We start from the raw sequence: 72,089 nt of genomic DNA, 5'->3' as shown, positions 1-72,089 counted from the left end.
ATTCACATTTAAACCATTACAGTGAGAGACCGAAAAATTAAAAATTAGGTTTTTTTTTTTTTTGTTTTGTTTTGTTTTGTTTTTTGGTTATTGAATTAAAGTTTAAAGCACAAGCCTGAATAAAGTCCAGACAGGTGGAGACATGTCCAGCCACCTGCAGGCAGGAACCAGCCTTACTTCATTCTTTCCTGCCCACTAGAGACACAGTTGCTAGGAAACCAGCTGAGATAGCCCCAGTCCCCTGGGACAGCCAAACAAGGGAAGCCAGACTATTAATGGTTTTGGGGCCTTCCTATACATAGCCAAGCAATTCGAAATGAAACATCCCCTTTTGTGTTTCAACCAATGGATACTTTCCAGTCTGGAATTCCCCTGCTTTGGGCTCACTGGGAGGGACTGGAATTACTCTATTCTCAACTGCTGCTTCAGTGAGGGTATGGGCCCACGCTATAGCTTATAATAAAAAAGATCCTCATATGTTTTGCAATGGAGCCAACTCCTGGTTGGTCTTTTGGGATCTCGTGAATAGGGCACAATAACAGCGAACAATAGTTATACCTCGACCTCGTTGTCATGTAAAAATAGCTATGTGAGAGTTTTAAATTAAAAAAAAATACTACAAAGATGTGAAAATTCAAGGTGAAATTACTCAGCAAAGAGAAAAATTCTGAAATTTAAAAATAAGTAGCTTATTAAGCAATTAATCAAGTATTGTATGTCTCTGTGTGTGCATACATGAGTTTGTGGACTCTGAGGAAACTATTACAGAAGAGGACACAAAAGAGCAAGCTAAGTACTTTCAATAGATTACCTTACTATTTAGTCTGTTTGTTTAAAGTATAAAAGGGAATAGATCCATCTTACTATTTTTGTAAAAATAAGCTCAGTGGTAGCTCATGATGTGTTCTAGAAGAACGTCAAACTAGTATTAGTTAAAAAAAAATGGGCTAGGATAGAGCTTACTGTTAGGATGCCTGTTTGGCACATGAGAAGCTGTAGGTTTGATCAACAACATTACAAATTGGATAAAAGTGAATAAATATTATTCGAGTTCAAAGTACTCTAAAACGGTTTCTATGTAAGGTCTTGATTGAAATAATGGAATGAGCTAATGGCAAGAAGAAGTTATGGTATTTAAAAGCAGGTTTATTGGAAGCAGCTGTAGGCTACCATGCAGGGGAGGAGAAGGGAGGGAGGAAAGTGTGTGCAGGGGGGAGAGCGAGAGAGAAAGAGATAGAGAGAGAGATAGGGGCACAGAGGCGAGAGAGGGGGGAACGAAAATGTCTGAATTGTCTAGTGAAGGGGCTCTGGGGGAGGGGAAGCCCCGCCCCTGGGAGAGGGAATTCAGGGTAGAGGGCAGAATATGGCAGCCACGCCCTGCAGCAGGTAAGGACCTAGGGATGCCTGGAACCAAACAGGTCTAAGTTCTATTATGTGACATTCATAAGCTAAAAATTTATCCTGATTTTGTTGACAAATTTAGATCTTTAAATGAGCTATTTTTCTGTTGCTGTGAAAAAACAAAACAAAACAAAACAACAAAACTACCACCACCAAGGTAAATTATGGAAGAAAGAATTTATTTTGGGTTATAGTTCCAGAGGGTTCCATAATGACAGGGATGGCATGGCAACAGGTGGCATAAACGTTACACAGAGAGCTCATAACTTTAACCTAAAACATGAAGCCTAGAGAAGAAACCACAGCATGGGGAGGCTTAAACTCTCAAAGCCAGCCCCCAAGGACATACCTCTTCCACCTACATCTTCCCAAACAGCGCCACCTGCTGGGAACCAACTGTTCAAATACCTAAGACTTTGGGGTACATTTCTCATTCATTTTAGTATTGTTTTCACTAAAATGAACCAAAGAGGGAGGGGCATAATCACACTCACACACCCACACACATCCACACCCCACATGCACACACACATGTGGACACACACAAGCACATGAAAACGCACATGTACCCCCCCACAAGTATTTTTGCCGAGAAAATTAAGTGTATTTAAAAAAATTGCCCATTTAAAAATATGATTGTTCTGAAACTAGCAACTTCCGAATGCAAGCATAATAGCTTTATTATTGAGACTCACATATGTGAGATGTGGGTATGGTATTTATATAATTTTTTAGTATCAGAGAAGATAAGATTATGATATTTTTTATAAAATAGAGGTTACAATGATGCTCTCCTCAGGGATGACCATAATGACAACATAAATCCATGCATGGGAATGATGATGTGATGCTGGGAGAGAAACACTATGTCCTACAAGTATTTATAATGCATGATTTAGTGAATGGCTTGGAATCTCAGTGGGACTTCTCATTTTGTTCTCCATTGGATTACTCTGTGCTTTCTATCTTGCATAATTATGCTGTGATTTTACTTATAGGTAGAGAATTAATGTACCTGTTATTTATCAAGGTATTTAAATAGCAGTGATTTGGGAACTGGGAATATTTGTGAAGGAATTGATTATAGAAGTGCACTGTGAAATGATAGAAAGGGACTATAGAATTTTGTTGTCTGGGTGGTGGAAACTTGCGGTGATTTTATGTAGGTTGTTTAATCTCTCGAGATGGTGTTCCTTGGTCTATTTTCAGCATTTATCTTCTTCCTGGCAGGGATTTTAGATGATTGCCATTTACTCATCCAATTTTATAAATGAGAGATTAGCACTTTGTGTTCTAAAAATGCCTTTCAGAACAGGAATCTCTCTAGGTAGTGGAAATATTTAACCGTAAATAGAAGATGTATTCAGCCTGACCAAGGATGTGGGTTTGGACTAAATTCACAGGCACGTGTATGAAGAGTTTTATTATGGTGGATCCCTGGTATGTGATGTCTAACCTACCGCTTTATAAATATTTAGAGTAGAAACTTGACTCAATATCCATGAGGTAAATTTATACTACAAAACAGTTTTCTGTAGATAAACTTTAAAATTATATTTAACTAAAGTAAAGCAAAACCAGAAAATATGCGTGATGATTCCTTGTCTAGACATACAGATTGTTTTGGCCAGGGAGTATAGTTGGTTTTAGTGCCTTCTCAAGAAAACTTGAGTATACGAGCTTGAGTTCTTGCCAGCTAGCTTTTTAATATTCTGGATTTATGTGTTTCCAAGGCCTGTCACTGCTTTCACATAAAATATGAGACATATTATCAAGATCTTTTTTTTTTCTCAGAAAATTCAATATACCATATTGAAAAGAGGTCACAGATACCATCTTCATCTATTGTGGGTTACTTTTTTTAATATGTGAATGTTAACATTTCTAGCTAGAAGCTTTAATTGCCACTTGAAACATATTCAAGGCTCTCTAATATTTTGCAGTGTAGATTTAAGGTAAAATTTAAATAGATTTAAGGTAAAATGTGTAGAACATGATTGTTTTTATAACCAAAATTATTTTGTATTATTTCTTGAGGATGATGTTGTCTAAGTTATAGAATATTATGAAACTTAGAAATTGCATAAAATATATTAAGCGAAAAACTTCTATGCAAACAGAATTGTGATCCTGTTTAGGTAGAATTCTCTCAGTTCTCCTTTGAGCACAGTGGCGCAGTTGGCTGCTGTTGGGTCAAAGTGTTTACCCAGTGAATGACACATTCTCAAATTGATCGTTACTTTAAAAGTTTTATTTTTCTGTATTAAAAATAGCATTAAGGTTGGGCATGGTAGTTTATTTCTATAATCCCAGCACTCAGGAAGGTGAGACAGGAGGATGTCTATGAGTTTGATTGCAGCTTGGGCTGTGGAATGCGGTCCTGGCTAGATGTGGCTATGAAATAAGAGCTGTCTCAAAATCAAAACCCAACAAAGCAAAACAGAGCAAAAAACAACAAAGCAAAGCAGAATAAATAAAGCAAAACAAGTAGGCAAGCTGAAGCATATTTCCCTTCCCTTTCTTTTCTGCAAAGAGCTGAAAAAAAAAAAGTGGGAATTTTCATACCCTTGGTATGAGAGTGAGTGCCTCACCCAAACTTAGAATACCATATAAACAGAGGAAGAGGATGTGTCTCACTCACCATGTTAGGCATGCAGCTGACATTCTGCAAAGTTTATGTTAGAGCAGAATTCTGCCTCCCCCCGTCCCCCCAGTTAAAGCACAGCTTGGCTTTAGATAGGTCTGCATCTGAATCTGAATTCAAGTCCATGATTTCCCTATGTGTGACACCAGAACCTCACAGTTCCTGTAAGCCTCAGTTTCTCTAACTACAAAGGGAATATAAAAATGGCATGCAAAGTTCCATAAATATGACATAAAATATAGTATATTTAGCATAGTGAGTGGCAAATATTTATCAGTTGGTATGGCTATATGATAATGCAATGATTGATCTCATTTTTGAACATTCAGTACTCGAGAAACTAGATTTAAAAAACCAAGATCCTACTACCCATGAAACTTTCTTATGGTAGATTAGGAAGACATAAAAACAACAAAGTTACCATTAAAGCAAAAGACCTAAAAGAAGGCGGAGAAAAAAAAAATCTATACCAGAATGGCTGTTGTTTTAGCCAAATTAACTTGTGTCTTACCCGTTTCATTGTGAGAAGGGTATAGAAGTTTATACAGCTCCTCAGTTTTTACTTAAGATAATATTATGCATAATATTATTCTATCTACTTGTATAATGCAGTCACTTATGTTCTAATAACATTCACCTATCCACATGCATTTTATTCAACGTCTGATTATTCTTCCTTAAATTCTCAAAATCTTGATTATCTCGTTAAATGCTGGAATTATGGTCATACATAAATACTGAACTAGATTCTTTCACTGAAAGAGAAAATCAGTGATCTTGGAATATTGCAAAATCTTAGGCTTGAGGACACATATGCCTACATTAGGGTTTTGCATTTTCCTGGTAAGGTTAAATAGTATTTTTATTTTCTCTGAAATCATATTTTTTTCATCTAAATTAAATATAACATTGCCTTTTTGTGTAAGAAAAATTTAAAAATTTATCATAGGGTTTAGTAGGGAACACTAAACTCTTGCATGTGTTCAGGTAGAGTCTCCTAGCTTATATTCATTACACACACAGATGTTTCCACAGTGCTGTTAATCATTACCATGTTGTACCTATTATTATGTTTATTATACCTCACTGAGAACAGCCTCTGCCCATCTTACTTTATATTTTGCCAACATTTACTCTTATGATGTTCTTGATTATGATAGGATTTATTTTTAGATTCTAGAAGCAGAAAGAGACAATTTATGATCCTTGGCTCACCTTCTTTTTTCCTCTTTGTTCAGTGTGGGACCATGGTCCGTGGAATAGGGCCACCCACATTCGGGGTTTGGGAGGGGGGTGTTTCATTGCTGTTTAAACTTTTCTGGGAAGGCTTTTTTTAGCGAACACCTAAAGCTGTGTCTTTTCTTTAAAAAGTATTTAAAAAAAATTTGGGATTTTTATTTTTATATACATCATTCCCCTCTTCCCTTTCTTCCCTACAAACTCTCCCAAATACCCCTCCTTTCTCTCAATCTCATGGTTTCATTTTGCATTAATTGTTATTGCTACAATTTAACTTGCTCAGCCTATATAATGTTAGTTGTATGTTTTCAGGGCTGATCATTCGCTAGTGAATAACCAGTTCACGTGCTCCTCAGTGAGTGTGGTCTTCTCCTGCTCTTAGTTGCCTGTAGTCTCTTTGTGTAGGGTTGATGCTTCATGGGCTTTCATGCCCATCTGTTAACATGTTCGTCAGTGTCTTTCTTGTTCAGCTCATGTTTAGGCAGTCATGCTGGTGAGACCTTATGAGTGCAATTTCTGACTCTTCTATGAGGCACAATCTCACAGCAAAACCCTTGATCATCTGGTACATTTTTCTGCCGTTTCTTCTGCAGTGACCTTGGTGCCTAGGTATAGAAGCTGTATTGTAGGTGAATTCATTGGACCAGGCTTGACAACTGTGCATTTTGATTGCTTGTCATTTTCGGTATTGTCTTTGTTGAAAAATGACTTTTCTTAATGAGGTGCTGAGAACAACCCTTCTCTGTGTGTGTGAGGACAAATATTTAGAATGTAGTTAGGGGCTAAGCTGCACTAATAAAGTGGTGATTATAGGCTCTCCTTCAAGATTCATGACTTCATAAGCCCTAGGCTGGATTTACAGTAGTAGGCATGACTGAGGGGTCTTAAGTCCATTTAGGCAGCCGTTGGTTACTGCCAAGGTATGTATGCCACTACTGTACCCTTAGGTTGATCATACTGTGTTCCTTGTTGTTGTGGTCCATAAGTGTCACAGATGGTTAGGACTGTTGGTTGCTTCCCTTTTTGGAAGCCTGCATGGTACCTTCTGGTACCATGAAAGCTAGTTCTTAGTGAGGAGGTTTTTCAGGTCAAATCCAGCTTAGAGACCTCTGGGCCCTGTGTCTGACATACATGGTGTCTTCAGCAATAGAGACTTACCTTCTAACCTTGCAAACCAGGTTAATAACAATACCCTGTGATGCTCTGGAAGTCCCTTGGACAACTTTGAGTAATAATTCAAAAGAGGGACTCTCCTGCCTGATGTTGGGGTTTTTGCTAGCTGGTCTTTATCTCTTGGAGGGAGCACTGTCGTCCTAGATGGGAAATTTTTATTTAAATTATATGTACATCTTTATTCACAGATTTATGCATATTATGTTGTTTTTGGTAGATAGTTAATAGAATGATTCCTTATGTCTTTTGCCAGACATATTCAGTGTTATTTTATCCACCCCCTCCTTCAGTATTTACCTCCATTTACCCTCCACAATTAGAGCCCCACAATTTTCCCTGTTAGACAAAATGTGTCTTGCTAATTCCTTCTCTGTTGCTTCCCTACTTCTTCACCCAGCAATGATTCTTTTTTACTTTCCTGGATTCTGCAGTTACTCGAGGATATATCATCACATCAGAAGACTAGCTACAAAGTTAGTAGCCTCAAATGAGAGACAACATAAAGGTCACCCAGAGCCTGACCCAGAAAGTGTCTTCTAAGTGATTCCACATCCAGCAGTGTTGACAGTGAAGGTCAGCCATCACAGCTAACTGGTCAAGGTCATCTTCTCATTAGAGTAATCCAGTCCAAATTGCCAGTAGGGCTAAGGCTGAGACCTTCAGCCCTGTCTGGATAAATGTGTGCTGGAGGAACTGGAGATGATAAAGTTTTATGTTATATTGTACAGTTTGCCATTAAAACATTTGGGGATATTAGGTATCTGTTAGTTTTAATTTATATCCCAAAGTCAATTTAATCAAGACTTTGCGCTTCAGAACTTGTGCAGGAATGTTCCAGGCAGAAGAAGAGGCAGTCCCAGGAGTTTGGCATCTGTTGTTAATATAGATTGCTTTTGAATTAGTAAAGTGGGTGAGACTATTTTTTTTTCATCTGTGAAATGCATAGATATGTTCATGGAAGCTATTCAGTGTTCCTAACACACTCAATGCTTTAGAAAGACATTCTACATTCTAGGTTTAGGACACTAACAAGGTTGTCTGGTCTCCTGTTTAACCCCTCCCCCCCCCTTTTTAAGTAGGAAAAAAAAGCAACCACCAAGAGTTTACGTAACAGGCTTAGTCAGGGTCCAGCACATTCAGGCCAGTTAGCACAGGCATGCTTGGTGAGATTGGTGTGATGGCGACTTTTAGAATGAGCATGCCAGAAATGGTGCCGATTTTCATAGGTAAGGGAAGACAGAGAATGTAGACATGCCAGATCTGACGGTGCAGGGCATAGCTCTGGAGGATGTGTTAGCTTATGAACAGCTATGCGCAGTGTCTGTCAAAGCTGGGCCAGAAAAGACAGAGCCAAAGCCCTAATTCCATTAAATTAAACAGTATTTTCTTTGTTTTTCTTTTTTAAAGTAGACTTGTTTAACATTTAGTGCTTCAGAATATTAGAAAGCAGCTGTTGAGATTTTTTTTTTCTTTCTTTTTTTTTTCTGTACAAACTATGTAGCAGTCAGGTTCTTTAAAAGTTTACACCAATTATGTCATTTTAAGTAGGGTTTTAAAACATACACCTCTTATAATTGGATGTATTAAAATACGTTTGTGGAAACAAAGGCATGACTTTCAGATGACTGCAATTTCAGGAAATTTAGGTTATATGGAACTAGTGGTTTTCTAAGGCGTATGGACTGGACGCTTTTTATTCCCTGAATTCACATTTGTCACAACCTCAGACGATGACTCAGAGCCTTCCCGAGAACTTTGTGAAAGACTTCTGTGGCTCCTCAAGGGGCTTCAGAGTTTCTTAAGTTCAGGACATCAGTCCTTTCAGAGACGCCAAGGCAAATGAGTCAGAATGTCTGATACTGGCCTTTGTCCTAAGCCCCAAACACTGCACGACACTGGACAGACCCAAGCACCGGACTCCAGTGGACATGCTCACATTTATTCCTGTTGTGACCTAGAGACTCAGCTAGACACTTTACGGGATGGTGATTCCTTACATTCTTTTTTGACTTGCTTAATGTCATAATGACACTGCCGGTCATTTCTCTAGCACTTCTTCTACAGGTGTGGCCTGGGCTCCATCTTACTTTACATGGATCTTACTGTACACCGATTCTCCTGTTGGAGTGCAATTGTCTCCACAGCTGGGAGCCTCCTTTTGTCTTTAGTCAAAATTAAAGTCTGACATACTGCAGGAACTGTGGATTGAAACCAATTCCAGTGTCTTTGTTGAATGCTGCTAAGACCGAAACCAAGCATGATTTGGAAAAACAAATTGCCTGCCGATCAAGATGCACTGTAGACAGCTTACTCAATGGCTACTTCAGTACCTCATTTTATTGACCTCGTCACTCTTGTTGACTTTTAAGAACTGTCTTAAAAATCTTCTCAATCCTGCTTGATTTTTAAGAACTGTCTTAAAACTATCCAAAATGTTTTTTTTTTTTTAGCTCCGCAGTTCTTCCTCTCTGGAGAATCTAAACCTTTAGTATTCTTGCTTGCTGTAATGGCTTTATGGAACTCATCTTTCTTCATCAACAAGGTGTTTCTTGGTGAGGTCATGAGAGGTTTTAACTAAGGTAATACACATTAATTGAGCAATTATGTGCAAAATAAGTGTTGACATTTACTGTTTAATAGCTATATATACTAAATCTTACTCATAGCATGTATAAGGAAGTGTAATGAAGTACTAAAAGTAAGCACTTCAATGAAGTACATGAATTTGGGTCAAAAATTTCAGTCTTTTTGCAATGCACAAAGTACTTCTTTTTTTTAGGTCATGCCCAAACATGCATTTTTGGGTGGGAATGTGAAAAAAAAGGAGACAGAGCATTTGTGTGTCTTGTCTTTTGCTGGGGGTGGACCAGGAGCTGAGAAATACCTATTTCACCAGTTCGTACAGAGAGCACAAACTTACTCTATAAGTTTGTGAAATTGAATAAGAATATATTATTTAAACAATGGTGAAGAGAAAGTAGGATACAACTCTAGTCAATATGATCTCCAAATGAATGAATGCTTTTATCCCCAAAAGATAAAATTGATAGCTAAATGCATAGCGATAATATGTGTGATATTAAAATTTCATGGTATAAGGAAAACAAAGGAGATTTTGTTAAAAAGGCATTTTAAGGGAATATAGCATTAAAATGTTTAGGATATACTGTTATTGTGGTAATTTCTTCCAAAATGCTACTTATTTTAGATTCAATAATTTAAAAATTCTTACTTTGGATTCAATAATTTAAAACCTAATAGATCTGGTTTTTAGATCTAGTAAAAACCACTCATAGCCTCACACAAGTTGTTGGGTCACTTAGACATATAAGCGTATATTTAAAATCCAATCTTTTAAAATAATTTAAAAATTTTTAATGTATTTCTTCACTTATTTATTTACTGTGTATGTGTGGGGAGTGATAGCTAGAGGTGTATGCCTAGCATGGCCTGTGTAGGGTGGTTAGAAGACAATTTACGGGTGCTGGGTCTTCATTCTGCTGTTTGGGTCGCAGGGGTTGAACTCAGGTTGTCATCTTTGCATGCTTTTACCTATTGGACCATCTTGATAGCCATAAGATGTATTCTAGCATAGAAAGAAGGTAGTGTATACAGTAGGTGTGTGTGTGTGTGTGTGTGTGTGTGTGTGTGTGTGTGAATTGGCTTAGCTTTGCATGAAATTGAAGTGTGTGTGTTAGGGTTGTCAGGGAGTGTGGTAGGGTAAGTGTTTGAGAAACTCAGCCAATTCACTTGACTTGAGGATGCCATGGTTCCCTCTATGTGAAATTCACTTAGGAAAAAAAAGTGACTTGAATCAACCAGCACATTGGCAGATTATAGAGAAAGCCACAAATGAAGCATGTCATTCGTTAGTAAGCATGACTTCCTTGCCCAGGAAAAAATAACAGACCCTAATATTTATTGTACTCCACAACATTACAAGATGTACCAGTCAAAATTAATCAACCACGGACACAAGAGAGCAAATAATTAACATATCTCATCATCATTCATCCTGTTAGCTGGCCAGCAGATTTGATAATGTGTGCTATGTGAGATGACTGTTTGCATTTAATTTGAAGTGTAACCAGTCAATGCTCAAAGATTCTTAGAACATTAAATGGCAAAGACACTAGCCTGGGCTTATTGCCATAACAGCTGCTTATTTCTTTATAAATAATTTGGAAATATTAATTACTAAAGGATACACTGCTATATAAACATATTTACTGAAATGAAATTATCCTAAAAATTGGTCCCTTAAACACCCTGACATCCTGTAGGTGTCATGTGGGAGAGAGGAGTTGGGTCATATAGTAGTGAAAATACCAACCAGGCTGGCTTTTAATTCAGAGATCCGCCCGCGTCAGCCTCCTAAAAGCTAGGATTAAAGGAGTACACCAATACTCTCTTAAGCAACCAGCTCTTTAATGAGGTTATTTTGTTATTTTCTTACTTTATATTACTCTACAAGTATAGATGAACATCTGAAGCTATTATTTACAAAAATGCAGACCAATAGGATGACACAAGATAGACATATCCTAAGCCAAACTAAGTAAAAATCAGAGAGACACTATCCAAATCAACAAAATCAGAAATGAAAAGGGGGACATAACAACAGACACTGAGGAAATCCAAACAATCATTGGGTACTTCAAAAGCCTATATGCCACGGAATTTGAAAATCTGAGTGAAATGGTAAATAAGACTTTCAAACATTTTAAAGTTAAGTCATAACACATACACTTCATTATGGGAAATGACTTTCATTTAATAAGCAGTTCTTTAGATATCTTTTCTTCTTGTAGATATCTTTTCCATCTGTTGTGTCTTTCAATATTTTGAAATCTCTTATTTTTCAACCTATACAAAAATTGAGGTTCAAAGATATTAACTTCCTTAAAAATAATAAACTTAAAAGAAATAGTAGATCTACAAGTGATTATTAATGTTTTCCTTCTTGCATCTCACTTATTTTGCTTAATACATGTAGGACAGTAAACAAAAGTCCAACTATTCAGATCAAGAATGAAATATTAATCATTAGGCAGGACAATAATTACAGTTCAAATGATACAAAGTTCCAGATATGCAGAGTGAAAAAGGCCAGAGTCAACAAGAGTAAATAAAATTATATAAAATTAGAGGTTTTTGTGAAATAAATAGATTTTAACTGTTCTTGTCCTTGGATGAAATTTCAGACTCTTCCGTCTCTCCAAAATTGGATTGAATTTGTTAATTTGTTTCAGTTTTATCACTTATCTATATCTGCATTGTAAACTTCAGTTATAAAAAAAGGATAGAATAAAGGAAAAAGCCCAAGTCTTATGTTATTTTCATATAATATGAGATATTGGCAACAAAGATAATTTTCAAAATATGGATTTGATCATTTGAATAATTAATCAAGTACTTGCTGTTTGTAGGAGAGTGGGAATTGTCTATAATAGAGATTGGCAGAAATATGAAATATGTGACATAAGCATAAAATATATATAAAATATTACACAACAAGCATAAAATATGTGACAATTGTGAAGAAGAATAAAGTCAGAAACTGGAAAAAAGTGGGTGCATAATGTTAGCTTAAATGGAGTCATCAAGGAATGTCTGGGCATTTGAGCGGAGAACCAGCACAAGATGACAAGTGTGTGTATCTTAGGCCAGAAAGGAGGAGAACAAGCATAGATCAAGAGGTCCAAGTCTATAGGTGTGAGAGGGTGGTTATGTTAGTTATAGTGGCTTGAGGGTACTAGATTATAAGAGAACAAAAGATTAGGTTGTTGCTGGGGTACTGGAGCCCTTGCAGAACATGGAAGAATTGTGGATATTTTTCTGTATGTGAGATAGACAATACTTAAGGACTCTGAAAATTGTGACACATTTTTAAATGAACACCGGTGTGTGTGTGTGTGTGTGTGTGTGTGTGTGTGTGTGTGTGTGTGTGTCTGGACACAGAAATGAAGTGAGATTGGGGAGGTAGGAGATGGAAGGCCCCATTAAGAGTCTATTGTAATAATCCAGGCAAAATAACTAGGCAGTGGCTTGGTTGTAGGAAAAAGCTTTAAAGATGATATAAAAGAATGGGCATTTTCAGGTTATATTTCAAGGGGAGAGATGTCAAGACAGATTGATTGCCAGCATATGAGCTTTACTACCTGGAGTCATCATGTGTGAAAGTGTGACTTTAGATTTGCTGTATTTCACCCCTGAAAAATGGGAGTCAGGTTTCCAACCCCGCAGCGGTTCTGAGGGTGAGTGACAAGAACACACTTCAGGTTGTGCTTCTCAGGGAGAGAAGCTACTTATGGCCAAGGCAGTTTGCAAGAACTGTCTTGATTTCTGAATATCTTTGACTTTCATGGTTATTCAGGTCTATGTCAACTGTAGGATTTTCTTATCTTGGGGTGACAACATTAATCTTTTAAAAAAATATTTCTTAGAGATAGAACAAGATAGAAGGAGTGCAGAGGGAAATTAGGGTGGTGATCAGATGTGGGGAGGACAAGAGCAAGAGGACAGGGGATTTGCAGAGAGAACAGAAATCCTGGACAGGGGCATCTCTGAGACAAGCTGAAGACCTACAACAGGGTAGGCTTCTAGGAGGATATGGAATGACTCTAGATGAGACCTCTAGTAGCAGGGGTCAGAGAGACTGAAGAGGCCACCCTCTAACCAGACAGGACTCTACTGGAGAGAGGGGAACATCAACCCATCCACAAAAACTGCTACCTAAAATTTACCCTGACTACAAGATGTGCAGGGATAATGATGGATCAGAGATTGAGGGAATGCCCAACCAATCCCTGGCCCAGCTTGAGACCTACCCCATGGGAGAGAGCCAACCCCTCACACTATAAAAGACACTGTTGTGTTTGCAGATGGGAGCCTAGCATGACTGTCCTTTGAGAGGCTCCCCCCAGCAAGGGATGGAAAGAGATGCTGAGACTCACAGTTAAATACTGGGCTGAGTGCAGGGAGCCTTGTGGAAGAGAGAGGGGGGAAGGGTAGGAGGATCTGAGAGGACAGGAGCTCAAACAGGAGGATAAACAGAGCCAACTGGGCTCAGGGGGACTTGCAGAGACTGAAGTACCAACCAAAGACAATGGGTGGACTGGACCTAGGCCCCCCTACACATATGTACCTGATGGGCAGCTTCGTTTTCATGTGGGTTCCTTAGTAAGGGGAGAAAGGGCTATCTCTGATATAGATATTGTTGCATGCTTCTAGATCACTTCCCCGGGCAGGGCTTCCTTGCGGGGCCACCTTGAAATAGGAAGTGCTCAGTCCTGATGGGACTTGCTGTGTTGGTGTGGATTAGTGGAGGGGGCTTCCCTTTTCTGATGGGTAGGGATGGAGGATAGGGGAAAGAGGGGGAGAGGGGGCACACTACAATTGAGATGTAAAGTGAATCACTAAAATGAATTAATAAAAAACCACATAATTTCACTTAAAATATCTTAGATTTTTAATATTAGGCCTTTATGTTTTTTTCTTAGATGATACCTACTGACTTTTTTTTTCTAGTATGCACACAGAAAAAAGTAAAAAAAAAATTCTAGTATGTATATGTTTTTGATGATGCTCAAGCTATCACTGGAGCCCCAACAATAGCCATCTTAGGATTTATTTAAAAAAAAAATCCTTCATACTTGGGTGGTGCCAGCTCATTCTTAGGGGTTTTCTTCATGCTGTGACTCAGTGAAGGCTGTACTTTGGTCTTTACTGTGAAATCTTGCATTTAATTTATGCTAAAGCACAAATTGGGGGTTAGACAATCTGGTGACTTAGTCTTGGCTTTTTATTTTCTTGAATAAGTTTGGATAAATTTTAAATCTCTCTGTTTCCAGTGTTCTCAAGGGTTAAAGGTAGTTAATAATAACATTGTCATACGTTTATTACCAGTCAGGAGAGAGGAGGAGTGAATTGACCATCTGTATTGCCTGGCATCTAGTAGCGTCCAAGCTTTTCCTGGAAATGAGATTTCAGCATCTTATTTTTTTCTCATTCTTTTCTCAAAAATAAGCTCTCTTGACACGTTTTGCCAAAACTTTCAGCTAATAATAAAACCCATCGTGGCAAGTCTAGGTACACAACTGCCAAAATGAGGCATAAAAATTCCTCACACATACTCTCCAATTTTAGATTGAGTTGCTTGGGATGGGCCTTGCATATAAATCACTGACTCAGTGGGTACTGCCAGCTTAGGACAGACTATATTTACCTTAGTTGTCACTTACGCTTCTCACGTGGATAGTCTTGTGAGAAAGAGCTCGTTGACGAGAGCTGCCTGAGGAACATGTCTGAGTATGCAGCAAGTACGTAGAAACAGCAGCTCACGCTATAATCCCGTCCAGAAGTCAAGTTGTACGCCCCTTCTTTCTGCACACTGTTCATTTTAAAGGATGCGTTTCATGTTTGGTGCACATAGATCTGCCATACTTCTTCCTTGCCTTCAGCCTTCTTTTTCTCGCTGGGTCTAGACATTCTCTAATTACTTACTTGTTTGCCATTAGGTCGCTTTTGTATTCTGACTATTCATTTATCTTTCCTTCTTTCTTTTCTCATTTAAATATTTGTAACTAATTTCATTGGCTCTCTGCATACCAGCTCAGATAGCCAGAGAGTCAACATATATTAAATGTTCATGAAGTGCTAATGGATCACGTTGGTCCTGCGCATACTGTTTAATATCTGAAGATGCTGCTTCCCTCAACCTTTTACCTCCTCCCAGTTCTCTCTGCATACTTCATTGTTTTATTTTATCTTATAACAAATACTGTGATCCGTTGTGATTTTCATTAGCCACATCTCTCTAAATCCACATGCTCTCTTTTAATAACTGTCTTTTTGGGTCATGATTCTCTGTTACACACCTGGTACCTTACTCCTTGTATCTAGTACCTAGCTGTCTCTGTTCCTACTTCCTTTCCTTCTGTATTGCTTATGAGAATGGATAATGTTGTTTATTAGTGGTTAATATGATTGTACGTCAACTTGTCTGTTATGTACTGAATCTCCATCCTTCCTCTCACTTATTGACATAGCACCCTGCAGGACAGGTTTCACAATCAGAGTGACTGGCACCTCACCATTTAACCACCAGCACACGCAGTACCATGCTTTCTGCCTCTTGGGCTTCATCACTTTCCTCCTACATATGCCAGTGATAAATACGCATTTATAATGTATTCGGTTTTAGGCTTAAGTAAAATGGGACCACTAAAGGCATTCTGTCTATAAAATGTTGAGTGTATATTTATAGAATTACACATAAAAGGTCATTGTACGTTTCCTTTACAGTTTGTTTGTGGGAAGCAGGAAGTGGGAAGCTGCCCTTACAATGGATCAGGGGGTAAAAATAAACAAATGATCTTGAATCTAGTGAGGACACACTGAAGAAAAGTTATTTATCTAAGTCCTTAAACAATGTTAAAAATAGGTTATTAGGTTTGTTTCCCCCTTACTTGTAGCAGTCACATATTTGGAGACTAACTTCTTATCAGATGGTATGCAAACCCTTTCTCCCATTTCTTTTGGGTGACTTCCCCTATATTTTCCTGTTTGCTTTACAGAAGTTTCAGCTTTCATGTAGTCCCTTTGTCTTCTTTTGTTTTTGTTACTTATGTTTTGGGTGTGATATGAAGAAGGCCATTGTTAGAGCTGGTTTCATGAATCTTCTCTTGGATTTTTTTTTTTTTTTGAGGGAGAATGGATTCAATTTCACATCCTATATTTGAAATATTTTTATCCATTTAGAGTTGGCTTTTGTTTGTGATGTAAGATTAGGGTATGCTTCATTCTTCTGTAAGAATACATCAATTTGTCTACTATTATCTTTCCCCTTTTTTATTATTAACAAATATTAATTATATCAATTAATGCATTTTAGTGGTGACATTTCTGTACAAGAAGATATCTTATCTGCTCTCCCTTCTCCTTTTTACTGCCCTCTATGGTCATCTCTGGACTTCAATTTTATTTACTTTTTTTATAATAATTTTTTATTTATTACAATTTATTCACTTTGTATCCCAGCTGTAGCCCTCACCCTTACCCGCTCCCAATCCTGCCCTCCCTCATCTCCTCCCATGCCCCTTCCTCAGTTCACTGATAGTGGAGCTCAGGAGACAACTTCCTGAACAGAACACCAACAGCACAGGCTCTAAGTTCAATAATCAATAAATGGGACCTCATTAAACTGAAAAGTTTCTGTAAAGCAAAGGACACTGTCATCAGAATAAAACAACAGTGTACAGATTGGGAAAGGATCTTCACCAACCCTATATTTGACAGAGGGCTGATGTTCATAATATATAAAGAACTAAAGAAGTTAAACAGCAACAAATCAGGTAATCCAATTTAAAAATGGGGTACAGAGCTAAACAAAGAATTCTCAATAGAGGAATACCGAATGGCAGAGAAACATTTAAGGAAACACGTAACATCCTTAGTCATCAGGGAAATGTAAATAAAAAAGACCCTGAGATTTCACCTTATACCCATCAGAGTGGCTAAGATAAAAAACTCAAGTGACAACACATGCTAGAGAGGATGTGGAGAAAAGGGAACCCTCCTCCATTGCTGGTGGGAATGTAAACTTGTACAACCACTTTAGAAATCAATATGTCCCTTTCTCAGACAATTAGGATTAGTGCTACCTCAAGACCCAGCTATACCACTCCTAGGCATATATCCAAAATATATTCAAGTATACAACAAGGACATTTGCCCAACCATGTTTGTAGCAGCTTTATTTGTAATAGCCAGAATTTGGAAACATCCCAGATGTCCCTCAATTAAAGAATGGATACAGAAATTGTGGTGCATTTACACAATGGAATATTACTCAGCAATTAAAAACAAGGAAATCATGAAATTTGCAGGCAAAGGGTGAGAACTAGAAAAGATCACTTTGAGTGAGGTATCCCAGAAGCAGAAAGACACACATGGTATATAAGCACTTATAAGTGGATATTAGACATATAATATAGGATAAACATACTAAAATCTGTCCACCTAAAGAAGCTAAGAAAGAAGGAGGATCCTGGGTAAGATGCTCAATCCTCATTCAGAAAAGCAAACGGGATAGACATCGGAAGAAGGTGAAAACAAGGAACAAGACAGAAGCCTACCACAGAGGGCCTCTGAAAGACTCTACCCAGCAGGGTATTAAGGCAGATGCTGAGACTCATAGCCAAACTTTGGATAGAGTGAAGGGAATCTTATGAACGAAGGGGGAGATAGAAAGATCTGGAAGGGTCTTGAGCTCTACACAGAGAACAACAGAACCAAAAAATCTGGGCTCAGGGGTCTTTTCTGAGACTGATACTCCAACCAAGGACCATTCATGGAGACAAACTAGAACTCCTGCACAGAGGTAGCTCATGGCAGCTCAGTCTCCAAATAGGCTTCCTAATAAGGGGAACAGGGACTGTCTCTCACATGAACTCAGTGGCTGCCTTTTCGATCACCTCTGCCTGAGGATAGGGAAGCCTTACCAGACCACAGAGGAAGACTATGAAAGACAGTCCTGATGAGACCTGATAGGCTAGGGTCAGATGGACGAGGAGGAGGTCCTCTCCTCTGGACTTCTTAAGACTCCATCCTTAATAGGTAATGTTGCTTCTGCTGTTTTCATGTCACCAGGTCATCTTTAACATTTAAAAAAAATTTCCACATATGAGAAAAAAAATGTGCTATTTGTTTTTCTGTGTCTTGGTTAATAAGGTATTCTTCAGTTTCATTCATTTTTCTTATTTATGACATATACACACATACATATATTTTCATACTTTATTCAATTAATGAATTGACAGGCATCTAGGCTAACTCTCCATCTTGGATATCATATTAGTTATTTTTCTCATCGCTGTGATGCAACAAGTGAGTAAGTTAACTTAAGGAAGGATTTAGTTATGTACCCCGTTTTAGGGTCCAATCCAGTACATCATGGCAGCGAAGTCATGGCAACTGGAGAGGAGACCAGTGGTCGGTCACACTGGCTCCACATGCAGGAAGCATAGAGGGATGAGTATGGGTACTAACCTTGTTTCCTCATTTTTATTTAGTCTCAGACCTCACCCCATGACATGACATATTTAGGCTATGTCTTCCTTCCTCCACTAAATCTTTATGGAAGTACCCACATAGGTATACCCAGAAATGGGTTTTTATGTTAATCCTAAATTTAGTGTTGAAGGGAAAGGGGGACCGCAGAGTTGCTAAAGTTTATGCTAATCAGTGGGCATAAACTTTCAGTTATGTAAGATGAATGAAACCTGGAGATTTGTTGTATAATATTTTGTTTATAGGTAAGAAGACTGAGGTTTTGGAGTACACTTAAATGTATTAATAGAGTGGAGCTTGTGCTCATTGTTCTTAACACATACATGCTCACATATACATGGTAATTAATTTCTTAAAGCTACAATTGCAAGTGAGATATGTGTGAACTATGTAAATATGAGCACACCAGTTTTCTCCTTTTCATCCTTCTGCTCCTTTCTTATTCATCTTTATTATGTAGTTTTTACTTTGTTTATAGAACTTATTGTAATCTTATATTATTCTTATTGACTTATTTCTTTTATTAACTTAGTAAAGTTTATAAATACATTTTCTAATTGTTTTATTGATAGTAAGTTTGCTTCTATGTCTGATCACCTAATTGGTACACATAAGTGTTTAACTATTTGTTGAATGAATGAATTGTCAAAATGTTCCATACCACACCTTGAAACACAACAAATTATCTTTACCACTGTTGTAACAGTGTAATGAACCTATAATGAACAACTAGGAATTATTAGACTGTTACTTTAGTGTTTTTTTTTTTTTATTTTTTTATCAGTTTCTGCTTGCTGTCATGCATAGTTTCTCTCTAAGATACGCTTACTCGGTTACTTGGTCCTACAAATGGTTTTCATTTCATTTCTGTTGCTTTGATAAAATACTTGCACAAAAAGCTACTTAGGGGAAAAGAGTTTTATTTCAGCTCATGACTACAGGCTATCGCGTATGATAACAAGGAAGTTGCAGTATGTCTACAGTCGAGAGAAGAAAGAAGTGACTGCATGTCTGTCTGCTTGCTTGTTTGCTTCTGTTTACCTCAAATTCTCCATTCTTTCACAATTCAGAACCCCTTTCATTCTCCGCTACATTGGGCTGGATCTTCCAACATCAACTAATAAGTCATTGAGACTCTCTTCTCAAGCGATTCTATAGTTCCCAGTTGACAAAGCTAACCAGCATACTTAAGGTTTCCACAGCATATAATCACTGCTCCCAACACATATTCTCTAAATCCAGCTTAGGTCATTGTCTCACGAAATGGTATTTGAATTTATCATGCTGGAACATCTGTGGTGTTTCTCTTACTGTTCAGATCTGATCTGTTTACAATTTCTCCCCCAGAAATACTTTTTTTCCTCATTTCCTTTCATTCGAGTTTTTAAGGTGACTGATATGGCTACTTTTTGTGCTCTTTCTGAATATAGAAGACTATATCAGTAAATTAATTGTATTATTTTGTAGATTAAAATAAAATAAATTCCAATGAGATTAAGCAGTCTGAAGTATGCATAGCTGCTAGGCTTTAGAGCTAGGCTGTGAACTTAGAGCAGCCTCATAAGAGAACTCTAACCACCTTCTGCGTCTTCCTGAGAGTCAGAGGTTCTTCTGTCTGTAGCCCTTGTCCAGGTCACACCACCTTCCCCTCTTCCCTGAGAGATCTTTGAATTATTCTTCAGAGCTCCTCTCAAATAGCCCATCTCCTGTTCTTTGCAGATTTCACTGTGTAGAAGAAGGTGCTTCTTCTGGGTTTCCAGAATGGTCTTTGCCCATGTATACTTATTGCTATGTGCTTTAGTTATATTGCATATATCCTTGGGAGTGGAAAACCTATCTTAATTAATGGTTGTCTGTACAGTGTCTTGGCCCTACTAGAGCCAGTTTAATTTTCTTAAACAGATGGCTCTATAAATGTCACTTATATAATAAGTTCATATTTACTTTTTTATTTTCATAGGGACATTACTTTTTTCTACTTAGATATATAATTCTTGTAAAACTTGTTTTTCCATTTAATTTTTCTATTAACAACACTGGCAAGCTCTTACAAATAAAATACTTCATTTGTACCCCATTTCTTGTTCTTCAGCCCACAGTTTCCTAATTAATGTCTTTGTTCCCTAAGCACAGATATTTTCCTATACTATACTATATTACTACATTTTATTTTTCCAAGTTTTGCTTTCTGCTAGGCAACAGCTAATGTGTTAACATTAGTGATTCAGTCTTCTTGCTCCTAGTGTGAGTTTAGATGCTATTTTTCATCTGTAATCAGTGGTGAGAATTTCAGGCCCTAGAGAAGTAAAAGATATTTTTTAAGCAATGGGGACTTACCATTTTCTCTAGATTACAATCTTTGGAGGAAAAAAAATACCTTGTATCTGTCTTTTCTAAAGCCATTGTTCTAACATTGATATAAAGTCATTTGTAGATGATGAAATTGTTGTGTTGCCTCATGAATTATAGATAAAAAATGCTCATTTGTGCCAAGATACTTGAATTCTGAGATATTTCTTTATCACTATTTTCTTATTAAAAGATTGCATCCTTACTCAAAGATAATAAGGTCTCTCTCTCTCTCTCTCTCTCTCTCTCTCTCTGATATTTATATATGTCCATGTGCATATATGTGGGCATGTGGTGGTCTGTTGGGTACCTTCCTTGTTCACTCTCCACCTTATGGTTTAATTTTTTTATGTGTTTAAAAATATGTGTGAATGCTTTGCCTGCATGTGTGGGGAACCGTGTGCATGCCTGGTGGCTGCAGAGGTAAGAAGAAAGCATCCAACCCATGGGAACTAGAGTTACAGGAGGTTGTGGACCATGCTGAACCCAGGTGCTCTTCAAGAACAGAAAGTGCTCCTAACTGCTGAGCATCTCTAGGGCCTCCATCACCTTATTTTTGGAGGCACAGTCTCTCACTGAACCTGGAACTCATCCATTTGGATAGGGAGGATGGCTAATGAGTCTCAGGGGTCCACCGTCTTTTCCAATATCCTAGTCCTTCTGTCAGAGCTGTGCACTGCTGTACCTAGTTTTTGCATGGTAGATGGTTTTATACCTAAGTTTTATGTGTCTCCCTGGACAGCTTATATATCAGTTTAAAATACTATGAAAGCTATTCCTTAGGGGGAAATTTCCAGGTCAGTTGCAGCTTGATGCCTCCAAGTTCTGTGTCTGAAGCATCTGGTGCCTTTAGTAATAAGTCATACCTTCTAGTTCTGGGAGGTAACCAAAGGCAATGGCAATAGTTTATTTTGTTTGTGAGTCTCTTGGATGCTCAAGATTAGCCACTCAATAGAAGATTTGCCCTGCCTGACACTGTGGAGTTTATATATATATATATATATATATATATATATATATATATATATATATGTTTTACAGTTCTTGGAGTGAACATTCTCTCCCCAAATGGCATAATTGAATTTAAAATTTTTATGCATACATGTATACATACACATATATAACATATGTTTTTTAATATTTAATTTTTAATTTATACAATTTATTCACTTTGTATCCCAGCTGTAGCCCATTTCCTCGTCACCTCCCAATCCCACCCTCCCTCCATCTTCTCCTCCCATTCCCCTCCCCTAGTCCACTGATACGGGAGGTCCTCCTCCCCTTCCATGTGACCCTAGCCTAGCAGGTCTCCTCAGGACTGTCTGCATAGTCTTCCTCTGTGGCCCAGTAAGGCTGCACCCCCATCAGAGGGAGGTGATCAAAGTTTAAGTGAACATAAAACAATAGTTTTTGATGACTTTTTCAATCATCCTTAGTGTTCTTTCTCATCCTTCCCCTCTCTTTCTTTCTCTCTCACTCAGTATTGTATTCCCTCCTGCTTCCCATTTTTCTCACCTTCCTTCCCAACACTTGTGTCCTACTGTACCCCGTTTCTAGACCTCTCTAGAGTTCCTTCTTAGGAACATCAATGGTCCCTTTTTTTATTTTCTGGTTTCTGTGATTACTTCAGGATATATACTCTCATCTAAAGATTCTGAAAGAGTCCACAAATAAGAGGCATCTGTCTTTTGGGTTTCAGTTGCTTCATTCAGTGTAATACTTTCTATTTTCATCTATTTACCAACACATTTCACAATTTTATTTTTGTTGCAGCTGGATAGAATTCCATTGTGTATATGTAGCACATTTTTACTATCCATCTTTCTGTTGAAGGACATTTAGACTCTGATCAGAGCAGCAATAAACATCGCTGAGCAATTAAATTCAATGTGCTTTCATGATAAAGCCTTAGAGAAAACAGTACTGGAAGGGATGTACTTCAACATGAAAGAGGCTATATATAACAAACCTTTGGCCAACATCAACCTAAATGAAGAAAAATATTAATGTAAAAATACTGAAGGGGCATGGGAGGAGATGAGGGAGGGTGGGTAGGATTGGAAGGGAATGAGGGGGGGCTACAGCTGGGATACAAAGTGAATAAACTGTAATTAATATAAAAATAAAAACTTAATATAAAAATGTACTGAAGCATTGGCTTTGGTGGTATAGGTCAATTAATCCAAATTACTTCGAAGACTGAGGCAAGAGGATTATGAGTTCAAGAGAGGGCATAGAAAGGGAAACTTGGCCCCAGGAGATGGCTGAGTGTCAAGCCTGAAGACGTGACAGTGTTTCCTGGGACCCCCAAGTTATAGAGAACTAACTCCATTATACAAGTTATTCCTTAGCCTTTGCAATGCACTGTTTTATGCATGTACCCACACAAACCTCCACAACAAATAAAATTTAAAGTAAATTAAAAAAAAATAAAGAAAGTGAAGAGCAGAGACTGTGACTTTTTTTTTTCTAACTTTCTATAGTGTACCCATATCTAAATAAATTCATACACTAGTCGGTTTGGGAAACCCAAAAGTGAAACTTACGTCTCTTATAATACATTTATTATTCTTTCTATAGTTTTGTGTTGAGTCAAAGGATCCATTTCCTACTGTATTGTCTGTGGTGCTTCACTCACGGTTCTGCTGACTTCTCTGGAGCTGGAGTAGGTAGTGTAAGGGCTGGCTGTGCAGTGACTCATGCTACCCCTTTTATGTGTGGAAAGCAGTAGTTAAAATGCCTGGGACCATGTGAACCATGGAGGCTGGCAGACACTTTTCTTTTAAGTATGATAAGACGCAATAGCTCAAGCAGTAAGGACTGTGGTACTGTGAGAACTAGGGAGTTACTGGGAAGAGTGGGAGCTTGGTTTCACCAGAAAGCTGAAACCACCAAGCAAAACATGAATATTGAAAAGTGATTCTGGGTTGGGGTGAGGGTCAGTTTCAATGTTTCTTGTCCATCAGCAACATATGATTTGACTTTTTTAAAGTATGAGAGGTAACATTTTAAATTTTGTACATGTGTGTGTTTTGTTGAACCTCCAGAACTCCAGATCTGGGGGGTTGAGTCTAAATTTTTTTTTTTTTTTTTTTAGCATTTTAAAGTGACAGCAGTGTGACATCAAATGAGTAAGTTAAACTACCCTTTATCCTGTTTTCTTACTTTTGTACACTTTAGGCCCTCTGAAATTTGTACTGTAAGGTACAATAATATGTCACTGAAAATTATGCATCCAACTTTTAGTTTTTGTTTATTGCTTTCCAACAATATAAGTTCATATTGTGAAGAAATAAATCTCAAAATAAAAGACCACATTTTATACCCCAATAGCAATGTAAATGTGAAATAAAAATGAAAAAAGATCCACACATAGTAAGAACTTACAATCATCACAAAAATATTACATGTAGAAGACATGTGATATAGGAGGTCATTTTTGGACATCCTACTAGGAAAATTTTATAGCTAAATTTCCTCTTAAGAACATATTTTCAATACTGCTTATGTTAAAATACAATCAATTATATGATGATTACCACGTTTCTATACTGATTCAAGATATTATAAGCATACCTAGATACACACAATTCACAGAGTAATGGTTTAAAAACAAGTTATCAGCACTATGACTGCCAAATTTCTTTCAAAAAAATATCATTAGTTGTCTAGTATAGTAAAAAAAAAATGTTATAGTGTTTATATGATAAAAGCTAGCTTCTTTTTTCTTCTCTGTTAATTCTCTGTATTATACTACAAATTGTGTTACAATATTTGGGCACTCATTATATTTGGAATTAATTTCCTTTGTGAACTAGAAATCAATTCATAGCTTGGTTTCATTTTCATTTCTGCTTTCATTTTCATTTTGTATATTTTTCTAAATTAAGTTAACACTTGCAAGATGCCATCTTCGGTTTAAACTTTTGGATAGTAATCAAGAGCTTTTGGATTGAACAGTTTTTAGAAGTTTTTGGTACATTTCTGACTTTAAAAATCTGGGATAAGAATCCATTTCCATATGCATATACACAATCTTTTGAGCCTCTTCAAAGCACATTTGAGTGGGGTCTTGAATGCTTTTGATGATAGCTTCCCTTGTTGTGCTGTCGATGTTAATCTGAAAAATGAAATTATAGGTTAAGCGCAAAAAAAAATGTATATGCCTGCAAGGAATGCTTTAATTTACTGCCCTCTTTTTCAGAGCAATATGATAGTGTGGGCACAATTTTCATAGGTATCTAAAAACACTTTTAGGAAATGAAGTCTTTGCTCTTTATAAAAGTAAAAATCCACCATTAACATCTCAGGGATCTAAAGAAAGCTTGAAGTCCCAAACCAAGGAACTCTAGAAACCACTGCTTATGTGGGACATGCCAGTGGTTTGTCAGTGGTAGTCTGCAAACATGGAAGTCTATGAACTAGAGGGCTCTTTTTAAAGAAAATAGGAAATCGGTGGCTGATCTAAACTTTACTCTCGTTAATAGTCACAAATGTGGTGTTAGCCAACTGAGTCCTGAAATGGGAAGCAGGTGAGGGGAAGTGAAGAAACAGAGGGGAGAAGTGGTTACTTCAGAAAACTGAGAATTTCCAGAAGGGTTTGTAGAAATGTTTGAATAATAGCATAGGATTATACTGAGTGATGGCAAAATCGTATGTCACTCTCCATCATTGCATTTGGCATGAGATGTAATTTTCGGTTGTCTCTCTGTCAGGCACCTCAGTGTTAGGCAGCGTAAGTGGCAGTAGTATCGGCAACATGGATGTCAGGTGAGTTTGTTGGTTTATGCTAAAATGCAGTAGCACAGAGGACCAATGCCACTGGGGAAATGCTCATGCACATTTGAGGCACTTCAAGTTTAGGCTGCCAGAGAACTCTTCCAATGGCCCCTCTGTTCTTTTTAACTTTGCTGGGAGTTAAGGTAGGTCAATGGGTGGAGAATCCTGGCTCAAATAGCTCACCTTTGAGTCCTGATGTTACTGTTTAATAACTGTACCACACAGGGGAACACATTAAGTTATCTAAATCTGTCTAATTTTTAGGATTTGTGACCGAAAAATAAAATTAGTAATTCTTAATTTATACCACTTTTAGGAGACATTAGGGCAAAGTATGCCTGGCATACAATGATACCTGAGTTAGTTGTGTTCTTCAAGGGCTACCCCACTGCCACGCCCACCATAGGGGATACCCCACTGCCATGCCCACCGTTACTACCTCTCGAGGAGACTGTGGTCGGATGTACATGTTGTAAAGCTTTTTGGCCCTAGAAATTCTTCCCCTCCGCGAGGCAATTTTCTTGTAGGTTTCACAGGCCATCCAGAATTTGATGTTCTCATCACTGTGCTCCAATTTTAAATATGCTGTGTATACTATTGGGCCATCTGAAAGTAGAAAAATGTGATTGTTTTCATGGGTTAACAGTCGTCATTTAAACAATAATTCATGCAGTTTAATAGAGAAGCCCGAAAAAGAGCTCCAAAGATGCAGAACGAGTGGATACTATAACTTTTATCAGACACACGCTCACGTCTCTGCACCTCTGAAGCATGTTTAACGGTGCCACTAGTTGCTGAAGTCACCCCTTTGATCTGAGTCACTCTGTGGAAAATACTTGTCAGTTTAGATGTTCCTATGGCAGAAAGGCCGGGAGATGTCACAGGAACCCACACAAATGACTTATGCTCCATAGGCAGACAGAACTGTCCTCATAAGGTTACATTGAAGACCTCACAGAAGAGTGATAGGTAAGAACTAGGTTAACAATCTGGAAAGTTGGGGTAGGGAGGAAACTATCCAAGCTATGTCTGAGTGATACTTTGATGAGCCAGAGCTGTTTCTCAGTGTCCAATCAGCAGAACAGGAGTATGAAGCACTGAACATCATATTCATAGTTTATGGTTCAAAGCAGAAATAAGGACCAAGTAAGGAATGGAATCCAAAGGGATGTTGGACATCCTCTCAGAACCTAACACAGGGCAATGTGTTGTGTTGAACATAACTGTCAGACGACACTTGATGAAAAGATGGTTCTCTTCAGCTCTGGTTGTGAGAAGCCTCTGGGTGAGTAAATGAGTAGAGGTCCCATTGCGCAGGAGCTTGTGCTCGTAGATTAGACATGCTCCCATAAGTGTAGCTTGTTCCTCATCATTGCTGGGAACATCAAGCAGTCTCAAGGCTTGAGATGAATACTTTGAGAGTGACACGATACTCCTTTTGGTGACTGTTAAGTCTTTCAGCATATCTGAGACATTTAATTGCTAAATTATAAAGTGACAAAATACCTTTCCAATAATGCTAATAGGATTTTGTTTAGTCAGACCGAATACAAGAACACTTATAGAATGACAGTGAAGATTTTTTTTTTCTCTTACAGACACTCAGTGTATCACTTAATGTTTGCAAGCTGAGGTCAGTACTTGTCCACGAAATCACAAATTGTGCCATAGTGCCAAAACTCTTAAGTATAGGATTTTACTAACAAAATTCTGATTGGTATCATTAACTGTCATGAGAAATAGTGATAATCAAATGGCATAGAAGTGATGAGTACAGTCAGACTTTCCCTCATCTTCATTATTAGGCCAGTTTCCTAGCACTAGAAAATCAAGCTACATGCTCCCTTGATTATCACTGATTATATAGTCAGTGAAATAAGAAGAAAGACAATATTTCATATTCAGAGAAAGTAACAGAGTTACAGATAGAGATACCATTTATAAAACCCATCAGGCTTGGGGAAGGCTGGAAATTTGCCAGAAATATGCTCTGTAGGGGATACACAGACCTAGAGCCCAGCTCATTGTCATGTGGGCAGTTGAGCCTGCAGTACAAGAGGTGGGAGAACAGATCCAATGAGGGCACAGTGCCCATAGGCATGTAGCTTTGTAAGTGACATAGTTAGACGTTACTACAATTTGGGAAACAAAATGAAACTTATATTTCAAATAAGAAGTTTGTTTTCCTGCAGTCACAATTTTACAGCAGTCCTTGCCTAACCATATGCATTGAAAATTGGGAGCAGAGAACACAGTTCTGGTTACACACTTTTAATTTGCATCACTGGGCATACTGAAATTTAAAATTCTACTAGAATATCTATGGTAAATATGGTAATATTTATGGTAAACATTCTGTTTTATTAAAAGTTGTGTTTTGTGGTTAGAGTTTTCCTGACTTTTCTATTCTCGTTATGTGTTAAAGACAACTGTTAGGCTGCTGCATTATCTTCTGTTATTTGCACATTATTCTGAGGTACGTTTGTAACAGTCTTACGTGAGAAAGCTTTAGTCAGTTCGCTGAATGCTCCTTTCAGTTTTGCCAGGAATTTTATTAAAGAAAAAAGTTCTTTACAAAACGAATGTGGTCATATTACTATGCCCAACCAATGCCTTCCCATGACTCAAATGATGAAGGCCGGAGCTTTTGACTGCAGTAGTCAGGCTCGTTGGACACAGAGTTCTACCCTCCTCCCAGCTCTACTTATTCACTTCCAAATGTGGTGCCCGAGTGCTTAGATACACTTCTCAGCACACTTCGTGGGTATGTGCTATCTCATTCATTTATAGTGTTCCTTTCCTGTGTCGTGGTTTATACCTCAACCCTAGGCTCGGCTTGTAGATCACAATGTCAGGGAAAAGTTGCAGAAATATGCCTTGTTGGTTGACAAACAGACCTAATATATAGAGACTCTATATTTCCAATAAATATATTATGGTCTGCCATATTTGTTGATTTCCTCCCATTCAACTGAGAAGCTATGAGAATTAGGACTGCAGGTTATTAAGCACAGAATAAATGGTAAGTGTCAGCTACCGGTGGATAAAAGCTTTATAAGCCAGACTTCTGTATTCTTTATGCTTCTACATTTTAAAGAACTCTCTCATAAGTTGAAAACTGAAGCAGGTCTGATCATTCCCCCTGCATGAGGCACTGAAGACCTGAAGATTATAAAAGTATACTATTGCTTTTATTTTCTGACAGTGGGGGGGAAGTGCTAGCTGAACAACCGTGTCTATAAAAGGCCATTTCTTTTTTCACCCTGCCAGGTGAAAAGGTGCATGAGAAACTGGAGAAGACAAAAAGTGCTAAATGGAAAGGGCTGAGGCAGAGTTGTACAGTAATATAAAGTGTGACAAAGGTAACCATAGCAACAGCAGTGGTTAGCAGACGTTAGGATAAATGATAGTGTAGGAAGCTGCCAATCCCGAGTGGGAGGTAGGGAATCTCCCACAGATGAAGAGAGCTGAGACAATGCACAGAGGGAACAGGAGCCACCGCCGGGAACTTCTCATGCCTGCTCTGTGCCCCTGCAGCAGTGAAGATCCTCCACCAGCCTGATCGGTATCGCTGTGGAGAGGTTTCATTGCCTTGAGCAGCTTGTCAATCCTACACTGTTAAATTCTTCATTTTTTTAAAAGATTGTCTCCCTGTGACTATGATAATTTAGAAGGAGGAGTATAAAGTACATTCAAGTATAATTTTTGACCCAGAGTAAAGGATTAATGCTAGTCCTTATTCAGAACCCCTGCCTATCCAGAATATCAGTGCTGGGCAGCTGAGTGGGACACAGGACAGCCCACAGCTGTGCTTTCTGAGTTAACATGATCACTGTGATCATTTTAAATGGTCAGTCAACAACGTGCAGTTGTCAACTGCTATTTCTCTGATATCATAGCCCTAGAATTTACCAGAAGGGTTATTTGGACTCCTTTTGCACTGGCTGAATTTCTTCCAGGTTCTCTCCTGCCTTTGCTTTCTTTGGTGCTTTACATTTCTGTTTATTTTTACCATGTTAGCCCCCTTCCTTTCTGTCATGTCTTCCGCTCTGTCAGCTGCCATCAGCAGATGATCATGTTACTGGGTTCGCAAAGTGACCAAAACAATTATTGACACCGCACTCCTTCCTGCTACTGACCACATGTTTCCTTCCCTTCTCCGTTATCTGATGTATATTTATCATGAGTGTGTGTGTGTGTGTGTGTGTGTGTGCGCGCGCATATGCGCAAGCACATGGGTATGTTTTACGAGTCTGACAGTGGTTCAGTAGGCTAGGCTGGGTTGCCCTCAGGCTCCAGCGGTCGACCTGTTTCTGTCTCCTCTGAACTGAGATTATAAATATGCCCAACTATGCCCAGGCATTTTTTCTTTTTTGAAAACGCAGGCCCTGGAGACTGAACTCAGGCTCTCACACTTGCAAGTTGAGCATTTCACTGACTGACGTATTTCTGTAAATCCTACTTTCTCTTTTTCTTTAAAGTTTATTTTTATTTTTAACTGACATATAGTGACAGTATGTTGTATATATGTGATATTTCAGCCTATGTGTACTGTATATAATGATTAGATTAGGATAATTGACATATTTGTCAGTTCAGACATGCATTTTCTCCTACCTATTTTTATATGTTAAATTACTTGTCTTCAAACATAGTCATCTTAGTGTTACACTAGCAGCTATTCTCATAAAATTATACCTTTGGGTCCATTTTTTTCCTTTTCTCTGTTCTTACTTGTCTCACATATTGTTCGGGAGCTGGAGACCAAGTTTTGTTCTCTACTGCTTTGAGAATAACATTTTAGATTCCACAAATAAATGAGAACATGTAGTATGTCTACATGGGTCTGATTAAGTTCATTTTTAAAACGTGTGTGTAGGATGTGTGTGAGTGCTGGCTCAAGCATGCCAGGTGGAAGTCAGAGAATAATCTAAGATGTCATTCCTTACTTTCCAACTTGTTTGAGGCAGGATCTCTGGCACCACAGTTTTGCAGGATCCTTCTGTCTCCACCTTCCATCTTTCTGTAGGGATGCTGGAGCTGCGAGTGTGTGCCACTGTATCTGGCTCTATTGGGTATTGGTAATCTGAACTCCAGACTTTAAATTTAAAAAAAAGCACTTAATCCACTGAGAGATCCTCCTAGCTGTCTGCTTTTTTACACAATTATCTCCAGATGTATCCATGTCCTTGTAGACAACAATATTTCATTCTTTTTATGGTTATACAGTATTTCATTAAGAATATGCACACACATATATCAGTCACATTTTCACTTTAATTTTTTTTTTATCAATTTAAACAGCTTGGCACTGATGTTCATTCCATATCTTGTTGATGGAGAAGAGTGTTCTGAAAAATTCAAGTACTGATGTTTTCCCTACATTCACATTTCAACTTCTTTGGCTCTGTAGAATGTAGTGAGATGGCTGGATTATATGGTAGTTTTATTCATTTTTGTGTTTTGAAACTCCATACATTCTTGACTTAATCAATATTAGCACCAACAGTGTACAAGCAGTCTTCGGTATTCACAGCCTTGCCAGAATATTATTGGATTTAAATTTTTTTTATTAAATACAATTTATTCACTTTGTGTCCAAGCTTTAGCCCCCTCTCTTATCCCCTCCCAATCCCAGCCTCCCTCCCTCTTCTCCTCCCATGCCACTCCTCAAGTCCACTGATAGGGGAGGCCTTCCTCCCCTTTTCTCTGACCCTAGCCTATCAGATCTCATCTGGACTGGCTGCATTGTCTTCCTCTGTGGACTGGTAAGGCTGCTCCCCACTCAGGGGGAGGTGATCAAAGAGCCAGCCACTGAGTTCATGTCAGAGAGAGGCCCTGTTCCCCTTACTAGGAAACCCACTTAGACACTGAGCTGCATGGGCTACACCTGTGCAGGGGTTCTAGGTTATCTCCACACGTGGTCCTTATTTGGAGTATCAGTCTCAGAAAAGATCCCTTTGCCCAGATTTCTTGGTTCTGTTGCTCTCCTTGTGGAGCTCCTGTTCCCTCCACTTTCTGTCTTCCTCTTCTTTTATAAGATTCCCTGCACTCTGCCCAAAGGTTGGCTATGATTCTTAGCATCTGCTTTGATACACTGTAGGGTAGAGTCTTTCAGATGCCCTCTGTGGTAGGTTCCCGTCTTGTTCCCTGTTTTCTCCCTCTTCTGTTGCCCATCCCTTTTGTATTTCTGAGTGAGGATTGATCATCTTACCCAGGGTCCTCCTTCTTGCCTAGCTTCCTTAGGTGTACAGATTTTTGTATGTTTATCCTATATTATATATCTAATATCCACTTATAAGTGAGTATATACCATGTGTGTCTTTTTGCTTCACTCAGGATACCTCACTTAGGATGATCTTTTCTAATTCCCACCATTTGCCTACAATTTCATGATTTCCTTGTTTTTAATTGCTGAGTGGTATTCCATTGTGTAGATATACCACAATTTCTGTATTCATTCCTCAGTTGAGGGACATCTGGGATGTTTCCAGATTCTGGCTATTACGAATAAAGCTGCTATGAACATGGTTGAGCAAATGTCCTTGTGTACTTGAGCCTCTTTTGGATATATGCCTAGGAGTGGTATAGCTGGGTCTTGAGGAAGCACAATTCCTAATTGTCTGAGAAAGCACCAGATTGATTTCCAAAGTGGTTGTACAAGTTTGCATTCCCACCAGCAATGGAGGAGGGTTCCCCTTTCTCAACAACCTCTCCAGCACTTGAGTTTTTTGGTTTTTTTTTTTTTTTTGCCACTTGAGGTATTTTTTATTAAATTTTTATTTTTTTACATTAATTACATTTTATTTTCTTTGCATCCCAGCTGTAGCCCCTCTCTCATTCCCTCCCAATCCCACCCACCCTCCCTCATCACCTCCTTGCCCCTCTCCAAGTCCACTGATAGGGGAGGTCCACCTCCCCTTCTATCTGACCCTAGCTTAACATCACTTGAGTTTTTGATCTTGTCCATTCTGATGAGTGTAAGGTGAAACCTCAGGGTTGTTTTGATATGCATCTCCCTGGAGAATAAGGAGATTGAGTATTTCTTTAAGTGTTTCTCTGCCATTCGATATTCCATTACTGAGAATTCTCTGTTTAGTTCTGTATCCCATTTTTCTTTTTTATTAAATTTTTATTTGTTTATATTAATTACAGTTTATTCACTTTGTATCCTAGCTGTAGCCCTCACGCTCATTCTCTCCCAATCCCATGGATTACTTGGTTTGTTGGTATTTAACTTAAGTTCTTTATATTTTGGATATTAACCCTTTATTTCCTTGGGGGATATAGGAATATTTAATCTATTTACCTGATCTTGATTTAATTTAGGTAAATGGAGCCTCTTAAGAAAATTGGCCATTTCCTTTAGATTTTCAACTTTTTTTGTCAGAACTCTTTATTCATTGTCTTTTTGATAATGGTTATTGTTGTTAAGGTATATAATACTAGCCTATTGTAGTTTGATTTGCATTTTCTTCATACTTAGTGATGGTAAGCCTTTTTTTCATACCATTACTAACCATTTGTATATTCTCTTTTGGGAGATGTACATAGAAATCATTTATTCACTCTAAATCAGATCGTGGTTGTTATTATTATTTTACTGTTGAATTGCTTTAATTTCTTGTAAATCTTGGAAATCAATTCCTCTTTAAATAAATACTTCATAAAATTTATGTAACTTACTTTATATATTCTACTTTGCTTCCACCATGCCACTGTAAATGCTTCTGTTCAGGTGTCAAGAGCATCTATGTTATCATATCTAATGGGCCCTGCTATAAACTGATTTCTTTCCAGTCGTCAATACAGTTCATGGCAGTTTTCTTGAAAGAGCTGTTTTGCTTGGCTTCCTTGGTAATACACTATTTTTCTTCCACATTAATGCACCTGATGCTTCTTTGTATCTACTCGTTCTTGTTCCTGAACTCTGAAATATACCAAGCACCATCTCTGTCTTTCTTCTTTATCTTGACTCTTCTAATAATCTTTGGACCCATAGTTTTCATTAGCATACAGATGCTAATTATTTCCAAGCTTGTCTTCTCTCCTGAGTTCTGTTCCTAGCTGGCTTATTACAATATCCTTTTAACTAGTTTCCCTTAGTTTTTCTTCAGAAGAGATCTGGGGAGATGTTTTAAAAATATGTTGATTTTGGTTAGTGTTCAGAGTAAGGTCATTTACATGGCCACATGAGACCTTATGTATCTGACTTTAAAATTTCTTTCAGTTATTTGCAGACACCAATCTCACATTTTTTAACCTTTTGTACATATTTTCTTGCTGTTTCACTTTATATCCAAAGACCTCAACATAAATGTTTGCTTCTTATAACTTATTGCTTTACTCAAATCTATGCCTTCTGACAGTTTTGTTCCCTGTCAACAATTCTCAGTTGAATTATTGTAGTCTTGCACCTTCTTTCCATATCACTTGATTTTATTTTTTTATCAAAACACTTAACACTTCATGAAATTATCTATTCGTTAGTTTGCTTGGTCCTTGTCTCCTCTGTCTTAGTGGAGTATGTGGGCTGAGTGTATATATACCTTATTTATCTCATCTCCATCCTCATGTTGTCCCCCAGACACATGGTAGAATTATTTTAATCATCCAAGTGCTCTTTTTATTTGTATAAAAAAAATTTATCCGTGAGTTACTTCTATTGTTATCTTCTCAAAATTAGTTTGCTCTTAGAGGTAGAAGGTAGGTTCCTCTTGCTGATGACATCATGCATTACAAACACAGGACCTTCCCTGAGGACTTGCTTTCATGGAACAAGAAGGCCCCATGCAAGCTTTCAACAGAGGTAAGCATCCAACCGTCCTTACACCCACAGATAAGTGTAGTCCTCAGCCCTCATCAAAGAAACTTCTCTTTGCAATAGACCAATACCACTGTAGAAACCACAACCAACCAAAATGCAGAGTTTTAGAGCCCAGTCCCTGTGAATAAAATACAATACAGCACAATTGTCACACTTAGGGCCCAGATATAATTTCAGAACAGGGGACAGAGAGATTGTAAGATCTAGAGGAACAGTGAGTTAGCGGTGATTTTTGTGTCTCCAAGGAATGTCAGAAGCTACATCCCTAAAGGACCACCAACTTGACTGCCTATACATGAACTGAACAAGGGCAACAACTGACAGTGAGTGGGGGAAAGCTCATGAAGCCACAACTGTTGACAAAGAACTATAGGCAACAAAGAATGCTGAGAGCTGGAGAAATAGCCTTCCTCAGGGAATAGCACACAGATTTGTTATCCAATACCAAATGGTCAGCCTTGAAAACACACAAGTAGCATTGTACAAATTGAAGTTTGTATTTATATATTTAGGAATGTGTGTGTGTGTATGTGTATGTGTGTATGTGTGTGTGTAACAATTATAAAAGACACCATGAATTTGAAAGAAATAAAGGTTGAATATATGGTTTGGAGGAAGACAAAGGGAAAATGATGTAACTCTATTATAATCTCAAAAAATAAAATTAATTAATGAAGCATCTATCACTAAAAAGATAAAAAGAAAATTGGTTAATGTATGTGATGTATTTATTTGTTTTCTGGCATTATAGATTCTGATTCTATATCTTTTCTGCTTTCACTAATCTTAGTTAGTGTTTAGTTACCAGAGACATCCACAGAACTACTTTTTCCATATCCATGTTGTTGAAGCCTGATGCCTCGATTGCAATTTTGTTTGCAGTGGCAAGGTATGGGTTCCTGTCATCTAGGGAAAATCTTAGATAAGTCTCAGTATTTTGTTGGATATATTAAAAGTTTTTTTTTTCCATGACACATATTTATTGTTGTCCCTTCTGAAAAATATGTTTTAAAAATTTAGATATTTGAAAAGGTAAAGAATTTTCAGTCACCTGTAGATTTTTAAAATTTATAGAGCATTTTCCACTTCTTTCACTGTGGATGATTTAACTGACACTGACTTTCACATCAAACACCAAAAAATCAACACACTGCATTTCTTCATTTAAAAGATACTCTTTATATATACACGCTTTACCACTTGCATAATTTCTATATTTAAATTACTACCATTCATTACTTTATGCAGCCTTAGCATTATTTTTAATCAAACGTATTGTTTTTTTAAAAACTAAATTTTCCTTTGGAATTCCATTCATATTACTTCTAAAAGTTGGTTTAATAACTATTTTCTGTCTCTCCACAGTCTACCATAAATGGTGATCCTTTCCTTCTTTCTTAAAGGACTTTCAGGTTTTGAAAAAAAACCAGCTTTTTTTTTCCTGTGGAATTTTATATGTATGATAAGTTCATGTGGTTTTCCCTGGGCATGCTGCCTGATAACTAAAATAAACAATATGTACTCATTATTTGAGAACATAAACAAAAAACAAAAACAACAACCAAAAAATCTTTGTCTGCCATTAATATCTCATTGAATAACACCTAGAGTGTGTTTAGGTTACAAACATTCTTAATTTTGAATTAACAACTGGCTTTGCCATAGCTCTGTTCTTAGCCTTATTTCTTCTTCTTTTTCTTTTTCTTCTTCCTTCTTCTCCTCATCCTCCTCATCCTCCTTGTCCTTCTCCTCCTCCTCCTATGTCTTCTTCTCCTACTTCTCCTCCTCCCCTTCCCTTCCTCCTCCTTCTTCTACTTTTTCTTCTCTTCATCTTCCTCCCTTCTCCTTCTTTCTCATCTTCTTTGTTTTTTCATTTTTTAAAAAATGTAGAACGATATCACTTTTCACCCCATCTAGCCCTTCCCAGCTGACCTTCCTTGAAGTCCTTCCATGTTTCCTTTTCTTTGATTATTATTATATGCATATATATGTATGTGTGCAAATATATGTACTGCTGAGTTCATTTTTGTTGCTTGTGTATATAGGATTTCAGGGATGATCACTCTTCATTGGACAAACCATATAAGGGGCTCATCCCTGCGAGAGACTAATTTTTCTTCTTCCGTCATTTATTAGTGGTCTGTGGTTCTTTGTCTATGCATGGGACCCTACAACATTTCCTCCTTTCATGTTAATGATAAGGAGATTGTTTTGACTTTGGCAAGAAATGCATTAAGGTGCAATAAGTGGCACTTAAATCATGGTGGCAACCAAAAGCTATTTTATCAGACTTCAGGCCCACTCAACAGGAAGGAAATCATGGTACTAGGTACAGAAACCTAGTTACTGTCTGGGAGTAGGGAGGCCATGAACCTTAGAAAACAATCTACTGCCACTACTTTGCTAGGCCAGCATAATTATTTCCCACATTCTAAATATTATCCTTGTACCCACAGAAAAGTGTCACTTCCCCCCCCCCCCCGATTAAAGAATCCTTTCTTTACAGCAAATGACAGAAAACCCAACTGGACATAACACAGGTATTGACAGGCTGTAGGCAGCACAGCCCAGTGTATACATCCCCAGTGTGTACATCTGCATCCCTGCTCCTACACCCAGGGCTCAGGGACCACTGCAGAAGAGGGCTCAGAAAGACTGTAAGCGCCAGAACAGCAGACTTCTGCTGGGAAACAGTCACTCCTAGAAATGGCTGCATAAACTTTGCCCTTTCAAATTTCCACTTTGAATAAAGTTTTTGAATTTAACGGCATTGTGTTGAATATAGCTATTACTTTATAGTTTCCCAACGAATATTTCTTTCATTAATTTCCCATTATTTCTTGAGTCTCAGAATAGTACATTTCATTTCTATGTGGATTTCTGATCCATATAGTCTTAGAGGCTGTGTTTTAATCTCATTAACAAGTGAAATTTGCATATCTTAGCCTCCTAGATACATTTTATTTGTGTCTTTGGTTAGTGTAAACACAATCTTATTCTCTAGACCATACAGTTTCTATATGTTTCTTTCTTAGTTTTTCTAGTTAACTGGAAAATCATCCTATTTGTAGGATGATTTTTTTTTGTGTCTGTGTGTTTCTCTCTCTTTTTTTTAAATTTTATTTTTCTTATTAGTTACATTTTGTTAACTCTGTGTCCCAGCTGTATCCCGCTCCCTCATTCCCTCCCCAACCCCACACTCCCTCCCTGGTCTCCTCCCTGCCCCTTTCCAAGTCCACTGATAGGGGAGGACCTCTTCCCCTTTCATTTGACCCTGTTTTATCAGGTATCTTCAGGGCTGGCTGCAAAGTCCTCCTCTGTGGCCTAATAGGACTGCTCCTCCCCTGGGGAGGGGGGAGGTCAAAGAGCCTGTCCTTGAGATCCTGTTAGAAATAGTCCTTGTTCCCCTTACAGGATGATTTTTTTTTTAGTCACTTTTAAATTATCATATTGTAGAATTGTAAAATGAATTTCATACTAATTTGACTTCATAATTTCATGGACTTTACTAAGAGCTGTGAGATGCCTTCCTGCCTTCACCTTTTCTGTAGTCTTTGCTTATTCTCATGACACTGTACATCTAATTACTGAGTCTCACTAAGCAAGCACTCACTTGATACCCATGTGAGATAATTATCTCTATCCATTCTACTCATCTTTGTCAGGTCTTCAGCACTGGCACATAAATTTACATAATAGAGCTTGGTATATTGATCTTTTCTTATAAGCCTACGAGGTACAAATGACACTTTTAGTCTTTCAGTGGAATGTGAAATTAATAAGCAATTTCTATTTTTCAAAGAGTTTCACAATGAGTTTGGGAAAAAAAAACTCATTACCCAAGTTACAATTAAAAGAGGAATAAATAAACTGACAAAATTGAACAGGAAGAACATTTCTAAATCATTTTGTAGAAAAGGAGGAACCTGAGTTTTAATTTTCAAGGTGTGGAGGATTGGGTGAGAAAAATGGACTTGGGCAAAAACCTGTAAGAGGGCAGAGTCATGATGTACAGGTAAGGGATGGAGCATTGGTCATGATGATGGAAGGTGTGTCTTATAAATGACACATCTAGAGACAATTTTTAGAAAACTGTTGAGTTAGGGTATCATGGATCCTTAACACTGAGACAGAAAGACAATGAGCTGTGTACCTTATAAATGCCATTTTTTTTTTTTTGTGCTCAGGACATATTATGTACTGAAACATGTCTTGTATGTTTGACCAGTACAATAGTGTTGAATAAAGAGATGATATTATCCCCACTTTACAGAAGAGATGTCTGTGACTCTGGGAATGGGATTAACCTGGCAATGATGTAAACATGGGTTAGGGCTGATATTAAAACTGTTTGGAGAAGAATCAATACAGCTGACCTAACTGGCAAGTCTCTCTTCTCCTTCTCTTTATGTGCCCTAAAATTTAACCCAAAGATACAGTGTTTAATTCATGATCATGCTGGCGAGTTACATCAGAGAACTATGAATAGTACTTGATAAGTTAAAGGCATAGTTCAAGCCATCTTGTAAATAAAATAAAGAAAATATGCCATGTGCATCGTCGGTGGAGTGGCTTACAACTGAAGATAGGCGCTTAGTTGGTGCTCCAGATCTGGAGATATACAACACTACCAGAGGAGCCTGAGAATCCAAATTAGAGGGTGAAGGAATTCTAAGAGAAAGAGCCAAGAGCCAAGGGTTTATGTTTCCCATCATTGCCCTGTGAGTCAGAAATAACAGATGTACTAAAGAATGTTCTTGAGGCTGTGAGAGCAGGTAGTGTCCTAGGAACAGAGAGGCCCCCAAGACTGACAGGCTGTACTGTTTAGAATAACCTTGCACCCCCGCTAACTAATTCAAACATCGTAGTAGCACAGTTGACTCCTGTTCACAGTCAGGAGAGCTGAACAAAGCATTATTCCCAGACATCTTCACACAGGGATGTCTCTACTAAAGATATAAGTCCATCGACAAACATTAACAAACATTTGATGGGATGAAAGAAACTAAGTTCAGTAGAGTTTTGAGCACCTTCTTTTTTCTTCTGTTTTTTTAATTTAAATTTTATTGTATTTTATTATTTCTTAAGTTTAAGTTTTATTATTTTATTTATTATTTATTTATTTATTACAATTTATTCACTCTTTATCCCAGCTGTAGCCCCCTCCTTTATCGCCTCCCAGTCCACCCTCTCTCCCTCTTTTCCTCCCATGCCCCTCACCTAGTCCACTGATGGTGAAGGTCCTCCTACCCTTCTATCTGTGGTCTATCAGGTTTCATCATGACTGGCTGCATTGATAACCTCTGTGGCCTGGTAAGGCTGCTTTCCCACCCAGGGGGAAGTGATCAAAGAGTCAGCCACTGAGTTCATGTCAGAGACAGCTCCTGCTCATCTACCAATTTTCTGTTTCAAACCTAACAGACAGTTCTCCCGAGTGCCTTTCATCTTCCATATTAACTATATTTTGCTTCTAAACTTATGTGTTCACTCACATTGCTATGGCCTTTCATTTGTACCTTTGAGATCTGATGCTTGTGCCATTATGCACAGAACCACTGGAGTCAGAGACTGAAAAACTCCATGGAGTTTTAGAACGAGGCTCAGATTGGTTCTTACTTTTGAAAGCACTTAGAACAGCAACTTTTTAATAGTTTCCAAGCACTAACTTTAGTAACCTATGGAAGGCGGTATATTTCAGTATGTGTTACTATTTCAGCATATTCCCAATGGGTCTTATACACATACTTGTGAAGAATAAATACCCACAGTGACTAATCTTGTTTTAATTAACACCAAAGAAAATAACAGTGGTTGGCATGACAAGCTATTTTCAAGTTTTCCTTTTTTAACTCTGTCAGTTGCCATTTAGAAGGTGGCAAGCAATGCCACACTTGTCATCTGGCACTCCACCCCTCCCTCATGAGAACGAAACAGGCCGCTTATTCAAAGATGACATAAGCATCATACTCACACTTTGTAGCCATCAGACTTTCCAGGGATTGGGCCCATCCTAAAACTTCCTCCAAAGTAAGGCTTTGAAAAGAAACAAAAGTGCTGATTGCGATAAATTATTACCAAAGTTTTGCCGAACTAAATGAATCTATGTCATCTTGAGAATAATAGCAAAATGTGATTGCACTGCTTATCATTCTTTAATCCTTTATGTTTTACTTTTCACTGAGTTTTTAAACTGTAAAAAAAAAATGAGAGGTGCATACTTAAAAATGGAAAAGAAACATTTAATATAGAAAAATGGTTATATAATCTCATTTTTTAATTTTCTATTAGAATTGTGATAGATTTAGCCTTTGAAATGTATATATTTGTGTGTTTTTTTTTTTTACCAAAGATTATGTTTTGCATACATAGTTTCTGTTTATATACTCTCCTTATACACATTTTATATGTAAATAGTATGGTCTTACTCCTTAACTTGTAAATGAATCATTTATAGAACATCTTGGTGACTGTAATATTCTACAAGGCACCTTCTGGAGCTTATTTAGTTGCTCTAAACATATCTGAGTATTTCTCATTTTTTACCATTTAAGCTACGTGAAGTCAAGCTTGCGTGACTGTATAGCTGTGGTACATTTTTAGATTAGTAGAAACAGATAAAAGGCAGGCGCACTGAAAGTTCCAGACACAGGGTCCCACATTGCCGCCACACGACTGTCTAGTGTTTTCTGCCCCTGTCACCCATGCGCCCACTTACCTAATGAATAGAGTTTATCTACAAAGCTTATGTGCACACTTTCATGTGATATCTTGTTTATTATTTTTTCAGTTTTTATATGATATGTGTGTATTTACAGATCGAATTTTGAAGGTTTTTAACTTTAATGATGGTAGAATATGTCAAATTACATTTGACCCAACAGAATGAATAAAGCGATACTTGTAAGTGGTTTGTGAAAGATGCTGGCTTGAAGCCTTCATTCTGTTTGTGTTGGTGAGCATCCTGAGGTGACTGGTAAGTGACCCTACTTTCTTACACATGAATAGTTTTATTTCCCTGTATCAAAGTTGCTAATATGTTCATCACCCATTCAGTTTCTGCTTCACATGTGTCTTCCCACCTCTAGCACTAGGTATAATGTAAGAAAACTGAAAATGCAAGCAAGGACTATTCCATGCTGCCCCGGTAGGGTCAGCCCGAATGTTAATTCGTCATTGATGACCATCAGCATTAACTGGTTATGAAGATAAGAAAAGGTTAATGTTAATATAACCCAGACCACGCAGCACTGTTATTCCTGTAACAACTCTGTTGGTCTTGCCAGATCCATGCAGACTTACACATCAGTTCTCAAAGACATTTTCATAAAATTTTTTTCTGACTCATGTTCTTTTTCTCCCTCTAGAAGTTCAGAAGAATAAGCTAAAATATTGTTTTCAGTCTATTGAAGTGGGAAGCGTGAGGCAGGTTTCTTGCATACTTTTGTCTCACCAATTCCCTTGTGGAGAAAAGAATAAGATCTGGAGTGAGGGGAGACAACATTACTGTATTGGGAAATTGTTGCTAAGAGAATATCTTTGCCTGTATGATTTATGAGACATGCTGACCGTGGGTTGGAGGACATTTTTATTTGAACTTCATTTTTGTGCTGGCCCATGATGAAAATGATATCCTTGGAATTATTTAAATATTATTTTAAGCACCTTTGCCCCTAGATCAGCCTAGGTTTCCTGATCTGAGTTCTCCAGTTTTGTTTCTCTTCTTTTTTTCTCGTCAGGAAGACATTGAAAAGTAATCAGACATGTGGACATTGTGAAACTCTTGGCATTGTTGCTTAGAGTCTGATGGTTGGAGGATCCAGTGTCCATGCTAGATTTAACACATCTCCACATTTTAGCTTTTATTATTATGTCTATATCTGACAAATTTATTATGAATGAAAAGCCTCTTATTAAATGAACTCATATGGAGGGTCTGCAAAGCAGACATGAAAAAAATTATTCAAGTTTTGATAGTGATAGAGCATAGAAAGTTTGTTCTGATCTATCTATTCTATCTTTCTCTATGGGTATGCCTGCATGGTTCACAAATCTTCAACTGGTCACTAGAATACTAAGTTTTAGGGTTGACCGCCCACCACTACAGCAATCTTTCTTCACCCAGCAGTAGTGTATGACCTTGTGAGACCTTCTCTACCTTAGTGGGAGGTCAGAGAGGTCAAGAGTTCTGATATACAAGAATGTGTTCAGAAGCCTTCACTTGGCCTAGGTTTAGAATATGTGGTTAACCTAACAGGGGTTTTCAATCTGTGAATCCTTTGTGATAAATCCAGTCATTTTGGTGTCTTTCCAGGCACACTTTACATTTTAGTTTATTTGCAGATATCATTTTAAAAGGCTGAATCTTTATAATAAAACATATTATTAGAAGACAAGGAACAGGACAGGAGCTTTCCACAGAGGACCTCTGAAAGACTCTATCCACCAGGATATTGGAGGAGATACTGAGACTCATAGCCAAACTTTGGGCAGAGTGCTGGAATCCTTATGGAAGAAGAAGGAGATAGAAAGACATGGAGGGGACAGGAACTCCACAAGGAGAACAACAGAACCAAAATACCTGGGTCCAGGGGGTCCTGCATAGACTGATACTCCAACAAAGGACCATGCATGGAGAGGACATAGACCCACTGTTCAAAGGAAGCCCATTGGCTGCTCAGTTTCCAAGTGGGTTCTCTAGTAAGGTGCACAGGGGCTGTCTCTGACATGAACTCAGTGGCTGGCTCTTTGTTTACCTCCCCCTGGGAGTTGCAGCCTTGCCAGGCCACAGAGGAAGATGATGCAGCCAGCCTTGAGGAGACCTGATAAGCTAGGGTCAGATAGAAGGAGAGGAGGACCTCCTCTGTCAGGGGACTAGGGAAAGAGCATAAGGGGAGAAGAGGAAGGGAGGGTAGTACTGGGAGGAGACAAGGGAAAGGGCTGCAGAGGAATGAAAAGTGAATAAATTGTAATAAATAAATAAATAAAATAAATTTTAAAAAACTCCCTTAATATAAACATGACTTTTTTTTGAAGGATGTTTGTAAAAGACTCTCTAAAACATTAAAGTAGCCACGTTTTCAGGTATATACCACAAATAATGGAAATGAACTTTATTTCGACCCATGATTGCTCCTCTGGTGAAGTTTCTCATGTGTAAATGAAAATTTTACTTTCTCACAAAATATATTTAGAGCATAATTTAAATAAACATGTAGCTATTTATCACATGACTAAAAAAGTCTTTAAAATGGCCATAATGTTTAAAAGCTACTTACTTTGAAGGAAGCCTCTTAGATTCAGCTCTGCATAGCTTACAAATCCAACAGATATGTCTGCTCATTTTTCTAAAAAATAAAAAAAGAAGTATAAGATATGCAATCAGTCATATAAAGTGACTGCCTGATAGCATCAATTTTCAAAGAACATAAATCAGAAATCACAAAAAAATAAAATTTTAAAGTTAGCAGAAGTCACTGTAGGTCATGAAGGAAGAAGGAATAAAAATGACTCATCTCATACATATTTCATAAGAATATAGGTGATTAGATCCTTCAGTGACTTTAGAATTCCTCTTACCCACCTATTCATTAACAACAGGGTTTTTTAAATACAGAGCTCTGAGAGATGTATTTTAATTAGAACCCACTGGCAATGAATTTACCAAGTCTAAGTCTTCCTTTCTGGGACAATTCTTATTTTTAGAACACTTCCTAAATATATGAAGGAAAACTTGCCTCTTTGTAATTAGTCAAATAAAATAGCATAAACAGCCAAATAAAAACTTGTTAAGAATAAATTCTGAAAAGAGTAGAGTAGTTTTTACATAAGTTTTGGCATTTTGGACATTGTAACTTGAAATTCTAAAACAGTCAAATCTGTCTAGGCAACACATGTCATGATAGATTTTTTTTTTTTTTAACTCAGGACTTTGAGAAAACAGCTAAAAACATGCTAGGGATAATTGAATCCATGTTTTATATAAAATCTGGAAATAGTTTGGCAGCCATACATAGGTAGTTATATGAAGAGAATTGCTGAGGGTCAGTAGTGAAATTTCACGATCCTATTGACTCATTCAAAGCATCTGTCTTTTGAGCTCCTATCCTCTGCCAACCTCTCAGTGCCAATGAGAGATGTACAGAGACCTCATTTCCCCTCTTTCTGTGCTGACAGGCACGCTGTGAAAAAACATGTTGTAGGATTTTGTTAGAGGGGCTGTGTACACCTGCAGGAGGAGAACTGAGTCAGACCTGAGAATAGTCAGTGAAGCCATCCCAGCAGTGTTGGGCTGTGCTGGGAAGATTTGGGTGAAAGAGGGACTGCTTAGGAAGTAGTGGTCAGTTGAAGAAAAGACAAGAATTGGGTTGTCTAAGGTAGAAAGAGGAGAAACCTGGAGAGAAGAGCCTAGAGAGGTAAGATTGGCACAACAATCGTCTTTGGATGTGTGTTTTGAGGGAAGTGATGGAAGCAAGTTTAGCTGAGTGATTTGGCTTGAAGGAAAAGATGGATGTTTTCACAAAAACTTAAGAGAAGCCAAAAGCACAGTGTGGGAGAGAGCGTGAACTGAAAGGACAGCCTAAGATGGCTGAAAAGTACACACATCTCAAAAAGCTGGTGAAAGAGGGGCCCACGAGACAAAAATCAGAACAATGCCGTATCACAGACAACAAAGAACATGCTTATTATTGAAGAACCCAAAATCCACGGTTGAGTTTCAGAAAGAGATATCCATTGTACATTTACATTTAGAGATCATTAAAAAAAATCAAAATATGGTCTTATAAGAGACTTGTACAATTTTAAACAATAAGGATTTGGAAGTGAAAAAATTTAAAAATGAATGAGTAATTATGTTGGTGTCCCTAGACAATAAGACAGCAAAGGATTTGAAGGTGCCACCAGATCTGTTAACAAGAATATCATTAATGAGCACAGTAGGGCAGAGTGGGCAGCGACAAGGTACAGAAAGTAATGAAATGGAATCCTAATTCCTCCCTCCCCCATCTTTTTTGAAAGCTGTCGAAGAATGATACAACAGGGATCCAGAGGCAGGACTCTCCCTCTTGACTGTTCTAGCTTGCATGTTGGTAGTGTGTGTTAGGGAACTCTTCAGTGTGACAGTATGAATTTGGTAAAAGTTATCCATGGATAGATATGAGAAAAGTGGTGAATGTAATTACAGCAAGCATTGTGCAAGTCAATAGATGTACATAGGGAAACAAGTGGGAGGGAGGGAGGTTAACTGATTAACAGAGCCTCTTTTGATTGTAAATATAATAACATAAGTGGAAAGGGAAGTTTATTATGGGGCTATGTATGTATGCAGCTAGATTCTAGATGATCTTACATGCAGGAATAAATCATTGCATTCCACATTGCGGATAATAGTAATTTACTGAAGTTTTAAAATCTCAAAGTGGTGAAAACAGAAGTCTTTTTTTTTTTTTTTAAGAAAGAGAAATCTGACTGAAGGTGATTAATAATGAAATGAGTGTGTCTGAGAGAACCATTGCATTGGTTGTCTATTTATAATGACAACTATAATTGGGCCCTGAGCTCTATTAGTGAAGTGAAGTTTCCATACCCAACATATCTTGCTTAATCTTGAACATCCTCACTGTCCATGTAACTACTCATCCTTGTCTCCTACAAGGACTCGGTATTTCTTCTTGAGCAATTGATTTGTTTCAATGTCTTTTCACTTCATCCACTAGAGCCAGGTGTACCCATTTTCATATTTATATCATCTCTGTAACTCTAATATATGTCTTTTGTCAATTATAATATTCTTAATAGATATAATGGACTCAGACAAAACCACAACAGCTCATACGCAACACTCACTGATGTCAGATGCAGAGTGTAGGTACTTTGTGGGTACACTAGAGCTCAGGGCTTTTCCAGGGCTCCCGAGAACAGCCAGTCTATTCAAATAGCTCGGGGTTCTGAAACTAGAATAACACATGCTTGAGTTGAGGCTTTTATTAGCTGTGTGACCATGGGCACATTAATTTACCTCTCAGATTATCTATTTCCTTTTCTCTGAAACGGAACAATGAAGATTAGAAAAATAGATGCATGCAAAAAGTTTCTGTTCCAGTTTTTCTGACCTTCAGCTTGCTGTACTCTGTCACTCAGGAAGTATTTTCCAAGCCCTTTGTAGGAAGGAAGTACACGTATGACCAGACTGTAGTCTTTCTTTCCTTTTAAAGTTCAACTCAAATGACCACTTTTCCTTATTAATACTGCTCATTCTTTTACATGTGAATATACGCTCTCTTTGATCACCACCCCCTGGGAGGAGTGCAGCTGTACCAGGCCACAGAGGAAGACAATGCAGCCAGTCCTGATGAGACCTGATAGACTAGGGTCAGATGGAAAAGGAGGAGGACCTCCCCTATCAATGGGCCAAGGGAAAGGCATGGGAGGAGAAGAAAGAGAGAGGGTGAGATTGGGAGGGGATGATGGAGGAGACTACAGCTGGGATACAAAGTGAATAAACTGTAATAAATAAAGTAACTAAAAAAAGAAAATCCTGTTTGTTTGTTTTTTTCATTTTTAAAAATTGCTACCTCATTTTGTTTTCTGTTTTAGAGATTAGCCTAAAGATTGAGTTAGGTGAGTTAGATATAGGTATTTTGAATCTCCAGGAATGTATGTCATACTGAAGGACAGAAGCCCCAAAATAGAATTTGCCTGGCCAGAAGTTTGAGAGCCAGAGTGGAAAGGCGAGAAAGAACAGTTCCCCTATATTGTCCCCTTGGAGATAATTTTGCGGGTGGTCTTTTCTATAGACATGCATGATTCAAAGGGAAACAGGAGACTGAGATTCATGTGGGCATACTTGTCAAGCTACAGAACCCCGAGAAGCTATTTTTTTAAGCTCTTTATCTTTATCTTTATTATTTTTTTTTAATCCCAGCAAAGCTCTGTTTAGATAAACAGTATTCTTGTTCTCAGTTAAAGGACTGATACAGAACAAGGTTCTGCCCAAGCTGTTCATTCCTTGGGCAACACTCTAAGAGACTGATAGTTAACTATAAATATACATACATTAGATACATATACATGCTATTTAAAGTTCTAACTTATCTACTCCTATTATAAGTAATTTCAAATATTATTTGATAAATATTTGTAAGCAGTTGTTTTTATATTGTTTAGTATTCCAAGTCACACTCAAAGGTTTATTAAATTACAGAATACAAAAAGAATATAATGATTTAAATTGCAAAAAAAAAAAATCTTTGGACATATTATACATAGAGTGCATAGAGCTCTTGTTCTATGATGTCCTCTGGCTTTCCAGTCCCTGAGACTTGATGCATGTTGTCCTAACATTGCAGGTCCGTTTCCAGGTTTGCCCCGGTCCTTCAGCCCTCTCTTGCCCAAGTACAGGATAACCATACTAAAATCTACAGACCTAAAGAAGCTGAATAACAAGAAAGACTCTAGGGAGGATGCTTAATTCTCATTCCTAAGGACAAATAGAATGGACACCAGAAGTAGTTGAAGAGGGGGAACAGGAAGGGAACCTTAGATGTCCTCAGAAAGACTCCACCAAGCACGGGATGGAAGCAGATGCTGAGACTAAGAGCTAAACTTTGGGTAGAGCACAGGGAGTCTTACAGAAGAGTGATGGCGGGGGGTGGGGTGGGAGGAATAGAAGGACCAGGAAGAGACAGGAGCTCCACAAAGAGACCAACAAAGCCAACAAATCTTGGTCAGATAGGGGGTGACTGCAGAGACTGATGCATCAATCAAGGCCCATGGATGGAAAGAGCCTAGACTGCTTGCCTAAAGACAACTCAGTCTCCACGTGGGTTCGCTACTAAGCGTAGCAGAGTTTATCTCTGACATGGACTCAGTTGCCCCCTCTTTGATCACTTCCCCTTGGTGGGGTGGCCTTGCCAAGCTCCAGAGGAAGAAGATCATGGCAGTCCTGATGAAACTTGATAAGCTAGGGTCAAATAGTAGGGGAGGAGAACCTCCCTTATCATTCGACTAGGGGAGAGGGAAAGGGGAGAAAAGGGAGGGTAGAACTGGGAAGACACGAGGGAGGGGGCTACAGTTGTAATATAAAGTGAATAAATTGTAAAAAAATAAACAAAGAATTCTAGAACTGAATGTCCATACACATGCCCATGTGGCTTCATATGATTGTCATTGGATTCATGATCTCATGCACCACAACTTTCCTGGGATGAAGGACGACACTTTTATACCTCAAAATGTTCTCTACATAAAAGCAAAGACGTTAAGTCACAAATATTTAATTTTAAAGAAAAAGGTCAGATTGACTAATTGAGTTCATTCTCTCTTCCAACTAAAATGCTGGTAAGATCAGAGGTAAAGCACACACAAGACTTAAACATGAAAAAAACAAAAAGATTAAAGAAGAAAGGAAAAACAATAAAATATTTCAAAGTAGTTTTGGAAGATAGGAAGCAGATGGAGGGTAAAGTTAAAATTCTCAAACCTCTAAGATGAGAAGAACAAACACAGACTTTGGAATTTCATTTGACCAAATGAAGAACATAAAATTCACAGTGTGAGGACAAAGAATTTCTAAAATAAGTATTTCCTAAATGCTTCTAATTTAAAAATAAAGAGAAAAGCTGCAACTCTACATCCTACAATCTTTTGTCATTAAATCTTCATCTTTAGTTTCCACCAACATAAGAAGTGACAGGGTTGAATGCGATCAAATTTGCACTTGGGGAACTGTAAGAAATGTAGTGAGTGTTTAAAAAAATGAGGAATTCTAATTTTTAAAACAAGTGAAATAAGGATTTAATTAATGTACACCATTAGTAAACTTAAATTCGTTTTATTTGCTAAATCTAGCTAAGCCCATCTTTAGTTAAATTGCACTTCTCAAATTAGAGTACAAGAAAAGAATAAAAGTTAACCTCAAATATTCCTTAGAACTTCAACTCCATTTTGGTAAAAAGCTCCCAGTTTAGAACAATCTAAATTGATGTGCTGGAGAACCGGTTTATATTGTGGATAAACTCACCAAGCTTCAAGTTAGTGACAGTCCTGTTTTATTCATGCTGGTGTAATGACATAGAAACATTCCATTAACCTAAGAAAAAAGTAATGATAAAAATGAGAGGAAGCAGAAAGAGTAGTGTGAAAATACAGTATTTCACAAGGATTTTTTATAGGCATTTGCCATTGTTTTTATCCAATAACTTCTGCTCTATGGGTTGTGGCTTTCCCCAATTGTGCCTTTCTAGAATTTTGTTAATTTCATAGACTATTATTAAAAAATATAGAAATGAACTTTATCTGTTCTTCCATTGATTTTATTTAATTGTCATATGATTATTTTAGTTATGTATTGTTTCTTATCCTTTTTATATACTCTGCTGATAAAATTAATGTGTACTTTTAAAACTCTTTTTTTTTCTGAGCTGAGGACTGAACCCAGGGCCTCCCACTTGCTAGGCAAGCACTCTACCACAGAGCTGAATCCCCAACTCCACCTTTATAACTTTTTAAGCAGAGTAGAGTTAGGATAAATTTTATACTTCATAATTTTTTTCCAATATTTTCTTCTGATAACTATTTTTAAAAGAGCACATCTTATTAATAGACCAATAATAAATATACTACTAATAGTATGAGTTGCATACAAACTATGACATAGATTCACTTATCCTTCTGCCTTTAAATTAACTCTTAAAGTAAAATAAAAATAAATAAATTTAAAAATTCACCCCTTTAAAAACATATTTAAAATTTTGTAGTGCTGACATGTAATCAATAAATTCTTTCTGTGTATGTACAAACAAACAAACAAACATGAACCCCCCATCCCAATCTCTTTCATTTTAGCAGGTTCAACACAGTTTAGAAAAACCCAAACACTTAACATTTTGAATACTCCTTGTTCCTCTTTTGCAATGGTACCAAAATTCCTGCCCTTAACAAAAAGTAATTTTGTAAAGTTGTACTTAGGTGCAGCATGAAGAATGGGAGACTTTACAAAACACCCACATTACAATGAACAGAAATAATAAACTGATAGAAACAACAACTTAGAGATCAATGTTTTTTAGTTCTAAATTTTCTGATTTTATATCTGTCATACACACACGCCCATAAAAATCACATGAAAGGAACATATTCTATAACTGCAAAATATCTTTGGTTGCCCTATTTAATTTTTATAGGAAGCCATTCTTGGTTTTAGGCACAGAAAATCTAAGCCAGGAAAAAAAGTATGTATCTACAATCTTGTTTATTTCTTGGAAAAATATTTTACATGCACTACTACTGCCTTGCTACCGAAGTCAGTACCCACCAGGAATTCACATCAAGACAACGATCTTCTATTTACCAACGCTTTTACTGAATCTCATACTCACAAATACATCCCGTGGAGCAGTCTACCAAGCTACTTTTTATTTTCTCCTTGTTATGATCCTTTTGAGATCAGGTTCTGAAATTGCACGAGACACCAAGTACTTTATTTTTCCTGGCATAAAAAGACTCTACTGTCTGTATAATTACCTTCTATGGCACTCCGGTCTCTGTGCTTTGAAATTCTAGTTTTACAGACACGTATCTATGCAAAGAAAGGTTTTTTGAATATGGAAAGTGGTGCTGTGGGATTGCAATGCCTTGCTGATAAGAGAGGTTTTATCTAGACATATCAGAACATCTGACATGTCCAGATGGTTGGAAGCAGCAGCTCCGGAGAATTTTCAACTGTTGTAGTCAAAATTTCTCTTCTGAATAATTAATTTTTCAAGCTTTTGACAATGTGCAGCCTAAAGGAAAATCCCCTTTGGGGGGAAAAAAAAGACAGAGACCTGAGTACAAATGAGCAGACTACCACTGGAGACACTGTGAAGTGATGGGAACTATTGACAGCAACCTCTTCACAATAGTTACTGACTAAGGACTTGTGATAATCTAAGGGCTCTCTTTTCTGGCTGAACATTGTAGTTCTAACTGCTGGTCCTCTGAGGCAGTATTTTGACTGGCCAGTATTATACAGTCTGTTGATATTGGCTAAACTTTGGACTGAACATAGATGTGATCTACTGAATTCAGATTATGGGGAAATGTCCTGCCCTTGTCTTATTCTTATGCTGTGTGTGTATGTGTGTGTGTTGTGTTTGTGTGGTTTTGTGTGTGTGTGTTTTGTGTGAACTCTCAGAATCCTTTCATAGAAATACTAGAATAAGATGAACAAGAAGGAACAGAATATCATTGAGCACTTCTTAAAAGTGAATGCCACCCACAGAAAGCATAGTTATTAGCTAATCTCACAGCTTGAAGGGCATCTCTAAAGGGATTCCAGAATCCCTTGTGATTTAACAACTGAGCAGAGACAAACAGTTGCAACAGAAGCAGAAAGTTTTTTAAGGGATAGTTCATTTCCAGGCTTGAGGCAAGCAGGCTCAAGCACAGTACAAGTCCAGCAGCTCAGTGGACCTACAGCATAAAGGAGAGGGCCTCTATGTAACATAGCTCAGGCCTTTTGCTCATTTGCATAGTGTGGGTTTTCCATGAATGCTGTTACATGTAGGTCTACATACAACTTCATTTCTCCCATATCTTGTTAGCATCTTACATCTCTCCCCAGGGCTGGGTATTTTAATATTGTTCAGAGCCATGAGTCCCCTTGAGACGCTCAGGAGTGCTCTATGACTGTCAATAGCTGAATTTATTCAACCTTGGCAGAGGGGTTTTCCAGCCTTCCTCTTTGCCAACTTGTTTCTTTAATATGCTAATTTTGTAAGGCTTTGTGGAAGGCCTTCTGACCCCACCTTTAGTTCCATTATCCTGCCTCAGTACTTTCCAACCTAGTCTGCAAACGGTATAAGCTCTTAGACACTTAGGTGAACTATACCCAGCAGGCACTATTGCTGACATTTGGAGGGAGATTGGCATCTGCTGCTTTCCTGAACTCTCGGCCCTTGCCTTTTAGCCTTCTATTAGTCTTGGCTCTCTCTGCTGACTTTCTTCCCACTGTGTTATCTCTCAGAACAACTACTGCTTGCCTAAGTAGACATATTACCCAGATATCCAGAATGTAGCCCAAACAGTTTGCACCCAAAGTCCAGACCCACGAAAGCACAGAGCTGTGTAGTGTCCCCCTGGCTTGTTGATAAACTAACTTCCGCCTGTGACTTATGTAAACATCAAGCATAGTGGCAACAGTAATTAGATTATTGGGTATCTTAACCCTGTTAACTACACAAAATGCATGCAACCTTATATAAGCTAGCAGCTAGTTTTATCTGTATTTACTCTAATGACTTGTATTAAAGGTGCCTTTAATTATAGCCATTATCACATCATTCCATGAAGATCAGTCACTATCTCCAGTCGTTCTTAATCCCTCCCTTCTTAAATCCACTCTTTTGACTTTCCCAGGGAGTCAGCCCAGTGATGTTGTCCACCTTTGGATCTGCAGCCTGGAATTGCAAGGAATGATGGTCAGAAGGTGTTTGTTATCTTTATGTGTGCATGTGTGGTGTGCATATGTGTATGTTCATATGTATGAGTGCAGAAGAATGTCTGTGTGCTTGTGTGCATGTGTGCAGTGCATTCTACACACACCTGTTGTCTTCCTTCATCATTCTTGACCTTACATGCTGAGGCTGAGTGCCTCCCTTGAGCCCTGAGCTCTTGATTCAGTTACTTTAGCTAGCCACATTGCTTTAGGAAATCTTCTGTCTTTGTTTCTTGCATGCTAGGACTACAGGTAGGTCACCATGCCCCCTGACGTTTACTTGAGGACCCAAACTCAGGTCCTCATGCTTGATGAACAAGTATTTTATCTCCTGAGTCATCCCCCATCCCTTACTTGTTCCCCCTAACATTTTTAGGTGTTTGGTAGACAGATATTTCAAGATACGTCACACCTTTTAAACTCTAGATTTCACTCTATGTGAACTAATGATATATATCCACTTTTAAATGAAACCAAATGCAGTAAAATCTGAAGGCGAGTGAAACTCCACTGTGTCCTTGTTGTCATAGAATGGAAAGTGGCATTCTTTGCTTCTTCAAGTGAGGAATGTCTTGAGTATATAGGGCTCAGTGGTGTGTAGCTACAAAGCTTAGGCCTATCTGCTTTGAAATTACCTAATCAACGTACTGTTCTTTCTGTGTGTAAGCAGCTTCCCTTTTCACGGACAGCATTGAACAAGCAGCACAAACTCATGCTACATTTCCTGTACTTTTGCCCTAGCCCAGAGATTAAAATGCCTTTTTTGTTATTATTATTATTATTATTATTATTATTTTAGGTAGGTCGCTATTTAAGAGCCTGCTGAGTTAAATTTGAAAGAAATTCATCCTCATTGCAATCCTAAGTGGCAGTGGTTGCTCCACCCACTCTAGGAATTCTGTGTCTTCTCCCTGGGGAGGCAGATGGAAAGAAGTAGATCTTTGGGGGATGTAATTGGAATCTCACACTTCTGAAGAGTGCTTCACTCGCACGTGTGGATATGATATTGAGACTGATGTAGTTGATTCCCAATGACCTTTGAACAATGCATAAGTATATTTCTCTCTCACAGGCTTCATCAAAAACAAGCAATGAAAGCACCCTTAATGTTCCTTGCAGCAGATTTAACTTACATAAAAATTTGGAGGTGAAGTTTGAGAAGGATTATGTTTGTCTGTGTCTCCTCTCCTCCTAAAATAGTCCCGCTTTTATGCTTTAATCTTTCATGCCCTATAATTAGAGTAGTCTTTATGATGCACATTTGGAAATACTAAACTTTGTAAGTATAATTTACACAAATACATATTTTCATAGCGCATGCAAATTTGAACAATGGAATACTTGAGACTATCAAATAAGGAAACACAATGAAACACAAAGCCAATGTTTGTCTTCAGGATCTGAAAATAACAGACAAATTCTGCCTTAAAACCTCTGGAAGGACATAATATGCAAATAAGATTGGATAAACAATTTTAGTGTTTAGAAAAGGCAAGAAACAAAAATCATTGTAATCCTGGAAGATTCAGAAACTTACTTGGATTATTCTTTTACTAAAAAAATGTAGATGATTTGTCTGCCAGTTTGAATAGTTGGGGATTTTCCCCTTAGCAACTCTAAAACTAAAGTTAACCATCAAGTCAGTTTTTTTATTCTTTTCTAAGACAGAGAAAATGTAGTCTTAAAACATTTTTATGTGAAGGAAGAACCATTTGCCCAGCTAAAATAACATCCAAAGGAAAATGAAGAATGAGTGCCATGTGTAGAGGAGTGATCCTGGATGCCATGGGGCCACCTAAGACATTCCACAGGCACAGCAGAGACACAAGAGTGAGTGTTACAGATGAAGCTGAGAAAAAGAGCAGGATGAATATAGACTGAGGGTGACCAAGACATACAAGAAGAATGTCACAAAACATAGAAAACATTTCATTTATGGAAGTTTAGGAAAACCACATTTTGTTTCCTACCCCAGTTTACTGCTTTTTCAAGTGAGTAGGCAGAAGGCAATGAAAATTTTTAACAGTCATTTGCTTTCGTTACACCTTTGTGGAATGGTGAAGGTGACCATTACAATAATGGGGTATTTTTATACTTAAATGTAGGTTGTGTATACAGGAAGCAGGAAAACATGTTCTAGAAACAGCTTTCCTAGCCCCACTTTAAAGTAGAATTTTTATCTCTAAAATTTAGAATCTGGAGGAAGTTTAAATAAGTGATCTTAAAGCTTCTATGTGGTTGAATAATGAAACCAACCGTGGTGTGCTGCTCATAGGATCTGTGGTGGAAGGGAGGCTAACCTTAGACCTCCTAACACTGAGGTGCTTTGATAATCTTTTTTTTTTTTTATACAAGATTTGTCATTTTGCTTGAATTGTTTGGTTGAAATTCAAACAACTACATAAATCTTTCCTTGTCTGTCTGTGCCTATGTTCACACATGGTCTCTCTTCTTACCAGAGAGACATTCCACTAATGCTAGCTTTGTGTGAAGTCTGCCTGCTTTTATTGCGTCGTCTGTCGTATAGCTACAAGTTGTCTCTTAGCCTGTGCACTGCTAGCTCGGCTTTATTGTGTTGAATGAGTGGTATATACTTTTAAATAGAATTTGTCAGGCAATAAGATTGGAGCATTATTCTCAATGGGAACACGATACTTACTGCCTAGTATCAGAATATAGTAAGCCACATGAGAGAAAGAAGTAGAGAATCAGGGATGATTACTGTAAACAAAATACGATTTATTTCAGGAAATACTCCCACAAAGATTTCTTAATGAATTTTAGCTTAAACTTATGATTCAGTTTATGCTCAGTATTTCAGTTATATAATATAAAACAAAGTAAATTTAAATCCAATGTTGCATAAATACCACTCAGACTTCTAAGTAACTCTAGTACTTCAAAACACTAGTCATATCTGATAACAGAACAAATAATATACTTAGTATATTTCTTTTTATTTTATTTTTACTTTCTGCCAAAGGCTAGAGTCTTTTTTTTTTGTAGAAGAAATGATGCTATCTGCAGATTGGAAGCTGGCTTAAATTACTAAATACAATGCCTAGAAATACCCTGGGGAGCCACGACATGCCTGAGCAGAAGGGGTCAAAAAGTATTACAAAACAGCAGTAATTAAGGAATATTCCACTTGGGTCTGTTTTAAGTCAAGCACTTTCCCAAAAGGATCATGTGGCTTTATTTTTAGGCATCACTTATTGATTCAGGCTGTAGCCCCTGCTAACTGGCAGAGCCAGCTCTAGCCTACAGACATGCTATTGGCCCTAGATAATGAGAATTTGAAAGTTTGGTCTACTAGGAAAGCAATTACTTAGTTAGAAAATCTTTGTCTAGGGTCAAGCCTTATTTCTAGCAGGACCACCTGCAAGGTTACTTAGCAGATAATTGAGATTCACACTCCCCATCTGCACAGGAATTCCCGGGTTAACCAGTGATGAGTTAGTCAGTAAAAAGGTAGCAAAGATTTTTAGAAACTATACTTAAATGGAAATGTAAGGATTAGATACCCCAGGTCCCATTAGACTCATTTGGTCCAGTGAATTATCTTGCTCCCTGTGTTGTTTCTGAACATTTGACACAGAAAAAACTAACAAATATGAATAGACTACAATATGGAGCCAGAGTTTTGGTGAAGACATTACTGTCATTTGTTTTGGGAGAGGGGCAGTGCTTTACGGCCGAGGAGACGCCAGGGCTTACATCTGTAGGGATGTCAGAGACTGGTTCCATGAGCATCCATCACTTCTATGGTGCCACATGCCCAGAGGATTAATGCCCTGTTCTCAGTCTCTTAAAATTCTCATTAAATTTAGAGTCCTATTCATTTCCATTGTCGTTTGCATTAGACTTCACACAGTACCTAATATTACCTAATATTTCTGGAAGAGGTCATAAAAGATCAGCAGGTAGACACCAGAAGGCAAAACATAGTGTTTATTTAAATTTGGGTTGTGGGAAATTCTTTATTATGGGCCTTAAAGACAAACCATTTAAATAACATGCCTAAAGATTTAATTGTGAAAAACGCCAAGAAGGTATTTGACTGTGTGTTGCAGTGTGTAGAAGGCAAACCCAGTGCTACTGACAGTGATGTTTCCGTTTGGATGAAGGGCAGTGTGGAATTTCACAGGGTAGAATGGGGAGACAGTGGAGGATGCAAGGCCAGAAACTGGGGCCTCAGAATAAGGCTCCAGCGTCAGCCACTAGGTGGAAGATGCATAACAGTCATCAACCTGGGCAGTCGAAGTTAACTTAATTAGGAGGCATGAAGAATGCATCGGAAGAGACACCTATTTTGACCCCAGTCACTGGAAGAGATCCTCGCTTGACTGCTCATGTTTCAGAATGAGACTTTTTGTACTAGTTGCCATCAATGACCAACAGCTGGGCTGTGATAGCATCTGTGAAGCACTGAGGGCCACTAAGAGATAAGTTCCTCCTCTACTTGCACAGTAGCCTGTTCCTCACAACAGAAACTAATGAACTTGAGGTTGGGTAGAGCTGCTTAGGAGGATGTGGTTTGAAGGTTAGTTCAAGTGCTCTTGCTGGCAGTTCTCAAGGGAGGCATCATGTGCTGTCAACACCATTGCCTATAAAAATCTGTATATGATCTAGTTATGTCCTTACAGACATAAGGACTGGGTCACACACATTAGATGTCTTGGATGTTGATGGAGAGCCATGATTGATCCAGAGGATCCACAAAACTGATTTGATGTGAGTGCTTGGTACATTATAGTCTATTAATATTGACTCCTCAAAACTGTAAATGAGAAAGCCAGACGGGGGTGCTTAGGGCCAATTGTTAGAACATGTCTAGTGGTAAAGCTCTGGATTGGTACTTTCCCATTTTGCATTTTCTAGAAGGCCAGATCAATATGTGTTTGAAGACCTCAGCTGCATCATGTGCTTAGAGACTCCTCATGGACATTATGGTGTATTTCTTGATCCTAATGCTATGATGCTAACACTGTTTATATATAAGGAACTGCAGTTTGCATAGGAAGCCAGTAACTTGATGTGGTCCTTTCAGTAACCTTAAGAAGCAGTCATGAGCAGCTTCATTTTTCACAGAAGATGAAACTGACAGTTATGTGGCTGTTACTAAGAGGGTCATCAGGATTTCATCTTTCCAGAAGGTTTTGAGAACTATTCTAACCCGAAAAGACCCCAGAGCATTTAGGAGTTTTGTTTGTTTTTGTCTTTTCATATTATTTCCACTGAGCAAAAACTAAAACACAAGAATATTTATCTTACAATACTTAATCAATATTCAGCATGAACCCAGTTATAGCTTATCTAACATTGATACTTCAGAAAATCGACAATTATGTATATTTATGGCAAAGTTGTGAGTAAGGAAAGCAAAATGAAGAGAGAGAGATTTATTTAAATTTATCATTAATACTTTCTGTTACACTTTTTAAAATTTATTTTTATATTAATTTTAGTTTATTTACTTTGTATCCCAGCTGTAGCCCCCTCCTTTTTCCCCTCCCAATCCCACCCTCTCTCCCTCTTCTTCTCCCTGCCCCTCTCTAACTCCACTGATAGGGGAGACCCTCTTTCCCTTCCATCTGACCCTAGTTTATCAGGTCTCATCAGGACTGGTTGCAATGTCCTCTTCTGTGGCTTAACAAGGCTGCTCCTCCCTCAGGGTGGGGGGAAGTCAAAGAGCCAGCCACTGAGTTCATGTCAGAGACAGTCCCTGTTCCCCTTACTAGGAAATCCACTTGGATGCTGAGCTGCCATGGGCTACATCTGAGCAGGGGTTCTAAGTTATATCCATGCATGGTCCTTGGTTGGAGAGTCAGTCTCAGAAAAGACCCCTGTGCCCAGATATATTTGGTCCTTGTGGAACTCCTGTCCTCTCCAGGTCTTACTAACTCCACCTTCTTCTCTTCTTTCATATAATTCCCTGCACTCTGCCCAAGGTTTGGTTATGAGTCTCAGCATCTGCTTTGATATACTGCTGGGTATAGTCTTTCAGAGGCCCTCTATGGTAGGCTCCTGTCCTGTTTCTTGTTTTCTCCTACTTCTAATGTCTATCCCAACTGTCTTTCTAAGTGAGGATTGATCATCTTACCCTGGGACCTCCTTCTTGTTTAGCTTCTTTAGGTGTACAGATTTTAGTATGTTTATCTTATAGTATAGGTCTAGGTATCCACTTTTAAGTGAGTATATACTGTGTGTGTCTTTCTGCTCCTGGGATACCTCACTCAGCATGATCTTTTCTAGATCCCACCATAATTTTATGAAATCATGATTTCCTTGTTACTTTATATTAATCTTACCTTCTGTTGATGACTTAGAAGACTTATACATCATAATTATATTTCACAGTTGGAAAGTGTACTTTGTATGTGTGTGTGTGTGTGTATGTGTATGTGAATGTGTACATATGTTATTTATGTATGGAGTCCAGACATTGATGTCAGTGTTTTTATTTATCTCTCTCCATGTTATTTTATGGACCTGTAGCTTACTGATTCAGTCAGATTGGCTGGCACATTAGCTCCAGGGATCCTCTTGTCTCTGCCCCTCTAGTGATGGGATTATAAGCATGGACTAGTCCTCTATTATTATTATTATGTATTATTCCTGGAAGCCTATTGACTGAGCCATCTAACCAGCTCAGAGATACTTTTTTACAAAGAAGTCACATCTAAAGCCCTCCAGTATACAAAGGGCTGAGAAAGATACTAGGGAAACAACACCCATTACAATAGCCACAAATAACATAAAGTACCTTGGTGTAATGCTAACCAAGCAAGTGAAAGACCTATATGGAAAAAAAAAAAACACTTCAAGTCTCTGAAGAAAGAAATTGAAGAAGATATCAGAAGATGGAAAGATCTCCCATGCTCATGGATCAGTAGGATTAATATAGTGAAAATGGCTATCCTACCAAAAGCAATCCACAGATTCAATGCAATTCCTATCAAAATACCAACACAAACTCTTACAGACATTAAAAGAACAATTTCATATAGAAAAACAAAAAACCCAGAACTGCTAATATAATCCTATACAATAAAAGATCTGGAGGTATCTCCATCTCTGATCTCAAGCTGTACTATATAGCAACCGTATTAAAACAGCATGGTACTGGCATAGAAACCAACTGGTGAACCAATGGAATTGAATAGAAGACCCAGAAATAAACCTATATGTCTACAGAAACTTAATTTTTGACAAAGAAGTGAAAACCAGACAATGGAAAATAGACAGCATCTTCAACAAAAGGTGCTGGTCTAACTGGATGTCTACATGTAGAAAAATGAAAACAGACCCATATTTATAATCCTGAACAAAACCAAAGTCCAAGTGGATCAAAGTCCTCAACATAAAATCAGACACACTAACTCTGTTAGAAGAAAGAGTGGGGAAGAGCCTTGACCTCATTGGCACAGGAGACAACTTTCTGAAGAGAACACCAACAGCACAGGCTCTAAGATCAACAACCAATAAATGGGACCTCATGAAACTGAAAAGCTTCTGTAAAGCAAAGGATACTGTCAGAACAAAACAACAGCCTACAGATTGGGAAAGGATCTTCATCAACTCTTTATCTGACAGAGGGCTAATATCCAGAATATGTAAAGAATTGAAGAAGTTAAACACCAACATACCAAGTAATCCAATTAAAACATGGGGTACAGAGCCAAGCAAAGAATTCTTAACAGAGGAATATTGAATGGCAGAGAAACACTTAAAGACATGCTCAACATCCTTAGTCATCAGGGAAATGCAAATTAAAATCACCCTGAGATTTCACCTCATACCCATCAGAATGGCTAAGTTCAAAAACTCAAGGGATGATTCATGCTGGAATGTAACCTTGTACAACCACTTTGGAAATCAATCTGGTACTTCCTCAAAAAATTAGGAATAGTGCTACCTCAAGATCCAGCTATACCACTCCTTGGCATATACCCGAGAGCTGCCCCACCATTCAATAAGGACATTTGCTCAACCATGTTCTTAGCAGCTCTATTCATAATAGCCAGAAGCTGGAAACAATCTAGATGTCCCTCCATGGAGGAATGGATATAGAAATTGTAGTACATTTACACAATGTAATACTACTCAGCAATTAAAAACAAGGAAATCATGAAATTTGCTAGTAAATGGTGACAACTAGAAAAGATCACCCTGAGTGAGGTAACTCAGAAGCAGAAAGACACAATTATAAATAGATATTAGCCATATAATATAAGATAAACATGCTAACATCTATAACTCTAAAGAAGCTAAATAAGAAGGAGGAACCTAGGGAAGATGTTCAATCCTCATTCAGAAGGGGAAATAGGACAGCCATTGGAAGTAGAAGAAGACAAGGAGCAGGACAGGAGCCTTCCACAGAGGACCTCTGAAAGACTCTATCCACCAGGGTATTGGCTATGAGTTTCATAGCCAAACTTTGGGCAGAGTGCTGGAATCCTTATGGAAGAAGAGGAGAGAGAAAGACCTGGAGAGGACAGGAACTCCACAAGGAGAACAACAGAGCCAAAAAACAAAACAAAACAAAAACCAAACCAAACAAACAAAAAAACCTGGGCCCAGGGGGTCCAGAGACCAACATGTCAATGGAGGACCATGCATGGAGAGGACCTAGGCCCCTGTTCTGAGGAAGCCCATTGGCTACTCAGTTTCTGAGTGGGTTCCCTAGTAAGGGCTACAGAGACTGTCTCTGACATGAATTCAGTGGCTGTCACTTTGATTACCTCCACCTTGGGGTGGGGGGGTGGGGTGTGATCAGCCTTGCCAGTCCACAGAGGAAGTTGATGCAGCCAGTCCTGATTAGTGCTGATAAGCTAGGGTCAGAAGGGGAGAAGGTCCTTCCCTATCAGGGGACCAGGGAAATGGCATAGGGGGAGAACAGGGAGGGTGAGTAGGACTGGGAGGAGAAAAGGGAGGGGGCTGCAACGGGGATACAAAGTGAATAAAATGTAATAAATATATAAATAAAATTAAATTAAAAATTTTTTAATACTACAAAAAGGAAAGAAGTCACATGTGAGTAAATACGTGGATGATACTTTCATTTAAACACAGTTGCAGCATATAAATTTGTCAAGTGGAGGAAACACAACGAATAATTTATTAGAACACAAGACAATATTTTAAATTAACTTATGCAGATTTAACTAGAAATGGGAAGAATCCTAAAGGAAATAAATAGCATTTCTAAGTTGCTCTTACCAAAGACATGCCTAGTTTACACTAAAGGCAAGCTAAGGTCAAATGTCATATTTCCTCCTCTCGTGGGCACAAAGAAGAGCCAGGGAGTTACGAAGAAGGCAAAGCATGATCCGGGCAAGGGGCTGTCTTTCTGACTTCCTCCCCTCTGCAGCTTCTTGCTAACACAGAGCCTCGGAACAGGGTTGACAAGTGAATTCAAGGTCTGCCACTGACATCATTCATGTTAATCAGTGAAGCCATTAGACTTTCATTTACCTAAGATTGTGTTATTTGTTTCCCCGTGGCACTCGGGGTCTCATGAGGTTACTGCACACAGGTTCCTCTTTAAAAGGAAGTCTGCTCGTTTCTCCTCTTTCCCCAAAGGCTGTTATAAAGGGAAATTGCCTTGTTAACTTTGAAACTTTTCCATTCACCACCCCAAATGTCTTCTATTATTTTGCTTTTTAAAATTAGCATGCTGTTTTAGAAAATGAAGAAAACAGGCTTTAGAAGCACAGGGAGGGCATCTGCTTTACAGAAAGAGCTAATCAGTCCCTGTCTCTTAACACTGAGTTTTGTTATTGCCCAAAATAGGAAAATATGCAAATGCATGACACATGTATTGATTATATTTTTATCCCAAGGCTATTCTACATATCCAGGGATGGATATTTGTATGTATACTTGATTACTGGCTCTCTACAAGACTATGATTGTAGGTTCTAGAATGCAGTGTGTCTAGAAGGCATAAACCAATCTATAATGTGGTCATATAGCACCTGGTACCTTGCTTGTCTCAGCACTGGGACAGAAAATAGACTTGATTGCTAATAATGCTTAGAGTTTGGAGGTGCTATGTTTTACCATTTAGGCTATGATTTGAAGAGTTTGGAAAACTGAGTCTTCTGTTCTCATAGATGTCACCATCTCTGCCCTAGAAGTGTACTATTCTTCCTTCAGCATATCATAAAATGCTATGTATACTTGTTGAATTGTTTGTGTTTTTTTCCGTGAGGCTTCATGATTTTGGAAAACAGGGCCTTTGTCTATTTTCACATCCTCAAGGTGGTTCAACATACCTAGTGCTCAGTTGATAAATATTTATTTAATTGAATTAGTACCTTTAATTCCACTTTAAATACCTTTAATTTGCCAGGTATGGTAAAAAGTGCTTAAACATTAAACATGCATTCCTGCCAATAACTACATGAAGTTGCTGTTTTGATCTTTGTACTAGTGATAAAGACTCTAAAGCCCAGGCAGGGTAAGCAGCATGCTATGTCTGCCTGCTGAGCTCCATGATTTGGAAAGAGGTTGTGGCGACTGCAGTTTAGGTAGACATAATTTTCTACATCACATTTTCATGTATGGCAGATGGCAGAGTGGCATAAAGATCACTCAGACCTGAGAGGACACTTAGAAAATGAGATCTTGGGGCATGTGTAGATGCATGAGCAAAGGAATACTGGCAAAGGGATGAAGCTTCTCCAAAACTATCATAAGAATCTCCAATATTGGCTAGAGTTACTTCCTGCTGCTTACACAAATGAGACAGAGAATGCCTGCCTGATCACTTTTCCCCCCATGTGAACTAATACTATACTGGGAGAGCGTAACTATAGGTGAGGATAGTGTAGCTATTACGATTTCATTTAAACGATGCTACTGATTACCTTGTAATTCTAAGAATGGTATTGCGTGAGGATCAGGGTTATATCAGAATACGCAGTACAAGACACTATGATATGCTTGTTCCTATCAAACCAAGAGTAGGATGAGTAATAAAGTAGATGAGCATATTACTACCTACAGGTAGTGTAACAGATGCAGCTAAAGTGACACAATGTCTAGAAGACTTAAAAGGAGTAAAAATTGATCTTTGGTTTGTGATATATCAGAAATATATTGTGCAAGAGAAGCAGTGGAGCATCCTTAAGGAATGGACAGGATTTAATAGCTTCGTTTGCAGGACATTCAGCTGAGACTCACTGATGGAAAGGAAGTCTGCTATTGACAGGTTAAGGAACAGTGAACTAGAGAAAGTTGGTAAGAAATAATTATGTGAGGTAATACCAGAAAAGTAACATGGATCTTTTCCCGGGGGCCACTAAAGACTTTGTGTGGAGGTAACGCGTACTCTATGAGCCTGGGAGTTTGGATCCTATTTATTTGTCCCTTAGAAGTTTGTTTCAAGAAAGAATGTGAAGGAGCTTTCACAGAATCCTAGGAAACTGGCTTAGTCAATGTAAGCACTGGTTTCGTGACTCAGTTTTGGTGAAGAGTCAGTCAGAATGTTTTCAGTGTGGAGTCCAGTGAGGTCTGGAAAGGGAAAGGGCTGTTTCTTGAGTGGCGGAGAGGGCTATTGTTACGTTCACCAGAGTTGGCAAAGAAGAATCCTGCAGCATTTGTATTGAATTATGTAGAAATCACGTCAGAGACTGTGAATAATTAAAACCACTCTAAAGGAAGTTTGTTTTTCCTTCTTTCGATGCACATATGATGAGGACACGGAAAATCTTTTTCTAGTTAAATTTGCTTCATTTCTCATATGCGATTTGTCATAGAAAATAATCCTCTCTCAGACTGTAATATCCTGTAAGTTAAACACAGCGAGTACTGTCTGAATATTAGGCAACTGGTCTTGTTGGGGCATCACTCAGCTTTTCCTTTGATGAAGATCACAAAACAACGAAACAACACTCATGACAAACACAGTGAATATTTAGATGTCATGATGGCTAGATATGCATATGTTAATATGAATAAATGAGATGTTAAAGATGCTAATTAGTCATTATGGCTGTGGCTCTTCGCTCAATGTCAAGTTTCTCTATTTGCCTTTCATGGCTCCATGTTGCTATCAAATAACAAAATGTATAAATGCATATTTTTCTACTGATAGTTTTTAAGTATTTAGTTAATTAATTTTACATCCCAATTGCAGTTTTCCCTCCTCCCTGTCCTCCCGGTCCCTCTCTCTTATCTCACTGCTCACCATCTTCCCTTGCTCCTCAGAAGAGGCTCAGAAAAAGGGAGGCCTTTCATAGATATCAACCCATCTTGGAATATCAAGTGGCAGTAGGACTAAACACATCTTCTTCTATTGTGTCTAAACAAGGCCCTCCAGTTAGGATAAACAGATCCAAAGGCAAGCTACAGAGTCAGAGACAGCTCCTGCTGTTAGGAGTCCCATATGAAGACCAACCTGCACAACCGTTACATATGTGCCAAGGACCTATGTCTGTTTCTTTTTTTTATTTTTTATTTTATTAATTACACTTTATTCATTTTGTATCCCCCCATAAGCCCCTCCCTCCTCCCCTCCTGCTCCCACCCTCCCTCCCCTTTCTGCATGCATGTCACTCTTTGTTTGGTGGTTCAGTCTCTGTGAGCCTTTTTGTGACCAGGTTAGTTTGTTCTGTAGGTTTTCTTGTGGTGTCCCTTGACCCCTCTGGCTCCTTCAATCTTTCCTCCCCCTCTTCAGTGGAATTTCCCAGCTCTGCTTAATGTTTGGCTGTGGGTCTCTGTATCTGTTTCTATTAGTTTCTGGGTGAAGCCTCTCAGATGGCAATTATGACAGGCACCTGTCTGGAATCACAGCAGAATATCATTAACAGTGTCAGCGTGGGCTTTTTCTTATGGCCTGTGTATCAAATGGGACCAGTCATTGGTCGGCCATTCCCTCAATTTCTGCTCCATCTTTAACCCTGCATATCTTGTTGGCAGGAGAGATTGTGGGTTTAAGGTTTTGTGGCTGGATTGGTATCCCAGTTCCTCCATTGGAAGTCTTTTCTGATTATAGAGGATGACCTTTTCAGGCTCCATATCTCCCTTCACTAGAAATCTCAACTAGATTCAACCTCATAAATTCCTGGGAGTTTCTATTGTCCTGGGTTTCTAGCTTGTCCCAGAGATGCCCTAGCCCCACCAATTCCTATCCTGTAGGCTGCCATTTTGTCCCTTTGATGGTGTCCTTTGCCTTACAGAAGGTTTTTTTTAAATTTTTATTTAATTTTATTTTTAATTGCACTTTATTTAGTTTGTTCCCTCCTTCCTCCTTTCCCAATCCTTCCCTTCCTCCCCCTTCTCCACACATGCCCCTCCCCAAGTCCTCTGGTGGGGAGGGCTTCTTTTTCTTCCTTCTGATCCTAGTCTGTTAGGTCTCATCAGGAGTGGCTGCATTGTCTTCCTCTATGGCCTGGTAAAGTTGCTCCCCACTCAGGAGGAGGTGATCAAAGAGCAGGCCAATCAGTTCATGTCAGAAGCAGTCCCTGTTTCCATTACTGTGAAACCCACTTGGACACTGAACTGCCATAAGCTACATCTGTGCAGGGGTTCTAGGTTATCTCCATGCATGGTACTTGGTTGGAGTATGAGTCTCAGGAAAGACCCCTGTGTTCAAATGTTTTGGTTCTGTTGCTCTCCTTGTGGATCTCCTGTCCTCTCCAGATCTACTTACTCATATAGACATATAATACAGGATAAACCTACTACCTAAAGAAACTAATCTAGAGGGAGGACTCTGGCTAAAATGCTCAATCCCCGTTGTGAAAGGCAAAGAGGATGGACATCAGAAGAAGAAGAAAACAGGAAACAAGTTAGGAGCTTCCCACAGAAGGCCTCTGAAAGGCTCTGCCCTGCAGACTATCAAAGCAGATATTGAGACTTATGGCCAAACTTTGGGCAGAATGCAGAGAATCTATGACAGAAGCTTTTGAGTTTCATGTAGTCCCATTTATTAATTGTTGATCCTAGTGCCTGAGTTGTTGGTGTTCTGTTCAGGAAGTTCTCTCCTGTGCCAATTTGTTCAAGGTTATTCCCTACTTTTTCTTCTCTCAGATTTAGTGTATCTGGTTTTATGTTAAGGTCTTTGATCCACTTGGACTTGAGTTTTTTGCAGGGTGATGGATATGAATCTATTTGAATTCTTCTACATGCAGCCATCCAGTTAGTCCAGTACCATTTGTTGAAGATGCTTTCCTTTTTCCTTTGTATGGTTTTAACTTCTTTGTCAAAAATCAAGTGTCCATAAGTGGGTGGGTTCACTTCTGAGTCCTCAATTTGATTCCATTGATCAACCTGTGTGTTTTTATGCCAATACCATGTAGTTTTTCATTACTATTGCTCTGTAGTCCAGCTTGAGATCAGGGATGGTGATACTTCCAGAAGTTCTTTTATTGTACAGGATTGTTTTAGCTATTCTGGATTTTTGTTTTTTCATATGAAGTTAAGTATTGTTCTTTCAAGGTCTCTAAAGAATTGTGTTGGAATTTTGATGGGAATTGTATTTAATCTGTGGATTGCTTTTGGTATGATGGCCAATTTTACTATGTTAATTTTACCACCAATCCCTGAGTATGGGAAAGTGTTCAGTCTTCTGTTATCTTCTTCAATTTCTTTCTTCAAGGATTTGAAGTTCTTGTCATACAAGTCTTTCACTTGCTTGGTTAGAGTTACGCCAAGATATTTTATGTTATTTGTAGCTTTTGTGAAGGGTGTTTCCTAATTTATTTCTCATCTAATTTATCAATTATAACTTGGTTGTAAAACTCAATGATTTTAGTAAATATATGGACTTGTGCAACAACCACCAGAATCTGACTTCAGAAAATATTACCAGCCTCCACAGATTCTACATGTTCAGCTGCAGTCATCCTCCCTGGTACCCATAAGGCAATTTCTGACTCTGTCAATTTGCCTTCAACAAATTGCCAGATACATGGATGCAAATTCAATCTATAATAGCTAATAGTAATATAAATAAATACATGATATGATCTGTAAGAGTTTTAAATATTAATTTGTCCCAAATGAAATGTATAATGGAAGTACTTCCTTTCATCATTTTATATGTAAAAGACATTTAGGTACAGGAAGGTGATATAGCTTGCAAACACTGTGCTGTGGATTATACACCAAAGCTCGAGCTGTCTGGCTCCAGCGCTATGCCTGTGTATCCCAGAATGTGCAGGGTTCCCTCTTGAACACTCACAACCTGTTAAAATGACTATTAGGAATGGAAGCACTAGCAACCTTGCTCGCTTAGCATGATTATGTGAAAAGAATTGCAGCCTATCCCAAAAGAGAGCCAGGGATTCAGAATGATCCTTGACATCTATTAAACACAGATGATATTGATGAGATGAATTGGCTCACAGTGCACATGCACTTTATACTGGGTTGAATATAAGTGGGTTTTGTTTTTTCTTTATTTTTATAAGCCCTAAAACGGAGTGTATTATATGTGGTTCAAGTTAGCATACTTAGTATGTTTAAAGACAGTCTTTATTGGCCTCCACGACTTGTTTCCTTGTGGATCAAGTAGGCAAATTGGCTCATTTCTATGGAAATTGTGCCACCTTGCTCATGCTACTCTGTCTCTCTCTATCATTGGGCCACTAATTCTGGAGTATTCACTGCTTTAGGGGAAAATAACACATAACAGAGAGTGAAAGCAGCAGGAACAAAACGCAAGTGTCGGCTTTTGGATTTTAAATTCTTAGTTCAGGATATAAAAGCATTTGAAGAGAGAGTAGAATTGCTCTCTCTCCCCAGATTAAAGATTCACAGTACAACAGAAGGAAAGGGAAGTGTGAGTCACAGAAACCATCTAAAGGGTTTACAGGCCCTTGCTGAGTTATACAGTGTCTTTCTGTCCCAGGCCAATCCTGGAAAGGATGGAGGGACAAGGAAAATTTGGGAACATGGCCTATACTTTGCTTTTTGTTTCTCTCTCTCTCTCTCTCTCTCTCTCTCTCTCTGTCTCTGTCTCTTTTGCTCTCACTATCATTCCTGCCTTCTTTCTCATACACACAGACCCTCATAGATGTGTAGTCACACACACAGAGAACACATATATGCAGAGACACACACATACACACACACGCAGACCTCCCACATAGACACATAGACATACACAGACACACACAAGACATGCATACATACAGAGACCCACACAGATATACACACACAAACATGCAGACCCCCCACATAGACACATAGACATACATACACAGATACACACACATATACACACATGCAGACCCCCCCCTACGCATAGATATACACAGACAAACAGACACATACACACACAGACACACACAAAGACATACATACACACAGAGACCCACACAGTCATACATACACACATGCAGACCCCCCCCACATAGACACAGAGACATACATACACAGACACACAGACACATGCATGCAGAAACCCAGAGACATACATACACACAGACATTCATGCAAAGACAAAGATACACACAGAGATATACATACACAGACACACACAGACATACACACACGTGCAGACCCTCTGTCCCTCACATACACACATATAGATATACATACCACAGAATAACAAACCTAACAACCCACCTCCTTAGCAGTTTCTTTAGTCTTCCTGGGGTCACATGGCTTGAATTATGTGATAGTAATAAATCTCAGTGCTTTCTTTCTTATCCAGCCTAAACTTATGGATGATGTCAAAAACATGATCACTTTAGAAAAAAAGTTATGTATCCTTGAATTGTTACTGACATCTGTGATTGTTACATAAGAGTTATAAGTTTCAAGTATCAAATTAAGATAATCTTTTTTTTTCACTTTTGAGATATTTTCTTTTCTTTTTTTATATAATTTTTATTTTTTAAATATAGTTTGTTAACTTTGTATCCCTGCTGTATCCCGCTCCCATCTCCCTCTCAATCTCACCCTCCCTCCCTCATCTCCTTCCTGCCCCTTTCCAAGTCCACTGATAAGGGAGAACCTCCTCCCCTTCCATATGATACTGGTTTATCAGGTGTCTTCAGGACTGGCTGCAAAGTCCTCCTCTGTGGCTGAGCAGGGAATACTACTCAGCAATTAAAATGAGGAAATCATGAAATTTGCAGGCAAATGGTGGGACCTAGAAACGATCATCCTGAGTGAGGTATCCCAAAAGCAGAAATCTCGTGTTTTTTTTTTTTTTTTTTTTTTTTTTTAATACTAAACGAATGTTCCAGTTATTTTTTAGAGAGTTGCTAAGAACTGAGCTCTGGGTTTTTCTAAGAAAGATTATATTTACCTTTCATTGCTAAATTGTCAGGTACTTATGAAGTACTTAAAGATTTTAGGTACCAGAGAAATAAAACATCTTTCAATTTTCTTTAAGTAAATGAAGTGCATGGGGTTATATGTGTAAATCAGACAGTCAACTGGGGTTGTGTTTTATATAGTTATTTATAATTTTAATCTCTATTTGTGAAGACTTAGGCATGCTTACAGATAAAATAAGATCTTGATATGGAAGATGGTGTGGGTTAATACAGAAATTCAGAGAAAAGTATCATAAATTGTACTTGCTCAATCACAGAAGTGTTACATGCTTGAGATAATAGATAAGATTTCATTGTCATACCACGTATCATATCATTACATTACATCTCAGTAGAATGTACATTCATTAAGTGTGCATTGAGAATTAGAGGCTGGCAAGATGGTTTAATGGGTGAAGATCCCTACCACAAAGCTGGACAATCTGTGTTTGATCCTTGGGACCCAAATGGTAGAAGGAGAGAATCAACTCTTGCAAGTTGCCTTTTGGCATCAACACACACAACCATGGCCCATGCTCACTGCCACAAATAAATAAATAAATAAATAAATATGATTAAAATAAAATAACATTTCAAAAAGTAGATAGGTAAATTAAAAAAAATGGCCTCTAACAGGAATTATCTGAGGAAGTTTCTGCCATGGAAATACTAATGTTGGTCTTAGAAAGAACAGATGTATATTTCCAGTTGATTTAAACTACGTGTATATTTATGAATGAGTTACTCAGCAGTATAAACATTAGTTTCCTGAAAGAAATCAAGTGTTATTCTAAATATTTTAAAATACAACACACATTAAGTGCTTCATAATTGGTAAACTATATTAATATTTTTGTTCTGATTTTCTCACGATAATGACAACTCTATGTAAATACCTTTAAAATGTTAGTGCTCGTATTTGAAAAGAATATTTATATTTATGAGGAAGAATATTCTGTCCATATTTGTGCTTGGAATAATTATTTTGGCAGAAAAAAATTCAAGAGAGCATAGATGGTTAATATCCATTGTCAGCTTGACATAATCTAGAATGAGATAGGAAAATACCTATGAGGAATACCTATGAGGAATCATCTAGAATTTAGGCTAACCCCTGTGAATGTCTGGGAAGGAGTATATAGATTACACGAATTGAGGTGGAAAGACCTGCCTTAGTTAGTCAGCAGTAGCAGCACTCTATGAGCTGGGAATCCTGAACCAAGTTGAGAAAGCAAGCTGAGCAATGGTGTTCATTCTAGATATTGAACAATATTATTTTGTATACTTGAAAACATTTGGGATCTCGTGATTAGGTTTTCCCTGCAATGGTAGTAAAATATCTTTAAAAGAAGATATGTTCTTATTAATTAAGTAATTCATTCATTCATTCATTCACTTCACATCATGATCTTGGGTTCTCCCTACTCTTCTGTTCCCATCCTCCCTCCCACTCACCCCTCTCCCAGTTCCCATACTCCTCATATAAGGGGAACCTCCCCACTACCAACTCAGACCAGCACAAAGTTGCATCAGGATATAGCACATCTTCAACCCCAGTGGCCTGGCAAGGCAGCCTTGGAGAAGTGATTGAAAAACAGGCAATAGAGTCCTTTCCCCTTTGTAGGGAATCCACATATTTCCCAGATACCCATCGTCTATGTAGGTCTAGGGGGCCTAGGTTGAATCCATGCACGGTTATAAGATATCTTTGAAAGATCTCTTTAAACTTTTTCATATATTTAGAAGATAAAATGAGTCAAAGACACTACATGTAAATAAAGTTATTAAATTTTTATGAATAAAACCTAGAGGGTAAAGTTAAAGTGTCTATTGTTTTTGTGAGGGTCTGAT

The 72,089-nt window shown here is 38.1% G+C and overlaps 1 protein-coding gene across 1 annotated transcript; it reads right to left on the bottom strand.

Annotated features, from left to right (window-relative positions):
• Window positions 1-24,555: 24,555 nt before the first annotated feature.
• Rgs13 (regulator of G protein signaling 13) lies at window positions 24,556-49,538 on the bottom strand. The gene is made up of 5 exons (XM_055624731.1): window positions 49,504-49,538; window positions 43,760-43,828; window positions 40,456-40,517; window positions 26,097-26,263; window positions 24,556-24,998 (listed from the first exon to the last, which is right to left on the bottom strand). Exons 2-5 carry the CDS (start codon window positions 43,822-43,824, stop codon window positions 24,816-24,818), a joined length of 477 nt encoding a protein of 158 aa, XP_055480706.1. The 5' UTR covers window positions 43,825-43,828; window positions 49,504-49,538; the 3' UTR covers window positions 24,556-24,815.
• Window positions 49,539-72,089: the final 22,551 nt, after the last annotated feature.

The sequence above is a fragment of the Psammomys obesus genome, unplaced genomic scaffold, assembly GCF_907164565.1.
Source record: "Psammomys obesus unplaced genomic scaffold, mPsaObe1.curated_primary_1811, whole genome shotgun sequence".
Taxonomy (NCBI): domain Eukaryota; kingdom Metazoa; phylum Chordata; class Mammalia; order Rodentia; family Muridae; genus Psammomys; species Psammomys obesus.
The sequence above is the reverse complement of the archived record's forward strand: the minus strand, read 5'-3'. Positions and strand labels throughout refer to the sequence as shown.

Coding starts and splice junctions, on each gene's coding strand:
- Rgs13 (XM_055624731.1), bottom strand. CDS start 43,824: ATGAGCAGACATATCTGTTGGATTTGTAAGCTATGCAGAGCTGAATCT. Junction 40,518..43,759: donor TCTAAGAGGCTTCCTTCAAA/GTAAGTAGCTTT, acceptor TTCTTTTCAAAG/CCTTACTTTGGAGGAAGTTT. Junction 26,264..40,455: donor AAGTCTGATGGCTACAAAGT/GTGAGTATGATG, acceptor TTCTACTTTCAG/ATGGCCCAATAGTATACACA.